This window comes from Ruditapes philippinarum, unplaced genomic scaffold (assembly GCF_026571515.1).
Source record: "Ruditapes philippinarum isolate M1 unplaced genomic scaffold, ASM2657151v2 ctg2277_1_1_1_1, whole genome shotgun sequence".
NCBI classification, from domain to species: Eukaryota; Metazoa; Mollusca; class Bivalvia; order Venerida; family Veneridae; genus Ruditapes; species Ruditapes philippinarum.
Genome location: NW_026861884.1, coordinates 125,001 through 186,363, shown reverse-complemented (window position 1 = coordinate 186,363; position 61,363 = coordinate 125,001). Strand labels below are relative to the sequence as shown.

At 32.1% G+C, this 61,363-nt stretch overlaps 2 protein-coding genes across 2 annotated transcripts; both read right to left on the bottom strand.

Moving 5' to 3' along the window:
* Positions 1–21,474: 21,474 nt before the first annotated feature.
* On the bottom strand, positions 21,475–25,451 carry LOC132717241 (receptor-type guanylate cyclase gcy-15-like). Its single transcript, XM_060700672.1, has 4 exons — positions 25,300–25,451; positions 24,548–24,646; positions 23,652–23,743; positions 21,475–21,664 (listed from the first exon to the last, which is right to left on the bottom strand). The coding sequence occupies exons 1-4, from the start codon at positions 25,448–25,450 to the stop codon at positions 21,533–21,535; spliced, it is 474 nt and encodes a 157-aa protein (XP_060556655.1). The 5' UTR covers position 25,451; the 3' UTR covers positions 21,475–21,532.
* Positions 25,452–28,687: 3,236 nt separating this feature from the next.
* Positions 28,688–30,888, bottom strand: LOC132717240 (speract receptor-like). The gene is made up of 3 exons (XM_060700670.1): positions 30,606–30,888; positions 29,541–29,860; positions 28,688–28,796 (listed from the first exon to the last, which is right to left on the bottom strand). Exons 1-3 carry the CDS (start codon positions 30,885–30,887, stop codon positions 28,688–28,690), a joined length of 711 nt encoding a protein of 236 aa, XP_060556653.1. The 5' UTR covers position 30,888.
* Between the last annotated feature and the right edge of the window lie 30,475 nt (positions 30,889–61,363).

Below are 61,363 nucleotides of genomic sequence, written 5' to 3'. Positions count from 1 at the left end.
TAGGCATTGACCCATAATTGCGACTATGGCATGAAGTGAACCATATAGATATTATACAAAGACGTGCCACGCCTTACTGCATCATACCAAATTCAAACACGCTTCACATTTACTCCCCTATTAAGCAGACCGTGCAGTCGAGTGAATTATTAGTTAATTAATTAATTAATGCATGACGGCGTAAAAGGGAATGAATGCAGTACACACGACGTCAATAAATCAAAATAAATAAGGCCTTCCCACCATATCTACGTATTTTTAATGCCTTTCATATGCAGAATGTCTTTTATCTCTTTCTATATGGATACTATGTTATTCAAGCTCGTCCATAGATATGTGTCTGTTTTGGATAATAGTTTTTATTACACAATGAGATTACACTTTATGAAAGTGATCCGTAATTTTGTTGCGATTTTTTATAAAAATTATGCATATGGATCTCCTCAACACATATGGAGCTCAAATGCAATTTTGAGCAGCGATTCCTTCGTTTGTAGCCAAATCTCAATAAATGTTTAAATCAGGATTTGTCTGAATGTTAAGCATCGCTCTGTATTGAGTTTCGTAAAATCTCTGGATTTTTTTAGTCCGTTTAGTGATACACATTGCATGTTTTGGACACACCAGAACCCACGACGGAAAGAATATCTCGATGAAGACTACATAGAAATCAAAACAAAAATGAGTAATATAGAGGAGAGTTAGGAGGGTAGAATCACATTTCGATTTTCTTAAGAAAATGATTGTGAATTTTATATAACTGTTTAAAACATTTAAGCTTCACATCTGGAGCAGCGGAAATTCACACATACTTTTTACCGATGCTCATTTTTTGAGATACATATGGGGTTCTATCCCTGTTTTTTATTGTGAAACAAAATGCATATGTGTTTCTAGGCCCAGGGCGTGTGTCTTATGTTGTCGTAAATGAAAGAATTGAAAGCATATAGTCCAATGATGGGCCAACGATCAGTGAAGTCGGACCGAAGGACACTAGTACAAGGGGCAGGACGTGAAGTGGTTGCACACTTGGTTCAAGCGAGCGAATTGGTTGCAAACTTGACAAAATGGCAAACACGGCGTGATTTTTTGAAACGGGTGAACGAATTTTTGCCAGGCAAGTGGGTTTCTTTGTTATTTTGAAGTTCATTAGTATGTCTATTCCATAATGCAATATATATGCCTCACTCGTTTTAAGGTGTCAGCATCCTAGATTCTGTTTTGACGAAGTTATTGAAGATATAAACTGATCATGTAGATATTTTGAAATTTGACATGTGACTGTTCTGGTCGGTTTTTCTCCTAATTTATTCGAATTTGTAAGTTTTGAATTGCATTTAACAATAACAAAATATGTTTCTGTCAATGCAGTACAAATGGTTTAGTTCGCAAGTCCGAAGGTAACGGTCAATACACAAAAATATCTTGTTCAAGCACATTTTGGTTGCAGACTTATACTTCAAGAATTTTTGGTTGCAAACTTATTCTATTGAAATCCATAGTAAAACTTTGCAAAAGGATTGTCGTAGTTTATATTTATTAACCTATTTTCAATGGCAAATATTGACACTTATGTTCTTTTACTTGTTTTTGTTATAAATGTTATTTATACTTTCTTCTTTTACAACAAGTATGCACTTTATTTTTCAAATTACATGGTTCTCAGTTCAATACTATAATTATCAGTAAAAGCCTGCAAACAAAATAATAGCACATAGAAGAAAAATATTGATACTTCTATTCTAAAATATGTCATCATATGTAAAATGCAAATGAAAACTACATACAAAATCAAAGTGCTGCAGCACTGAATGCGACGGACATGCAACCGGAGAGACATTAATTAAGGCTTCTTTTAGAAAAAAAACAAAAAAAAAAACAAAACAAAACACAAAATATATAACAGAGAAAATTTGTTCCATACAAGTTCGAGATTTGTAGAGCAATATATTTTGTGTCCCAAATTGATATAATTCAGATTTTCTACTTTCAAGCACTTAAATACAGAATGAAATTTATGCCTAAAAACTGTGGTCAAACTTGTCAATCAGTGTCCTTATCGATTTATTCTAAGAAATGATATGTAAATAGAAAAAAAACTATCAACGAAATATTTCTAGAATAAATCCAGGCAAATAAACTTCAAACATAATACATTATACATTTGAGAATGCTATTTAGAATTGCTTCGTGTTATATCATAGTGGGCATACAGACAATAAAATATAAGTAATTTGTATTTTATTTCTCTTGGATATGTCTCATTAAAAAAAATTGGTTAAAATCATCAGCAATTAATAGTGTATTTCTTAGATTTTTTTATTTACAAGGTAAAGATGTAGAGGCCAGAGCACATCGTTTTTATTTTAATTTAAATGTCACTTAAGCACTACAGTGTTTAGTTGTCCTTTTCAACTTCACACTAAATTCCATTTTCAACTTGTTTGCTTCTTACAATTGTATAGCATTTCTAAAAGTATTGCATTACAATCCTCTGGTTTATTAATTACATGTTTAATGTGTACTTCCTAATCGCCTGTCCAAAAATCAGAACAGGTGAAGCAGAATCTATTTTTAGAATAGCGAAGATTAACTCATATCATGACCTAGTAAAATATGTAAACAAACCACAAGAATCGGAAGTAGAACTGATATTATAACTTCCTTACCATGAAAGACTACATGGCGGTAAAGTGTCTTACATGCATTTTCAAAAATAGATATTTATACTAGCCATTGTACTGTATCTAATATATTAATAACTGCTGAATATTCAGCTAAACCCGCGGTATGAGTCACGAAAATAGTTCTTCTTTTATTAATGTGCGAGTTATCCTAGAGTCACGAAAAACTTTTGATTTGTTAATAATAATGTTTTGTATAATGTAGAAATATTTATTTCCTACTAATAATGTCTTGGAACTCAGAGGTTACATCTTTATTGAAGTATAATTTGCTGTCCTACTTTTTCGACAGCGGTAAATCGTTTCAGCAGTAATTTGCATATTGCGCAATAATACTACGGGACTACAACGTTTTTATCAATAATATACGTTCATATTTTAACTTGGATAACTTAATTTGAAATTGAAAAGGCTAAATATGGAAGACATTAAGATATCCAGACAAAGTATGGGAGTTTTGAAGGATCAAATTCATGTACTATTTCTTGGGCTGTTAATTGGTTTAGGACACATTGCGCGAGTGTAGCCAACGAAATCCCATGTGTAGATGACTTAGCTCTGAACGCGCCTGAGGGCGCGTCCGTCGCAAAAACGTATGTGAGAGTACTGCTGTATGTAAGTGAATTATTTTCATTATAAACATAAGGACATGTGCACACATACGATGTTACTCGGCAAATTTTTTTAAGTTTATCAAAACCACAATTAATGATCAACATTATTTTTTGTCCAATCACATTTTAGTATTTTTCAAATTTCTGCTTAGTCTAACTTTGGAAAATGTGTACTAACTAAATATTGTATCATAGTTTGGGGACCTTTCTGTTGAAAAAGTGTCAGAGTTAAATCGTATACATATACATGTGCAGTGCGGTAACTGGAGCGCAGGTATCAGTTACCCGCACTCCAGATCATGCCCGTTGATTGGCTCATTTTTGCTGGGGTTTACATATTGTGACGGCAAAGAAAGGGAAAGCGGCAGAAATATCATATTCAGATGCTCGATCATTGGTTACTTTTTCCCGGGGTTTAAAATTGTGACAACAGGGAACGTGTTTTTATGTTTGACTATGATACAAAAGAGAAAGAACACCAAAACACTCGGCAATCTGATTTATACTCGGGGGCTACGCCCCCTCGTACAAATCAGATAGCCTCGTGTTTCGGTGCTCTTTCTATTACAAATTCACTTAATCTGTCGTCTAACCGCAGTCTAACAAATTTCAATAATGCATTATATTAGGGAGGAGTTAGAGGTATGGTTTACTAAATGTTATTTTGTTTGTTTCGTATGTAAAGAGCAGCAGTTGCTTTAGACATAAAGTATGTAAATGTACTTATAAACCAAAAGTTAAAATGACATGCTTGTTTACAATATTTCGGATTTGATGTGCATATCATAATTATAGGTCAATTGGTATTCTAAATTCAATTTAGCATATTGTGTTTTATATCTATTTGAAAGACCCTGTGTTAGGATATATCTGCACGCATGCACAATTTGTGTATATATTTCTTATTAGATGAACGGGTATAATTGCCTTAATATTACTAATTATTTAAAAAAAAAAAATAAGTTATTCCTCGCTAAAAATATGCATGCCACATTATTGACACAAAAGTTTGCAACCAAAAATGCTTGAAGTATAAGTCTGCAACCAAAATGTGCTTGAACAATATATTTTTGTGTATTGAATGTTATCTTCGGACTTGCGAACTAAACCATTTGTACTGCATTGACAGAAACATATTTTGTTATTGTTAAATGCAGTTCAAAACTTACAAATTCGAATAAATTAGGAGAAAAACCGACCAGAACAGTCACATGTCAAATTTCAAAATATCTACATGATCAGTTTATATCTTCAATAACTTCGTCAAAACAGAATCTAGGATGCTGACACCTTAAACCGTGTGTGGCATATATATTGCATTATGGAATAGACATACTAATGAACTTCAAAATAACAAAGAAACCTACTTGCCTGGTAAAAATTCGTTCACCCGTTTCAAAAAATCACGCCGTGTTTGCCATTTTGTCAAGTTTGCAACCAATTCGCTCGCTTGAACCAAGTGTGCAACCACTTCACGTCCTGCCCCTTGTAGTAGTTACCCTCGGGCTTCGAAACCATAAAAATATTCGATGTACACCAAATCATTCGGGTCCTTAAAGTGTATAAAGCTATATATCCAATGCAAAAAGTATTGGTTGGATTAAAAAAAATGAATACTTCCAAAATGCTTGTATGAAATAAAACTTTCTTTGAAATAGCAAACTAATATTTTGTTCTGGATTTTTATTCTGTTTACGTAATATGGCACTGAAAAATATTTATATTGATAATTTTGATATCATATGGGAAAATATAGTATAATTAAAATATTTATTGTATAGATCTACACTTAGCCACTATAAAAGTAAGCACGATTAAACTAGACTATAGTGTAGTGGAAATAATCAGCGTCCCTTGTAAATAGTGCATATGCTTAATCCTCCTTATAAATGTATATGTAAAAATGGAAATAGATTTTAAAGTCTTCGTATAATAATGGTTTTTCATATGCCTAATAATTTAACCACGGTATGAACCTATGTGAGGATATCATGAAAGATGCATTTACATAAAAATACATGGAACATAAATCGGAATACATTTTGTATATCCCCTATATGAAACGAAAAATACCACCAAGAAGATATATTATATATATATCGTCGCTTGAAAAACGTTTTGTTCTAAGTGCCATTTTGTTGTTTTTGAGAAAAAAGCATGTAAAGATTTAGAATTGCATATTTTTTTTAATTTATTGTCGGATTTTGAAAATTTAAAATCTACTAAACGTGGTGTCGGGAGAACAACTCAATATCGTTAACGATATGTGGATTTTAATATTTCCTTGCTTAAAACCTAAGAAAACATTTGGAGAAAGAACAGTCTTTGTAACTTTTTTTTTCAAAAAATTGTTAAAATCAAAGTGTTCAATGAGACTTAGAACATTTTGTCTTTTAGTTGAATTGATTTAATGTCACATAAAACACTATGCTTTATCTTTAAAAGTATGCCAAAAATGTTCTAGGCTAATTATCCCTTGATTAGTAGTATTTGTCGTAGACCATATACATCTATGACAGCAGCAAACGGCCATATTTTATCCACCGCTTCTGCGACGAAATCTCCATCACGACCGATTCTGCAAAAGCTATGGCCATTGTGATAATAATTGCATTAATATTTATTTTTTAAATTCCTTAGTAAGAGTTGATTACACAGTCCCGTAGCTACTGTCGAACATAGTTTATAATGTCCGCAGTCAATCGCCTGTCACTTTTCAACGTCGCTCTCGGCAAATGACGTCACCAACGTCCTTGAAAATTTCTTCTTTCTGCCTCTCCCTTATTTTTCTTTTTTTTTTATATATTTCTCAATTACCCTTTTTTAATCAGTTATTTTAATAAAAAACTGTGCTGTGGCTACCTTAACCTTTTCATTTTTCCATTATCCCTTTCTATGTTTTAGACAGTTTCTCGACTTACTATTTACACAATTTCTTATTGATCGAATTTCGTGACGTTCCGACGGCATAATTTTAACGCGAGTTTTTCTTTTACAAGTGACATATGATTTGTGATTGCACAGATAAATGTGATATAAATGAAGTCATTTTTCTGACAACGTCAAATATGGCTCATGACGTTTCGGCGTATTTTGAAATCTAATTGTGTCATATTGTAAAAATATACGCTGCATAAAGCGCCTATTATTTTTCCAACATAGTCACTTTAAAGGAACAAATGATAATAAATGCAACATAAATGTTTAACTTATTTTATTTATGGTTGGCATAAAATTTCCGTCAAGACTGGTCATTAAGTAACATAAAGTTAATAGAGTTTGAACCTTATATATAAAATAGAATACCGGTATTATAAAATAGGTTTTGCTTCGTCATCGATTGCAAAAACCTGTAATTTTATGTTAGATTTTCGCCAAAAGGGTCTCGAAGAATTGAGAGAGCCTTCCGCCAACAGCGGGCTAACATAAACCAAAATTAATGACTCAGTCATGACGATTTAATTGCACATACTGGTGTGTTTAATCTTACACCACGAACGAAATTTAATTAACGAAGTATCGTGACCAGACAGGAGTTAATGGCACCATCGTACTCAAAAAGATTACGGGGTTTTAAGACTTTATCAACAATTCCTATTTCTAATAACATAGATTCTTTTTTGTATGTCACTATTGATACGTTCCGCCAAAAAAGAACAACAGCCATATATCTATAAGAATGTCGCAAACAAACCTGAGACTAAATTAATTAAGTGCTTGGAATGATGTTGCACAAACGTAGGAAAATTGGTATTTATCTAGGCTTAGAAGAAAGTTTCTTCTTCATTAGCAGTTGCTGACGAAGAAGAACCCATTTTAATCCCACCGTAATGTTCAAGCAAATATGCAGGTAGATTCAAATAATAAGATACTAAATTGTAGGCTCTATGAAATGAAATGCACAGGTCACACAAAAACTTCACATACAAGAGCACATGTCACACAAAACGAAAAATAATGAAAAGTGACTTTATAAGGGATGAGCCAACTTACCATGCAAGGAATTGGATCACCGGAAAACCTAATTTTAACACATGTTAACGAATTTGTTCTTCACAACGATACAAATTTATTACATCTTATTTATTTATATTTTTTTACGTGAATTACCTGCAATGAAAAAGTGCAAAATTCACCCATAAATGAACGAAATTACATTATTTTATCTGGGAAAATGCAACTATAAATGTTCAAAATTTCATATCTTTGGGTAATTTGCACCCATATATGTTCAATATTACGGAAATATAACTGGGTAAATTGCACCAATAATAGAAATAAATCTGGGTAAACTGCGCCCATAATAATAAATATATCTGGGTAAACTGCACCCATAATTGAAATAAGTCTGGGTAAACTGCAACCATGTTCAATCTGATAGAAATATATCTGGGTATACTACACCCATAATAGAAATATATCTGGGTATACTGCATCCATATGATAATAGAAATAAGTCTGGGTAAACTACACCCATAATAAAAATATATCTGGGTAAACTGTACCCATGTTTAATCAGATAGAAATATATATGGGTATACTACACCCATTATGAAAACTTTTTTTTTCCTAGGGTGATATATTAATTATTAAGTAAAGTTAAATTACTGCATTGTAATCCGTCGACGGTATCACAAATACAGTTAAATGTGGGTAAACTGCACCCATAATTATATTTATTATAGACACTGCAAACTTAAACCCAAAGGCGGACTGCCGGCCCAATATATCTTTACGGGCAATTGGCAGAATCTTTTGTTCTCTTTATAATTTTGAAAGCAGTGTCTTCCTTAGTTAAAAACACTATGTTATCAAATTCACATAAAATACTACTATAAACATATATTGTACAAGAATCATACGAGTTGAACGAATATTTGACGGCTATCTACCTTTTACTTAACTACATGTACAACAAGGTTACTCAAACTGGATACAAACCCTATTCTAAATGAGTTGGATTTAATATTATTAAAAACATATGCTTATAAAATTTTGGCATTTTACAATAAAGCTGCACGCCTCCAGATGAAATCAAATATTTCAAGAAAATCAAACAAGAGAAAAGTATTTTGATTTGTAACAACAATTAAAGATTCAAAACTTAAGTAATATCTTTATATGCAAGTATGTTTTGCAGTATTTTCCACCATATTTCTACTGCGTTACTAACGCAATGAGGGTTATTTTTGCATATTTTGAACTCTTTTATTTTGCTGATTTACATGGGCTGTAAGTGCTGTATCCAACGTGAAAATTATTTTCTTTGTTCACTCGACAATATTTTACTTTTTTTAAAAAAATCAAAATTTTCATGAAAATTTACATGCTGCTTTAAATTAAATGACATGAAAATGCCTTATCGTTTGTATTGGGATATCTATTAAAGATAACAGTGGTATATTATCAAATACGTTTCCTTTTCTATTTTTGTCGTTTAAGCTACCAATACACTCTAGACATGTGTGTGCGGTAAAAAAAACGGACATTTTGCCTATAGTTAAATAATAAATATATCATTGTAGCCAAACATGTACTTTTTAGTTAGTTGTTATAAGATGGAAACTTGGATATTGTCAGTAACGCGTGACTAAAAAAATAGAGAATTTCTTCAAACTGAAGGTATAAATATTTCGTCAGTAATTTGTTAATTTTTCTACGTAAGTTAACGTTGAATCTCTAGTCCCAACTAGTACTCTTCAACCTCGATATGCTTCTGTCACACAATGAATTGCTCCGTATTATAAACAAGGCTATATAGTTTTCATTAGGTAATTGAGGCAATGCAACAACGTTAGTGACGTGCGTATTGTTGCAAAAGCAGGTAGCCATTTATGAATGGTGGCTATTAAAAACTTAACAGAACCGAAAATTAACACATCACTCAATTCCAATTTTCTGTACTATGCCGAGGGTGACGAACTAATTGATAATTAACTACTCTTTCTACTTCCGGTTGAATATCTGAAGAAATACTTAATGGTATTACGGAGGGAAGCCTAGATGCCTATTGTGGTTAGTCGTTCATTACACGTTCATTTATTCTTCATGGATCCATATATTTTGTCTATTTGAAAAATTCTTATTTCTCAGCAGTATTAATTATAATATTATTTTTATTTCCTAACAGACATATGCATGCAACAATTCCATTTGGTACGAATTCTGAAAAGAAAATTTCTCAAGAAATGCTATTCTCCCCATTAGGCATGCCGTTAATTACCAATGATCACCTTTAATGTAAAATTCAAAACCTCAACCTAAACACATTAACATTGAGACGACGAAACCGTTGAGCAATCGCATCCATACCATTGCATCATCATTGTTATTCTTCTTATTATTAATATCATAATTATTTTTATTACTAATTTTCTTCTTCTTTTTTTTCTTTTGCATTTAGTAAGAAAACTCAAAACTGATGCTCACACTAAAGACCATGAATTTGTGCAAATTATGCTGAGGTATTCGGATGGTTTAGTTTTCGGCATCGATTTCAATCACTTAATATGTAAATACTTAAATTAAACGTCACATGTTATAATGTAAGAAAATCAAAATCCTAACCTAATAACAGAAAGTCATAGGTTTAAACTACTGCGATTTGAACGATATCTATAAAATTTTTAGAAATTATTGTTTGACGTTGAAAATGAAAATAGTGCAACCCGATCCTTTAAAATGGCAAATGTTTATTTATTCAAGCAATTAATGTTCCTGCAAAGGATGAATGCAGATTTAATATCCAAATAGGCATATTCCCTAGAGTTTGATCTTAACCTATTAAATGACTTGTTAGGAGGAGGAGCCAAATATACAGGTCATTGCAAAAATACTGTGACGTATAGCGTAAAAATAGAGTTTAAACTCAAGCGCTTAAACGTCAGCGCAAATTAATACTGCGCCGGTGTGCGTTGCCATGCTTTTTTAAATCGCTGTTACGTACAAGCTATTTGCGTTATCAAATTAGATATGGTATATAGTTTTCCGATTCATTGTGATATATAACAATAAGTGATAGTTTGAAAATTCTTCAATTGACAGCCCCAGTCCGGTTTATTTTTGATCATCCCTCATATGTCCTGAAGACTTTAAAATATTTTTCCATTTTTAGACATACATATATATTTATAAGGAGGATTAAGCATATGCACTATTTACATTGACATTCACAGGGACACTGATCATTCCCACTACACTATAGTCAACAAGTAAAAAATTGCTGGGAAATGCAGCAATATGATTGTCACGGCGAAAAACAAAAAAAAAACCCAACCCCAACACAAAAAAAACAACAACAAAAACAGTTAAATATATTGATAAGGTATCTTCAAATAGCATTGTGTTGAATTGACATGTTAACTTGTTCAGAAGGTTTTAAAATATCATAATGTAACTTGTTACAAGAGCCAATTGTTTATGTAGTAGAGCAGAATAATTATCATTCTTGTGTACTGCATACCTCTTGAGTGAGATTTATCCACCTATGAAGGTTCATGTTGATATCTCAAAGGCTTTTGTAGTTATGCTCTGGACAAAATTAAGTATGAAAAATAACAAAGTGCAATAACTGAAAAATAATGCACGGTAGGTTAAATGTCTTGTGTGATGCACTCCTCCTCAATGAGATCTATCCACCTAATAAGTTTCAAGTTGATACCTCTAACACCTTTTTTGAGATAAGCTCCGGACAAAAAGTATGAAAAATAACAAATGGCAATAACTAACAAAATATAAAGGGTATCATTCTTGCGCAAAACATTCCTCCCCAATAAGATCTATCCACCTATAAAGTTTCATGTTGACATTTCAAAGACTTTTTCAGAGATATGCTCCACTCAGGTGAAAAAACTAGTATGGAAAATAACAAAGGGCAATAACTCAAAAATTATGCAGGGTAGAGTTATCACTCTTTTGCACTGCATACCTCCTGAGTAAGATCTATCCACCTATGAAGTTTCATGTTGATATCTCAAATGCTTTTGTAGTTATACCCTGGACCAAAATAAAGTATGAAAATAACAAAGTGCAATAACTGAACAAACAATGCACGGTAGGTTATCATTCTAGTGTGCTGCAATGCTCCCCAATAAGATATATCCACCTATGAAGTTTCAATATGTTACCTCTAACAATTTTTCTAGATAAGCTCCGGACAAAAAGTTTGAAAAACAAGAGGGCCATGATGGCCCTTAGTCGCTCACCAGAAACAACTGTTTTTTAGTGTTAGAAAGCTCAATGTTAACTTGCCCATGTAGCTATATACTTTACATTGATTGTTTTTTTCCTTCATAATAAACCATATGGCCAAGATGACCCTAGATCATTCATATGGCCCACCATTCATTGTCCACTTTATAAACTGAAAATATTTTCTATTTTTTGGAAAGGCTTTATTAAAAATATTTATGTTGCAAGTGTATTCCTATGAGACTATGTAGAATAAATGCAGAATAATTGACCAATAGAGCAGGGGTAATTTTGATAGGACTTTTTTTCTTAACTTTTATGAATGAATACACAAAATGACACATGGAAAATATGTAAGGTGAAGATGTTTGAAGTAACAATGTTTTTATACATTCTATATGTTAATATAACTGTACCTAAGAATGACAATAGGTAAAACAATGTAAAAAATATCAAAAGAAGGTCAGCTGATATCAAAATTCAAATCAGCATCACAAATTACACCCCTTATCCAAATTACAAGTCTGTATATCAATAAACAAGAAAGTAGGTCAAATGAAATCAAAGAAATCAAAGCAGGTCAGCTGATATGAAAATTCAATTCAGCATCACTTGTCCAAACATAAAGTCTATACATAAAAAAATCACATAAGTGAAATCTGATATCTTAACTGATATCAACTTTCAACTATGGACATGAAACAAGGTTCAACAATGTCTTCCGAAATTAATTGAAATGTGCTTTCTCCAAGTTTGAATCCAATTCAATAAAGATTGAAAAAAAGAAGAATTTAACAGAATTTAATATAAAAAAATGAGCATACAAACTCATCTTTGTTATTAAAGTGCAGAAAACAAAATCTTTCTTTTGGCCTATTTTTATTTCCTGGAGAAAAATTCTGTTCACTGACCTACCAATGACCCTATAGACAGTTTCTGATGTAATCAGTGTATCCAAATTCTATGGCAGATTTTATGCTTAAAAATCAGAACTTTATTTTTTCTATACCATTGAACTTTGCCATAGTGCATGTCTAGTGAGTTTTGGGATCAGGGTTTAATTTTAGCATGTAAAATGAAAAACTATGTGCAGATATGTTAACAGTTCAGATACAAAGCATAATAATTGATTCAATGTGAAAGTATTCAAACTTGAAAAAAAGCATTTACTGTATAACATAGCTGTATACTACCTTTTCAATTAAGTATTACCTATTTCTGAAAACATTTATGATAAATCATCACTATAAAGTTTGTTGTTAATCATTAAGTTCAAGTGATTTTGTAAATATCAATTTTTCTCTCCCCATTGGTCATGACCTCAAATAATTTCATCAGCAAACAGGTCATTACTCCCAGCTTAGAATAATTGCGTAACAGATCACATTTATGAAAGACATTCCAACATAGGTTGTTTCCCTTTCATCAAATATCATATTTGATCATACTTATAATTGCTATACAGTCTCTTTGTAAATATAAAATAAACATGTTTCAACTTCATACAAAGCTGTGTTTTAAATTCTACAAACTAAAGGAGGTTACAATATAAATGTAAAGTGTCATTAAAAAACAGGCACTTATTTTTTAAGAAAAGACCAATTTTATTAGACCCGTAATAAGGCACACAGCTTCCATAGATAATTATACATTCTTTAAATATTTTTCTATTTTTATCTTTAGTGGCCCCTAAAAGGGGCCAATCAAATTCATATGAGCAAACTTGATAAAAGACTACCCAAGAATGCTACAGAAAAAGTTTGGTGATCATCCATCCATTAGTTCTGTAGAAAGAGACGTTTAAAGGTATTTCTATTTTTAGCTTTAGCAGCCCCTAAAAGGGGCCAATCAAATTAATATGAGCAAACTTGATAAAACACTACTCAAGAATGCTACAGACAAAGTTTGGTGATCATCCATCCATTAGTTCTGTAGAAGAAGATGTTAAAAGGTTTTTCTATTTTTAGCTCTGCTGACCCCTAAAAGGGGCCAATTGAAATGACATGAGCAAACTTGATAAAAGACTACCCAAGAATGCTTCAGACAAAGTTTGGTGATCATTCATCCATTAGTTCTGTAGAAAGAGACGTTTAATGGTATTTCTATTTTTAGCGTTAGTGGCCCCTAAAAGGGGCCAATCAAATTCATATGAGCAAACTTGATAAAAGACTACCCAAGAATGCTACAGACAAAGTTTCGTGATCATCCATCCGTTGGTTCTGTAGAAGAAGATGTTTAAAGGTTTTTCTATTTTTAGCCCTAGAGACCCCTAAAAGGGGCCAATCAAATTAATATGAGCAAACTTGATAAAACACTACTCAAGAATGCTACAGACAAAGTTTGGTGATCATCCATCCATTAGTTCTGTAGAAGAAGATGTTTAAAGGTTTTTCTATTTTTAGCTCTGCTGACCCCTAAAAGGGGCCAATTGAAATGACATGAGCAAATTCAAGTGTGACTGTCACAAGCATGCTACAGACCAAATTTGAAGTAAATCTGCCCAGCAGTTTCAGAGAAGAAGACAATTGTTGACGCATGACGACGGACGACGGACGCCGGAGTATCCCCCTTTGATACTAATAGCTCACCCTGAGCCTTCGGCTCTGGTGAGCTAATAACAAATGGCGATAACTCAAACATTATAAAAGATAGAGTTATCATTCTTGCGCACAACATTCCTCCTCAAAAAGATCTATCCACGTATGAAGTTTCATGTTGACATTTCAAAGACTTTTTCAGAGATATGCTCCACTCAGGTGAAAAAATTAGTATGAAAAATAACAAAGGGCAATAACTAAAAATTATGAAGGATAGAGTTATCACTCTTTTGCACTGCATACCTCCTGAGTAAGATCTATCCACTTTTGAAGGTCCATGTACATATCTCAAAGGCTTTTGTAGTTACACCCTGGACAAAATTAAGTATGAAAAATAACAAAGGGCAATAACTGAAAAATAATGCACGGTTAGTTATCATTCTAGTGTGCTGCACTTCTCATCAAAAAGAGCTATCCACCTATGAAGTTTCAAGTTGTTACCTCTAACACTTTTTTAGATATTCTCCGCACAAAAAGTATGAAAATAACAAATGACAATAACTCAAAAATTATAAAGGGTAGAGTTATCATTCTTTCGCACAACATTCATCCTCAAAAAGATCTATCTACCTATGAAGATTACATTGACATCTTAAAGTTTGTTTTTTTAGTTAATTAATGCTCCACTCAGGTGAAAAATTAAGCATGAAAATTAACAAAGGGCAATAACTCAAAATTTAGGAATGGTAGAGTTATCACATTGCACACCTCCTGAGTGAGATCTATCCAACTATGAAGTTTCATGTTGATATCTCAAAAGCTTTTCGAGTTATGCTGTGGACAAAGATTGAGTTTGAAGAATAACAAAGGGCAATAATGAAAAAAATATGCAGCGTAGAGTTATCATTCTTGTGCACTGCACTTTCCTAAATATGATTTATCCACCAATGAAGTTTCAAGTTGTTACCTCCACCTATGAAGTTTCAAATTGATACTTTTTGAGACATGCTCCGGACAAAAATGTAGAGGGGCGGACGGAAGGACAGACGGACGGATGGAGACTAATTCTATATCCCCCACCGTCTTTTCGGCGGAGGATAATAAAACATTTTCTTGCTCATATCTAAAGGAAACTCAGAATTTTGCTCACAATAACGAGACATGAATTCTGAATGAAGTTTGATGTTGTGGTAAAAACTGATTTAACCCTTTACCTCATGTATACGCGAAACAACGCGGAGTCCCCCTCATCGCCAAGAAAATTTTGGACTTGTCAGAGGCTAAAAATGACCCCAGGTCGATCATAAGGTAACGTGTAACCAACACTGAAAAGCCTTTAACTCTATATCAATCCCTTGAGAAGTTGCAGCACTTTGAAATAAATTTTGATGGAAAAAATCGAGGCAAAATAGTGATTTTTGGCAATTTTGAGATGTCCCCTCGTTGCCATGGTAACGGGAAATTTAAGACTGAGCATGTCGTTACAAAGGCAATATAGTCCAGTCAACATTTGTGCCAAGTTTGATTAGTATTGAAGCATTTTTCATAGTTTCATAGCAGTTTGAACTTGTAACAGGAGGCTTTTCAGTGAAAACGGCCATTTTTCACAATATGCTCATGGGGGAAAGGGTTAAGGACCAAATTAAGTTATTTTACAACCTGGTATGGTGAATGTTTATTGTGAAACGCATATAGAAAAACTCAGTCTCATTTTAGAGAATTGCGCAAAGAAAATGAAATTATTAAAAAAAATGACAATTTAAGTTCTTTATTGCAAATATAGAAACTTAGGAATGTAATGTTCAAAGACATTTTACACGTGAAAAGATTCACTCTGAGAGAGACATAGATCCGACATGAGAACACATTAGTCAAAATATGTCGTCCCTTCGTGTGTTCGCATTTTCGCATTTTGAGGCGAAGACGCGAAAATATACGGATGGCGTAAATCAGCCACCATACATTATCCATTCAAGGCGAATTTCTCAAGCATGTCGAAAGGATGTCCGGAAATGTGTTTATATAAAACGCTGACATTTCGTGTGTTGATACAAATACTGTTTAGATTCTATATGGTTTTGAAAAAAAAACTGTTTCTATGTAACTTTTCACAGAAATGGGCTGTACAATGATTGCGTAAAAACAATAAAATGTCGGCTGTAGAAATCGAAAGGCATTTTGTCACGTGACTTTTGCCCATGCTACCGAAAACTACCCATCACAATATCACGGCGTTGAGACGCCGTGAAATCAGGATGATAACGCTTTATCAGACATTCGTGCTTACTTTATAGGCGGGGCTTAATATGCTAAGTGTTCTATCCTATGATTCAAATTATCAATTAGCAACAAAAAAGGTCTTCAAATCAATGAAATTACTTAAACCGAATTCTGATATCGACAATATCATAATACCTTTAAGATGTTGCCAATCAGGGTTATAAATGAAAAAGGGAGACAAAAGAAAAATACTTATCTATTGAGAATTGAATTTCAATTGTATCTTTCTAGAATAAGCTTTCTAGCGTCAAGATTACATTACTAGTATATAGCAGCTCAAAACCTCGATATTTAGGTTCATTAAAACAAAGATACTTTTTGTTAAATGGCAATTACAGTAAAAAAATAACTATGAGAGCGTTAAAAAGTAAAATAATACTATTTTTAATCATGATTTTAACATGAATTTACATCTTGCGACATTTAACGGCAGTGTTGCGACATTTAACGGTATGGGAAATTCTTGCGACATTTAACGTTAACATTGCGACATTTAGCGGCAAATGATTTTGGGACATTTAGCGGCGGTTGCGACATTTAGCGGCAATGGTGCGACATTTAGCGGTAAGTGCGACATTTAGCGGCGTTGCGACATATAACGGCGCCACATACGGTATGTGACGGACGCCCTTAGACAAATTATTTTTTTATTTTAAGTATTTCCATAAACATTTATGGGACGGGATGTGCTATTGTTTTCATGTCACTTGGTCATTAATTACTTGACTCATCGACCTATATTATCAAACTATATTTTGAACATAGCTTAACTGATATGACTTATGGGCTTTTGAAAATCTGATACCGAGTTCATTATATGATAATATTTCCCATATACATTGCTGCAGGTATATAAATCTTAGAATATATCATATGAGATCATAACAAACTTTTCTTTGTATAACGAATAGTTTTTTACACAAACACTTGGGAGTGTGGAGCCACAAAAGCCTTAAAATCCAAATCCAGATTTACAAATTTACAGATTTTCAAGTGTGTATTTTCAAAACAGCGTATATGAAAGTTTTATTGATATAATATATGGTAAGTATATGTGCTGAGATTTTATTTAGATTTTAAGGTGTCTGGATCTCCACATACCAAAATACAATCGCCAGCGTGTTACATGGAAACAGTTAAAACTGCTGGCAAGAACGACCACTTGAATTGACACTGGGCTGATGACCGAGATCAGTATACAAGATCTACAGTGATAAGGTCATACATATATTCGGAAATTATGTTTAAAAACAAAATGTACACATTTCTGCTTACATATCATTATTTTTTAATGTCAACCAATTGCCACTGCAAACCTTTGTTGTTGTTGTTGTTTTTAGGTTTTAAGTCACACACTGTAAAGGCTATAGGGCGATCTTCCTGCTTTAGTGGTGCAAGTAGACTTCACATTACTAGTTGTATACGTGACATAATGTATATATTAACATTAACAAGATGGTGCAAAACGTGGAAAGATTCCATGAACTGAGCATGCGCGATCGCTTTATTAATACCCAGGCATGATTTTTACCAGGATAATTATTTTTAGAACTAAGTCCCTCCTAATCTTATCCAAAACCTTGATTGAAAAATGTTTCTGAAGCACAATAAATCTGTTTGAAAAGTAAAACACTGTAATTTACCCTCAGTTTCATTCGAGAATTTTCACCTTAATTGTTTGTAATCAGACACTGATCTGATTATAAAACAAACATTTTTTTCATTATGAAACGCCAATAGTTGGTTAATGATTGCGCTTGAGTAAGTACACGTGAACTGATGTGATATTACGGTAGACAGGGAAAAGTCAAAGATGCTCCACCACTGAGATTAAAATTAAATAAAAAAAACCATAAAATTTGAAATTCTTTCAAAAATAAAGTGATCGAAGGTCTTAAATAGAAAAATCTGCAAAGGTTATCCTTTGAGAATAAGATTCTTTGTCAGTTTTGAGTATTCTTCTTATTCAAACTAGTACATGGCTGAAACTTATTTAAAGTTCGGCCTCCAGGTAAATGTACCCACTTGTATCCTATCATTCTTCATTATCAAATCATTTTCTTTGTTGAAATGAAAACAGCCCTTTTAATTACAAATTACTTTCCTGTTCTTACAGTTCACTAAAGTTTATCAGTGGAAATACTAGAAATTGACATTGTTTTCAATCGATAAAGAAGTATATAATGTATATAATTATTTCATTTTGTATTTTTGTCGCTACATAGTAGAATAGCATTGGAAATGGAGACATTAACCCGAGAGGCGCAGTGGTAAGAGCGTTGTTATGAAAATGGTGTTTCGTGTGCGAATCTGAAGTTACGCATTCTTTTTTTTTAAATATAACTTTTACTTCTTGCTGAATATTTTAAGAGTTTGTCACGTGAGCGTTCATTTTTTTTCTTTTATCATGGCATTATTTCATTTAAATCAATTTATTGTTTTGCACCGGAAACATAAACTTAAAAAAATAGGCGCAATTGAATATGTATTTGAACTTTTAACAGTACTGAAAAGTAATTATTATTCTCAATTTCTGTCTGAAACACTGAATTTGTTAACAACACATTTAACACCATTGACGCAGTAAGTATACCATTCCTGTATATGCAATGAATATATTGTGTAATAATGCATTCGACTGACCTTTCTGTTTAATTAATGGGGAAATAATTAGAAGCGTGTTAGAATGATATTTTTATCCCTTGCTGGAAGTGAAAGGCCTTTGCCAGTTGATCTACATAGTAAAAAGCAAGGCCAGCCAGCACACCCCTGTTGTCTAACCACACTCTGTATATTTTGCTGACTTGCTTCAAGCTTCATCCTGATATCCCCAAAAGTAAATATGTACAGTTCCAAACAAGGAATCTGGACAAGTCCATTTAAGACTTTTAGAAGGTTAAGGCATATATAATCAAGAACATGTTGCGGGGGGTAAGAAATCGAAAAAATCGTATTTGTAATCTTATATTCTTACGACTTTCAGTACAGTTTAAAAAAAAAATATAAATGTGTAACTAGAAATTCCACCGTTTTGACTCACTTCTTACTTTTAATCATTTGACCCAGGCGTTTTTATAAATTCTTCTTGATGGCATAAACTAGTATTTTCGTTATCATTGGATTGTTTACAATATTTCATCACCTTTCTACGGTGTCCTATTTTGTCCACAAACCTTTGAGGCGAAGTTGTTAAATTTCGCTAGTTTAAAATGTCCCTGGTCTAGAGAAAAGCGCTAAATAGTAAATATCACATGAGAGACTAGCGAAATTTAAGACATGCGAAATTTAGTACTAAATTTAGCCATTTTGAGGCGATAATTATCGTGTGTTTTATAGCAAAATTTTGAGGCATATCTTTCATATTTAATTAAACAAATTGTATAAAATCGTATGATGTACCCATAAAGTGACATGCGTTGAATGTCGTAAATAAATATATGTATTTTAATTCCCGAACAAAAGCACAACTTGGCAAACATTTGATCAGGATATATTACAATAAGTGTTTTAATCAAATTGGCGACGGGGAAGTTTTGTCAAGATCTGTTTAGATTTCCCACAAAATTATAAATTTATAACAAATACTTATTCATTAATGAATGATACATGTAAGCTTATCATAATGTCAAACGCAATTAACCTATATTTTTAATGACTCTTTATGACATTTGAGAACTGGCATGACCTCTCTTTATGTACTCAATAATAAACTGAAAATGTACTTTACTACTGGTGTTAAACCACTATCTATTGGAATTAAATGTAGAATTATATCCCACGACAGAACAAGTTACCGTGTTTGATATATCGTATTTTGTTAAATAATTTTAATAGCTCCCAGACTGTATCTAGATTAAGATTTCAGTGGATAAAATTTGTTTAGAATATTTTGTATGAATGTGGACTGTATAACATTTGACACAACCATGAAATTCATAACCTTAAATGGTTAACGATGTCAGTCAAACAAAAATTATCAGATTTATTTTTGAATGAGTGGTATTCTGGTATTGAGAATTCTAGTAAATGCACAACTTATAGACTATTTAAACATAATTTTTGTTTTGAAACATATCTTGTAAAAACTCCATCAAAATTTTTACAATACATGATAAAATTTAGAACAAGAAATAAGAAATTGCCAGTAGAAACAGGAAGTTGAAACAACATCGAACTTAACAGGCGTGTCTGAATACTGTGTGATAGATCAATTGGTGATGAATTTCATGATATTTTTGGGTGTCCGTGTTTTGATGACAGCAGGAAACGTTTTTTGAAACCTAGCTATTGAAAGAAACATAATATACATTCTATTGATCTTCTTATGAACACTGATGTTAACCTTTCAGATTACAAAAAAACTTTGTTTATTTATTAAAGAAATTATATTAAGATTCAAATGAGCCAAAAATTGTATAAATTTAATGTTGTGGAGAACTCTATTGAAGTATTTGTTGTAATACTGACTCTCCCGCAATATTTATGTTAACAATTTATATATCATGTTCTGAAGCCTCATTTATTATGTACATGTTATTGTATTATTACCTCATGTTGTCATGTTTGCATGATCTGAGTGAATTAAAAATGAATTGAAAACTACGGATGTGAATGTCTTTTAATTACTTATTTGTATCAAACGTTGGACATAGGCTTGTAGGCTTTCAGTACGTTAGCTAATTAATCAGACAAATTATGCTACTGTCTAGCATTAAATCTGTGTAACATTTAATTCAGATAAATTCTAACGAACAGGCCTTATCATAGTGGAGTAAATGACAACAAAATGATACGATAACTTTACTTGTATTATTTACAAACAATAAAAAACAAAACAAAAAGACATTTTTGTATTTTTTTTCAATATTGTTTTATATAAAATACTCTTATTTTGCAGACGGAATTGTGATCAAAGGCAAACAGATGTAACACAATGCTATGTGTACAAATATTATACATGTCACTGAGAGTAATATGGGGTGCCAGATGAGTCTCGTGCTTAATAGAAACGCCATTTTAGTCCATTTTATTAATGAAGTGCGTTTAAATGGCGTCATTTCGGTGCATTAAGAATTTATAACTTCATTCATAACGGCGAAATGGCGTCATCCAAAGAACGCAGTTTCATTTTATTTCATCTAGCACCCCAATGCCGGTTGGAAATTTTAGCCTGGCTTTAAACTTACGGAAACACCAGTCTGATATGCTAAAATCTATAGTCTTAAAGTCATAAATGTCTTTGCATAACTTCTATTGATGTGTGTTCCAGTGGAATAGATGTTTTCTCTTCATGTTGTGTAGGAGATGCTATGGTCCTTTCATAGCCTTCCAACCAATATGTGCGCATTAATCCCTTGCCCTGTAATAAATTTATATATATGCCTTAGTGATTATACGTGAAAAGTAGTTCTCAAATATGTGCGCATTAATCCCTTTTCCTAAGAAAAATGATGTATACCTTAGTAATTTATTCTCGAACAGTTAATTATCTGCTATAAATAGATCCATGATATCGGATCACGTTTCTCACACTTACCAACAACATCTATATATATTTCATTCATGAATTAGTTTAACAATATTTATTTTGTGATAATTTAATTTACATAATAAAGTAAATAAAATAACTTTTACTGATTGAGTAGGAAGCTTTTTTGAAAACTCTCCCATTCATGATTTGTTCTCATATATAATAAATCAAGCTATCGACAAAATTATTTCTGGAATCAAATGCCTTTCATTATCCATGAACCAATTCACTTTAATGATAATGCGAAAAAAATCACATCTGCTCTCATACAAACCAGTAAAAATTATCATGCTTTAGCAATTTTGCAATTTGAAAGAAACAAGAGCATTGATCTTTTGCCAGGATATGTACGGAGCCCCTAAAGTGACATTTTCTACACTTTTTACCGGGACTTAATTCATTTTACGAAATATTAATTCGTAATTACGAAATATTAATTCGTTTTTACGAAATAATAATTTGATTTTACGAAATAATAATAATACATGTAATACGTTTTTACGAAATATTAATGCGTTATTACGAAATATCAATTCGTTTTTACGAAACATAAATTCGTTTTTACGAATTACGAATTAATATTTCGTAATTACGAAATAATATTTCGTAAAAACGAACTAATATTTCGTAATTACCAATTATTATTTCGTAAAAACGAATGAAGTCTCTGGGAAAAAGTGTGGAAAATGTCACCTTAGGGGCTCCGTAGATATGCTTAAGTTACAAGTATTTATCATTACGAAAAAGTTGTGCTCATTAATCCTTTGAATAATGATGCTTCAGTGATTTTACGGAAAAATAAGTGATAAAATGGTGACCGGAAATGACGTATCATAAACAATGTTTAACCTTTTACAAATTTTACACTGATTAAGTACAAATTGTTGGAGACTTTGAACGGGTTAATTAACTCACTGTTAACTTACACGATTTTCAATACGTTCATTACCGCTTGATACATCATTGGTGTCAAGTTTCACGTAAATAAGGATTTTTATGAGCAATATCGGTCTTTTGATCAGTTTCTGTGCTAAAAATATGCTCATATATAAAATATCATGTATAATCAAACGCCCAGATGTACGTGCGCTCATGAATTCGCTTGCCTATTATGGAAAAAATGATGCCGGGTAGTAAGGCGGCCAAAGTTGCATAAAGGCCTAGATATTGCCATATAATAATTTAATGGCCTTGAAATACACCTTCAGTTTGTTACTTTATATAATAACATAGGTATTAATACCGTTTACCTCTCTCATATTTTGGTATTGTTAAATTTTATGCAATGGGATATTTATTGAATAAACTTGAAACTTGAATCCTAATTATATACAAAATTGAAAATCAGAAGATATGGTACAAGGTAAAACGGTTTTTATTTTGTCTGACCCATTGTCTGCTATCTTCTTCCGGTTACAATTGAAGTCCTGTTGTCTGTTGTTGTTTTTTTCTTATAAAAAAGTTGAAAAGATGACATTGAAATATTTCAAGTAATATGCCTTAGTTGTAGGAAAATTAACGATGAAACAAACCCACATTGAAACAAACCTACACGCGATGGTTCGATTAACTACTTTATGGTAACTGTTTATTTGCACGATTAAAAGGAAGGAAACAATGTTTTGATTTTAAAAAGTACTTATAATTTACAAAAGGTCATAGTAAACCAGTAGTCAGTCACAGGTCAATTTTTATTTCATATAGCTTACCAGAAACAAACCATAAGGTACATTGAAAACAAATGCTGTTCTGAACAAAGGGACTAATGATGCCATTTTCTCGTTAATTACAACAGAAATGTACAAGACAGAAATACCTTGACTTCGACATTTCCACGTTCAGTGACAATAAATCCAACACGTTTCTGGAGCAAGATGGCCGACGCTTCTGTCATCTGAATATGTAATGCTAAAACAAACAAAATACATTTATGTAAACTCTATGCATTGCTCAGATTATTAACAGGTGATAAAAATTATGTCTTAAATTCAAAATACTGACACAAACAAGTATCCGAATTTTATATATTGATGGTTACTAGCCCCACGTACATTATGCGATATAATGAACCACACACAAGATGTCATTCACTACATTGTATTAAAGAAAACTAAATTCTATTGTACGAGTACACAGTTGTTATTGCTGGGTCCAATATAGCTTTTGCAGCTTTGCACTGATCAAGAACCAGTACAAATCTAGAACCTAACAATGTGTAATGAACTTTATTTTATTTCAAATCAGTATTTCTTAAGGTGAAAACACAGTAAAGAAAACGCTCAAAATCAACAGTGTTTTTGTGTTATATAAAAGGTTTTGATATGAAACTTTCGGACTCCAAAAATGAAAAAGAAGACGGATAGAGTACACTTTGGATTTAATATTGATTATTTGGACTTGAAAGATGGAAACAAGGCTAAATGGAGTGCAATATGCATTTGAATTGGACTTTTACTCGGCATTAAAGACGAGGAAGTATTTATTCTATAATGATTTATGTTGGAACATCACATGGTACAAATTCTGGGACCCCATTGGTTACATTTTTATAAGGTGTAAAATAAAAAGAAATACGTATGAAAAACAAGTGGTCTCATGTGATATTCATTATAAATGAATTTTGCATAATAATTTGATATAATTTTTAATTTGGTTATAACTATTGCGTATTTCACTAAATATTGCTGACAAATATAACATTTGGTAACTTACGTAATCCAGTGGATTCCATTCTTGAGGCCGTATTAACTGTATCACCAAACACGCAATATCTCGGCATTCTCACGCCCACCACACCGGCCACACATGGACCTAAAATGTACGCAATTAGTAGTTTTACATTGAAAAAGTGTTCTGAGAATTGTATATTTGAGCCGTGTCACGACAAAACCAACATAATGGGTTTGCGACCAGCATGGACCCATGCTGTTCGCTTACAAACCCTATTACAAGTAGAGAAACTGATAGCGAACAGCATGGATCCTGATCAGACTGCGCGGATGCAAACGTATTACGTTGGTTTTGTCGTGAAACGGCTCATTTATTAAATTTATCATAAACATCTATTTACAAAATAAAATGTATATGTAAAGTGACACTGATTAAAACACTAGTTGATTGAAACCTGAGTAAAAAATATTCTCGTAAAACACTTTCAATGTCATCGTTTTGACATTTTCATTGGCAGGGATTATTTGCGCAAATATAAGGTGATTCAGTTCCAATCTTCAGGTTGTTTTAAATAATACTTTTAGTATATATTTTTAGCATATATCTCGAATTAATATTTTACTTAATCTTACATCGTGTTTCCCTATCCACAAATTTTCTTCTCTGTTTTAAAAAATAAAGACCGGTTACAAGAAACAGCACTTTTAACCGTGAATGTCTTTGGCTATTTTATTTTTAATTCAATCATAACTACTGCCTATATAACTTTACACTAACAGTCAATGATTGTATACCTGTATTGAAACCGATTCGTAACTGCAATTTCTTTGAGCTAAGATGGGGAATTTCCATCTCTCCAACACATTTGAGCAAATCTAGCGAGAGTTTAGCGATTTCTTCTACATGTTTCTCACCATTCCGACACGGTATACCTGATGCGACCATGTAGCCATCTCCTGATGAAAAAAAAGAGAGTTTAATCTGCTACGCAGTTATATCCCCTTATCAGTACAAAGATTACAATCTGTCAAGGGAGGTAATCACTGTGAGGAGTTTGGCAAGTTATACAACTTTTATGTTTGTAATGATAAATGATATAGCTTTTGCAATTTTGCAACTACTCCCATAACTGACTTGTCCTCTATTTGTTTGTTCGGATTTTCTTAAAAACGAATTTATGTGGCTTTTGGAACATAAGGTTACATTGAATTTTCTTTAAGAAAATTACGTGGCTTAATGCGGCTAAAAGAACAATGGGGGTACCTATTTAATCTTCATTTGTTAGAGCACCCAAACATACGCCCGTCCGTAAGGGAGAGCATATATGTACAGTAAAATCTGTGATAAAGACCACTTCTAAATAGATATAATCCTGAATTTAAGGGCCACATTTTGATTACTTTTCCTTGATAAAATGTAACAATCTTTCCTACAAATAAAAACTTCTTGTAGGCAAAGACCATTATTTTCTCACTGTTGGATGGCCTTGTTCACATGTTTGACTGTACCTAGTATATATAAAACTGAGATAGTGTTTGTGTAGAAGGTGTCATGGTGTTTGGTTAAAGGTATCTTGCAGAAACTGTCAGTATATTGATATCAAGTGTACTTTTGAGTTAAAATGTATCGTTGGGTTAAAATGAATTAATGGAAATCAAAGAAATACTAGTTTCATTCCCGCGAACTTGAAAACCGTAAATGACTGATTGATTAAATAAAATATGTGAATGACTGGCAAATATGGAAATTAAACATGTCGTTTATTTCTTCCTTTGTTCAGAAATATGATTGCTATGGTAACATAGAATAACATAAGGCTTTCGTAAATGAGCCTTTAGATTAAGCTAGAGATTTTTAAACCTAGCAATTGGCAATATGGAAGTTCAATACGTCATTTTATAACCCCCCGTTCAGATTATGATTAATCAATAAACAATCCAAATAAGGCACTGATAAAGTTAAAGTCATTCAACTTTCTTTAAGAAGTGGCAATATGTAGATGGAAGTCATAATTACTATGGTAACAAAAAAAAGGGTGTGACTTTAAATTAAATGGAGTTGAGAAGCGTGGAGTGAAGTGTGATGGAACATAGAATACATGTGAATATCAGACAATAATTGAATGATGAATGTGTGAATGTGGTGCTGATTCCATAAAACTATGACAAAGCAGAAACGGTTTGTGACTCAGACACGATGATCGCAATTTTGTTTGAACTGTTTTGCGATTGAAGCATTTTTCAAAGTGCTAAGTATGTTATACAGTGTGCGAGCCTTCCTTATTGGCCACTCAAGATTTACACTTAAAAGTTAGAGTAATTAAATGACGCCAAATGCGGCTCATGCTTTAAAACTATATTTGATTGGTATAATTATTTGTTAATTAGCACGTTGTATCGCTCGTCAGAGTGTTCGTTTTAATTAAGTCATCCAAGACAAAGCATTATAAAATCGCCACTGTACTTTTGATCATCCCTATTAATGTGTTTTTGGAAAATGAAACAAGAGGGAATTTTAACAAATGAAAATACGAAAGAGTTTTATATCAAGTATTTTGTCATTAGGAATATACTTCAAGAATATTGAGAATATCATTATAAAAAATTATCTATTTTTACAAATACGATAAGAATTCACTATTTTCCAAATAGTGGCTATAGTCTTAGATATTTCAAAGCTTTCGAGGCCACCATCAATTAAATAACTTCTTCACTGTCTTGCTAACTAACCAATAGTTTCTACCTTATCAAAATTTTTCAATTGTTTGAAATAATCTTTTTACTCACTCACCTATTGTTTCTACTTTATAGATATCAAATTGTTCGAGGCGACCATCAATTGTGAGATATAATTTCTTCACTTACTTACTTACCAATAGTTTCTACTTTATAGACATCAATTTGTTCAAGGCGACCATCAATTGTGAGATATAATTTCTTCACTTACTTACTTACCAATAGTTTCTACTTTATAGACATCAATTTGTTCAAGGCGACCATCAATTGTGAGATATAATTTCTTCACTTACTTACTTACCAATAGTTTCTACTTTATAGACATCAAATTGTTCGAGGCGACCATCAATTGTGAGATATAATTTCTTCACTTACTTACTTACCAATAGTTTCTACTTTATAGACATCAAATTGTTCGAGGCGACCATCAATTGTGAGATATAATTTCTTCACTTACTTACTTACCAATAGTTTCTACTTTATAGACATCAAATTGTTCGAGGCGACCATCAATTGTGAGATATAATTTCTTCACTAACTCACTTACCAATAGTTTCTACTTTATAGACATCAAATTGTTCTAGGCGACTATCAATTGTGAGATATAATTTCTTCACTTACTTACTTACCTATAGTCCAACTTTATAGACATCAAATTGTTCAAGGCGACCATCAATTGTGAGATATAATTTCTTCACTTACTTACTTACCAATAGTTTCTACTTTATAGACATCAAATTGTTCAAGGCGACCATCAATTGTGAGATATAATTTCTTCACTTACTTACTTACCTATAGTTTCTACTTTATAGACATCAAATTGTTCAAGGCGACCATCAATATTGTGAGATATAATTTCTTCACTTACTTACTTACCTATTGTTTCTACTTTATAGACATCAAATTGTTCAAGGCGACCATCAATATTGTGAGATATAATTTCTTCACTTACTTACTTACCTATTGTTTCTACTTTATAGACATCAAATTGTTCGAGGCGACCATCAATATTGTGACATATAATTTCTTCACTTACTCACTTACCTATAGTACCACTTTATAGACATCAAATTGCTCGAGGCGACCATCAATTGTGAGATATAATTTCTTCACTTACTTACTTACCAATAGTTTCTACTTTATAGACATCAAATTGTTCGAGGCGACCATCAATTGTGAGATATAATTTCTTCACTTACTTACTTACCTATAGTTTCTACTTTATAGACATCAAATTGTTCGAGGCGACCATCAATTGTGAGATATAATTTCTTCACTTACTTACTTACCAATAGTTTCTACTTTATAGACATCAAATTGTTCAAGGCGACCATCAATATTGTGAGATATAATTTCTTCACTTACTTACTTACCAATAGTTTCTACTTTATAGACATCAAATTGTTCAAGGCGACCATCAATTGTGAGATATAATTTCTTCACTTACTTACTTACCAATAGTTTCTACTTTATAGACATCAAATTGTTCGAGACGACCATCAATTGTGAGGTACAATTTGTTTAGCATACTAATCACTTGCATCGGGGTGCTTTGACTGAAAACAGAGAGTACGATTTTGATTAAATACAAAATTTTGTTAGCGAAAATTCGGATTTATTTCACAGTAATGCCTTTCTTCTGAGAGTTTTATATTGAAGATAAATTGAGCAAGCAATTCAGTTTAAAGTAAACATTATTCATTTCCCGATATGACCATTTTTTAAATCAAAATGCACGTCCACATGTTCTTGCTTTGAACGGGAAAGTAAATATTTCTATGATATATTAACAGTATATATTTGGACATTTGAATTAAACAACGAGTACATATATATATAATATTGTACTGGTCAATGTATACATTAAATCAATGAATCGATCAATCAATCAATCAATCAATCAATCAATCAATCAATCAATCAATCAATCAATCAATTTTATATACTATTGAAAAGGGCGCTTTGTTTGGGCGCTTTATTGTTACATGAGTTATAAATAGACTTAATATCTTACATCGTTTACAAAACTATAACCAAATTGTGACCAAAAGAGGTTTTCAGCTGAAATTCTTAAATTGATTTGACCTGCTTTGAATCTGAAAGAGTCCATTCAAAATTTAAGGGATTACAATAAAAATACATAAATTGAGCTACCAACGGCTTAGAGCCGCATGTCAGACTGCATAACTACCACACTAGCCTTGCTCTATGTCGGTGGCAAAGGCTAACAACTTCCGGTTTCAGCATGTTAATGACAAAACGGCGATGAACCCTGGTCTCAAAAATACACATAAATATACCTGGATATTTCTGTAAATCCAACGACGTCTGAGAACATTATTGTGGCCGAATGATATGCTTCCGGAACTGTGTTGCCTTCTTGCATAAGTTTTCTGGCAATCGTTCGAGGTAACAGTTGATAAAGCAGTTCTTCCGTGCGTTTTCTCTCTTCCTCAAGCTCGAATGTTTTGAATTGTAGATCGGATGAGAATCTATGAATTTTTTTGATAATGTTTCGAACGAGGACAACAACGATGGGGATCAATATTATTGCTACGGCCAGCTCTATTGCCCGCAGTGTCATTTCCTCCTCTAAATCACTGTTTTCTTCGTTTGCTTCCTAAAATTACCGTAACATCTTTGTATACAATATTATGAACAGATTTTACCCGAGATGTACAACAGAGGTATTTTTTTCATACTGGAATTATCTTTGGGAAGACTTATTTACTATGTTTTAGTTTAGTTACTAGTATATAATATTTGCAATGATTACGTTTGATTCTTATTCAAACTGCTCACTCAAGTTTTCCAAGAACTAACGAATACTGGTGTCATATGAGGAACCATGGTCGTGAAGACTCGAACCAAAGTGAGTAGATTGAGAGACAGACCTTAAAGAGTAGACCACCGCTCCGTTATTTCACATTCTTATCATGGATTGAATGAATAAAAATAAAAATAGAACGGTTTATGGATTATTTAAAATATTCATAACATGTGTCCTTTTAATTTTAAAGAAAAGAAAGAAAAACTGAGGCCAAAAAGCCTAAAAACATAAAATTTGAAATTCTTACAAAGAAATTAAAAGAATTAAATTGAATATCGAATTTTTAATAGCGATTCTTAGCCCAATTTGAACGAAACGTGTTGCAACTCTTTTCGTTTTTGAGTCACTTATAAAATGCACCATAAAATGAATATTTTGGAAAAGCCGGATGAGAAAATGGTCTGAAAATTTGCACACAAATTATTGGTCCAAGCCTACATCAAATGGTACACTAATCAAGGAAAAATATTTCAAGTCACATCATGTAAAAAAAAAACTCCGTGGAGTCCCTTTAATGAGCAAATACGTATGTTACCTGTGCGATTCGTTCAGCCAATTTATCCTGAATATATTTTAAAATGTTAATATATTCAGTCATGTTGTCGAACCAGATAGTTCCGTGCACGACAGATGGAGATGCCATTGTGTTATTTATTATCATCTCTCGCATTTTGTCAAGATCATCAGCTAATATACTTTCCAAGTACATCGTTCGCATGAGAGACCTTGTGTACAGGGAGTATTCCATGCTTTGTTCAAGAAAATGATGCCCCAGTTCCTTTTTCTCTTCGTACCACAATAGATCTTCCAATGGCATCATTCCTGAAATGTTATTTGTTCAAAAATGTCTATAAAACATAAATGTATAAAAATTGTGTAGTAAATGACAGCATTCCTGTTGAATGTAAGCACGCTTTGTTTCCTAATGAATATGAAAGACACTTTTGCCTGTAGTTATATCGGTATAACAGATAATATTCTTTATGAATTATTTTTTTTGCCACAATCAAAATACAGTTTTACAAAATTCATTGATACCATCATCACTGCACAATACATCCTCACCCAGTGTGTTTTTACAGGCGTCCAAACTAGCACGGTCGAATAGAATATGCTGCCGTTGTAGCAGAAATGTTTCAAGGTTGTCTATGATGACTAAAAAATGCCCTGAAAGTGGCCAATATTATGACAGAAAATCAAGCTCACTCTTTTATTATTTTTTATTCTTAACGCACCTTTCTTCACACTTGAGGCTTTAAAATATCATTCGTAATATTTTTCTAATGACAGGAGTCGAATATAGAAATTAAATGCCCCAAGGTTAATATTAATTTTGCAAACAGTGTGAAATACATATAAAATGCATTTGAAACGTTTTGAAACGTTCGTGTTTTGCAAATTTAAAATAATTTTATTATGTACATAGAATGAAAGGGAGAAAAAACTGTAAACTCAATTTTTTCCAAGAAATTACATATGATTATTTTGAAAATTTCATAGCGAATTTAAAAGAAAGAAAACTGATAACCCGCTTGATTTGCATTACTATTGTTGTATATAAACCAATTCAAAACATATCTCTGAAAAGACTCCGTGGCCGAGTGGTTAAGGTCGCTGACTTGAGATCACAGGTCCCCTACCGCTGTAGGTTCGATCCTCACTCGGGTCGAAATCTTTCATGTGAGGATGCCATCCAGCTGGCCTACGGGAGGTCGGTGGTTCTACCCAGGTTTGTGCTCGTGTCTGAAATAATGCCCGGAGGGCACCTTGGGTCTTCCTCCGCCAATAAAAGCTGGAAAAAAATCTCGGCGGGACGCTCTAGGATTGCCCGACTTGAGTGTACGGTCGCCCATATGGGCTTTCCAGTGGCGACCTTACATAAACGCATTAAAAAAATCTGTGAAAATTAGCCTCCTTTTCAATAACAATAAGAAATGGCATGTTTTAAACGTCTGCCCTTTAATAAAAGAGCGATGCATGTAAAAGAGCGGACAGCTGTTTGTCCCTTTTTGCAAGAGGAAGGGAATCCTGTGATGTGTGTATGTGGTCGCACGGTCACTTTCCTTACAACTTGTCCTGGATTCATGTATGTGGTCGAAAACATTTAAGTTTTCAAAAGTTTTTTGATACGCAACCGTCTAGTGCAGTATCAAAATGCTCTTAAAACATTATTTAATTGGTAATAAAGAAATTTAAAAAGCCTTATAAGGACTTTCTAACCTAGAATTAGGAGTTGCAAAAACTTAATTAGGATTTTGATACTCCTAAATAGGAGACATGAAAAACTATACTATAACGTTGTTACTTCCAAATTTAACTAATTAGGATTTTTTACTATAATTAGGAGAAATAAACCTAATCCCTTAATAAGGATTTCTAAAAGTCCAACAAGGAAAAAATAAAAAAATAATAATGAAAATTCCCTAGCTAACATAATTTTAAACGAATATACATTTTACCATTGCGACAATTAATCGTAGAAGTTTTTGCGACATTTAGCGGCAAGTGCGACTTTCAGCTGCGTTGTGACATATACCGGTAAAAGAATGGCAAATAGCCAATGAATTCGCCGGAAGTCAATGTGAACACAAAACGGTCTATGGCTAAAAGCAATGAAATGATAATGCATTTCACAGCACTTTCTGTACCGAAGGTTTAATTAATTCAAGCTTCCCAATAATGCTATACTAGAATACATAAAATTAAGAACAGCATGAAACGATTAATTTATTTTTATATCCCTTTGCCTGATTTTCATGCGCATAATTCAACAATGTTATTTAAAGTCACCATAATAATTAAAATCCAATATCAATTTCATATTTTTCTTAAGATATTTTCATTATTTTGTACAATTAATACCATTTTTAAACGATATATATAATCAATTTTCCCGCCTAATCTACGAAGTTTGTAACACCCGAGGTTAGCCAAAATCATTTTATCAGTTTCTGCCTCAATCGCAACTACTCGGCCCATTCCGTCAGTCTTCGGATAAGGACCTCGAACACAATAGTATGAATACACAGAACGGATGCGGTATTCCGGTCTAACCTACGCTAAGAAACTAAACATATAAATAAATAGTAATTTAATGCTGGGAGTTGTTGACACGTTTATTTCCAATATATGAAGTAAAAGTCCACCTAAAATAAGTGAATTCATAGGTACAAAAGCAAACAACACATTATTTATATATTTACTATATGGCTGTAGAAACCGAAAGTACAAAAAACCAACCTGTTGACATTTGGTCGGATTTATTTAAAATTGAACATCAGTGGGCATATTTGAATTACAAATTGTTGTCAGACATATTTTTTAAGCATAAGAGTACCGGAACAGACATTAAATGTGAAATATATACATTCGTTTTACATTATCTCTGTTTCTGTTTACATCTGTAAACCACGTGGTAGAACTTCTTTCAATCCGTATTGTTTCCGAGGTTAATATTATAGATAATAGCCGAGGCAGTTCTGAATGTTTCTGCCTTATATGTACCGGTCCGCCATAAAATTTAACAAGTTAACAAAATCGCGCATTATCATTGACGAGGGTAGATAAGAAATAAGCCCGCGGAGCAAAACCGGGGAATCTTCATACAACTGTAGATAAAATGAGCACATTTAATTACCTTAAACTTGTAATTGCAATTCTTTTTTATTTATTTACTTGGATCATCTTAATTTAATGAATACATCATTTAATTGCGAGTGTTAGGATGATGTTTCGTGCAATTAATCTTGATTACGGTACAGATTTAGAAAATTGTCTATCAACGTATGTATTTCTAGTGCTATTTCTCAGAATTTTCTTGTTTTATCGCTTTGCATGTTTCGATATTCATAACATATGTCTCAGTTAAAATAAGGAACATGCGCTTTTTATTTAAAACTTTTCACTAATTAAGCCAATATGTTGCATAATTCTAATCACTTATTGATTAGTGATACGAACTCGATGGTGGACATCAACAGTATATGTTCACGTGCAATTTTGTAGTTAATAACAGAAATTGAATAGACATATACGCAAAATACATATGCTTTTAAAAGTGAAATAACAGAAATATTACACTGAAACTAATTAAGATCAAGATCGTTCTAAATATTTATACGCGGAACGTCTGAGCTGGGCCGTAACATAGAAGTTGTTTTTCGAAGGTCCTGCTCTGAAAGCGAGCTTTACGGTAACGCGAGTACCTGTTAGATAGTGATGGTTTTAAGAACTTTCGTCGGAAGTACGAAATTGACACATAGCAACTTTTCGAATTACAAGATAACAACAAAAGCCGAGAAATTTTGATTGAAAACGGATGCGTACAATGGTCTCCTGCACACTTTTATGGGAACAATAAAAGGACAGGGAACCAGAATAAACGGAATCAGTATAATACAATACCGGAATGACAGTTTTAAACCGGAAAATGTAAAATAAAAATGAACGATTATTTTACACTATTTCACGGTAAAAGTAAATTGAGCTCGCTTTGAGGCTTTGCCTTTTTAATATTATCCATTTTGATAAATAATCACGTTTAACACAATTATGAATAGAGATTAACAAAAATGGCGGACGAGATATTCAGAAACACTCGGAACACTTCGAAAAAGGTTTTACACCACCATATTTATTCGTATCTTGTAACGGTACAAAACGCTTTTTTATTAAATCATTAAAGTTTTTCGAGTCATAGACCTGTAGCACTTAATTTCATTTAAGATATTTGAGTTGGTCGTGATTTTTATGATGTCAACGTAACGTCATAATTTAGTAATGTCCGACTACTTTATAACGATGTTTTGATTGACTTTACTTTGTCACTTAACTTCGTTGTAGACTTAAAAAAGATACACTTTTCCCTGATGTGTTATACATAGAGGATATTTATTTGTTTGTGTGTAAGATGAAATTTTATTTCAACGAGTGGGCTTTAAAAACAGTATTCCCAAGAGTGGCGTAGCCACGAGTGAGAATACTGTTTTTAAAGTTCACGAGATGAAATAAAATTACATCTTACACAACAAACAAACAAATTTTCTTTTTATTTTATGCTTGAAAACAATTTAAAACGAAATTTCCTTAATATTAACGTTTATATTAAAATCTGTTTTCCCCATTGAGAGCCTCAAAAAGTTGAATTTCTCATTAAATACAAGAATTATTGGCTGAAAAATAAGTTCGCCAATCAACGTTAAATGGCGGTGATATTATTCATTTTATTATTCGTTTTGATAAAAAAAAACAGGAGAACAAGTCCAACCATCCATCCATATTTCTGTTACTTACTGCGAATTTATATTAGACCTGGCTTTGTTAAATGTAAGCGGTCGCCATTTTTATAAGTTGTGTATTTCACTGGAGGAAAATAATTGTGTTGATTCAGAGGGATATCATTTTGATTTGTTAGTCATACACCTTTTTAAAAGAAAGAAAACTTATTTCAGGATTATAACAGACAATAAATAAGTGTTGACAGATGTGTAAACATTCAAAAGCAGCTAGGAAAACTTGGAAGCCTTACGAACGCTGGGTTGTTTACTTATTCTTCGGGCTGATGGCTGTCATTGCTTTTCAAGTTTTTATGAAATTTACGGCAGTTATTGCTCGTAGGATATCTAATATGCCAAAATGTCATCAAGAGCAGTTTTGCATGTGGAAGGAATGTATTTTTCAGACTGTAAAAAATGAAACAAAAAATTAAAGAGACGATATTTGGTGATTGGTTATTTGTATGACTAGAAGTAAGTTTTCTTCTTTTTATTACTTTTGACATTTAAGTTATTTATCGATTTCAGCTTTGCTTTTCTTTAAAACAGCCTGACATTGTCAGAATTGTCGGCAAAAATAAAATTAAAGTACGACATGGGGAAAATCTTAAAAAAGCAGTTTCGTCATTGAAACATGTGAAATTATATTTTGATAATTTTCACTGTGAAATTATCAAATATAATTTTCACGGATAAATAAGAAATCCACCGAAAACATAAAATAAACATGTTTATTATAAGTAACAGTCATAAAATATTTGCTGCTGAAATATTCTTAATGATATTTTTAGTGGTGTTAAGCCCTTAATTCGAGTCCACATATATACTTCGTGATTCTTGTCATGCGCTTAGCAATTATTTTATTGACATTTTATGGATTATTGACAACCGGATTTAATATAGTTTTATACCTTTTAATCTTTTTTTTTATATTTCATAATCACGACTGTCACAACTTTTGATATTAATATCTTCTTGATAAGACAGGGCAAAAATCATAGATGCCATTCGAGATAATGCCAGAAAAATAATTCCATACGGAATAGTCTTTCAACAGAGTTTTATATATTGATGAATTGAAACTGTCCGACTTTTGCTGATCATTTTATCGCATTGTCAGAATAAATCGACCTTCGTGACAATAAATAACAAAGTGATAAGATTTAATTTCCTGTGGCTTTTTACACAAACCTCGTTTCGTTTGTTTTCAAGGTCTCTCCAATGGGAAAACTTTTGTTGACAGAGATTTTAAATGGTATATCAAGCTTTATCTTATTAATTATTTTCATAAAATTTATCAACTGTTACAGTAAAGTTTTATTGTTTTCATAATCTTAAGGTCGTTTCATGAAAGAGTTGTTACATAGAATATCTCTGTTATACACATGATATTGTATATGAACAGAATAAAATGCCCCGGAAAAATTATTATTTTGCTAAGTATGTTTTTATCCGTTTAGTAATGATTTCATGCATGCCCCATTCGCTTTAAGGCAAGCATTTTTGAAGAAGTTTTTATTGAAATTCAAACAAAATTCTTGTAGCGAGATGATCATGCAATATGTTCAGCAAGGTCATAAATTGCCTATTGGTCACATGTATTTGATTCTAAAATTAACACGAAGTTGTATCATAGTTTGGGGACGTTTCTGTTGAAAAAGTGTCAGAGTTAAATCGTATACATATACATGCACCGTGCGGTAACTGGAGTGCAGGTATCAGTTACCCGCACGCCAGACAATGCCCGTTGATTGGTTCATTTTTGCTGGGGTTTACATATTGGGACGGCAGAGAAAGGGAAAGGGGCAGAAATATCATATTCAAATGCTCGTTCATTGGTTCATTTTTTCTGGGGTTTCGTTTTATGACAACAGGGAACGTGCTATCATGTTTGACTATGATACAAAAGAGAAAGAACACCAAAACACTCGGCAATCTGATTTATACTCGGGGGCTACGCCCCCTCGTACAAATCAGAGAGCCTCGTGTTTCGGTGCTCTTTCTATTACTTATGCAATTCTTTTTAATGACAATAACTATAAGCTTATATCTTTAAAGCTATATCAAAATAGTCTTTGGCGTACATCGGAATAACCAATAAACAAAGGAATCGTAAGTTCGAAACCTTCAGTAGAACATAAAAATAAGCTTTTATTTATCATAAAAAAGTTTTTCATTGGTAAAAGGAGAGCAGCAGTGTGTGTTTCTGTGCAGTTTACCTCATGCGTTTCACTAGACAGTGTAATAACATTTTGATAATTCACAGTGAAATTATAAAATATAAATTGAAGAGTAACCGGGCTTTTTTAAAAATGCGAATGCAAACATTTGTAAAAAAAAAAAGACTGAAAACTTCTAAAATAATGAAATTAATTGAAAATTTGCTTGTTGTGTATGTTGGATCAGATTATATTTCACTCGTGATTCAAATTATATTTCAGTCGCAAACACCGGTTCTTATATTTTCTATAATGACTATGCCATTGTGAGATTTTAATTTTTTTTTCACTGATGAAATCTTTTTAGATTTTTCAAGGGCAAAAAAAACCCAAATAGCCTCTATTTTACGGAAAAAAATTTAAAAAGGGGTTTTTTGCAAAATTTACGTGCTCCCCAGACCCCCTTTCTACCCCGGGCTTTTTCCCTTGCAAAATAGAGATTTAAAAGCGTAAAAACCGCCCAAAAATTTTTGAACCCCTTTTTCCATTTTTTTAAAATTTTTCCCAACATGCGGAAAAACCCTGCATTTTTTCTTGTTAAAAATTAAAAAACTTCTCGGACCCAAAATTTTTAAAGCCTTGATTTTCGGCCCGAAATACTTTTATATTTTTCCAAAATCCTTTTTTGTCTTAAAAATATCAACCATCTACTGGAATCCTTTTGGGAAAAGGGGTGCAATAGGTTTTGTCTTTTTTTGATATAGGGGGCTAAAAGTCTGGGTTTAATGAACGGATGGGGAATTAGAAGAGACATAAGTGCTGTTGAAACCAAACGTTCGATTTTGGGAATCTGTGTTTTAACACTCCCAATTTTACACTAAACATAAATGTTTTTTTAAAATTTAAATTTGCCCGCAGGGAACCCTAAAAAAAAATAGTAGTCGTTCTTTAGATATTCCTTAAGCACCCAATCCTCTCGCCAAAAGTGCTATTGTTTTTATTTCTCAAAGTTAAGCTTTTTGTGATTTTGTTTTACAGTTTCCAAAAAGGTTCTCATTGTCCAAATACTGAGTAGGTGATTGTTTAATACTATTCAAACTAGAAAACATGTACCTATAAACATATGTCTTCTTTCTTATCTGAAATCAAACTATTTGGCAACCAAGTACAATCATATAATATCATATATGTTTTGTTACTTCATGAGCAATTCTCTTGTGACTTGAGTCACTTTACAATGTGATAACTAACAATGTTAAGACTAAAGTGACGTTACTCTACTCTAACCTGCACTGTCTCATTGGTTCAAAAGTTTAAGCGCGCATTGCGCCGGAACCCAGTCATTGTTGCAACTGCCTTTACATGTACGAATATGTTTCATTTTTATTTGCCACTTAAATCAGAAATGAACTAAACAATATTTAGACTTAAAGCCATTTGTACTGCCTGTAAATCACCGACCAGATATATACATATATTAAACAAATATATTATATACAAATATATAATAACTAATAAAAATATCAAATTCATAAGCATGCAAAGTAAATTCACATGTAGTTTTAATTGCAAACATTACAGAGGAAACAAATATGTTCAACTTTATCTTAATTTACATTAGTGTAAGAATCAAAATACAAGATCCATTTGATAATACAATATAGCATTTTCAATGTTATTTCTTGAAAAAAAAAGAAAAAAAAGGAGAAAAAATCTGATACTACGGTTTTGCACCGGATTCATCGCCCACCATTCTTTCCCCAATACCCAATAAAAAGCATAGGTGGCCCTCGTGTACTTAGTAAATTCATTCAAGGTTATTCTACAAAAACATTAAATGCTGAAGCCCAGTATTTCAATGATACAGAATAATATTTGTACTATGATTAGTTCCTGTTACCGATTGGTGGCAAAGATCTGTGCAGATATTTGTCCATATATCGAGTGCTCTGTCAATTTGTATCAGAAAATCTTAATTAATACGTCAGATAACATGATTTAAACACGATTAGAGAGACATTATGACGTAATAGATACAAAAACAACTGATTGAAATACATTCATATTGCAATGTTAAAAGTATTCATTGAATACAAGATGGCCTCAGTGGCATTTGCTTGAACGAACTACTTGACATTTATTTCTCATTTGCGTAAACGAACTACTTGACGTCTATTAATTAAACAAAGCTTTATCAGGGAAGAAGATTTGTCATGCGGAGATATTTCTATTAATTCATTAGGAGATTCCAAATTCAAGCCGAAAGCCTCCGGATTCATTGATAAGCGAACATGTCTTTAAAAGTAAATAGTAAAAAGGGAACAAAGAGAGAAATTTGTATCTTGTAAACGGCTCTTACAATCCACCTTAATTACCGAAAAAGAGGTCAAAATATGCAAAAATAGTCCTCACTGCGTTTGTCACGCAGTTAAAATATGGTGATAAATATTGCAAAATCATTCATTAAAAGTACATAATATGTAAATTATTACTTGAATCATGAATCTGTTTTACTTTTCTTAAAATCTTCGTACATTTTCATCAAGTTTGATTTTCTTGAAATATTTTGCACCTTTAAAGGAACAAGTTTCATTTCTAGTTGATTTTTTTTATCAAATACAACATTTTACATTTACTCTAAACAACGCCAGTTTATCGTGAAACATGTTAATTGACGTTTTAAAAGCCTTTATATTATAATTATCGCATGGCAACACATTAAACTCAGTACACTTTCTATATTTGAAAACTGTATTGATATATAACAGTGCAGTTTTTTTTCATTTATTCATATAATATTCAACTAATATGTAACAGTTGAGTTTTTCGCACCTTGAATATATCATTTCAGTGTAGTTTTTTCACAAAGGCTCCAATGGGCCAGTGGTAACCAGCGGTAACGAACATTCCCAGTAGCAAAAAAAATCAAAGCACAGAAGGCGCTGAATTTGTTTGGGTCTCAGAATGTCAGAAAGGTGAAGGTTGTGAGATTATAAACAAATTTGTTTTTGTATAGTGCCACCAATGCTTTCCAGTGTTTTAATTGTAGTAAATTGGCTATAAGACTAATTGCAACACTGATATTCAATTCAATGTTTAAATAATTTGACTTAAACAATTTGAAGAAAAATAAGTTGCCTTAACTGGGATCCTCTCGCTTCCTAAGCGAGCGCGTAAACCCCTCGGCCACGGTGAAGTTATATGTTAACGGCCTGAAGAAAATCATTTTATTCTAAATTAGGGTTTGTAACGACGCTAACTGTTGTTTAACACAGATGTAAATAATCATGGAGCTTAATATAAGCATGTATATCTATAAAGAATAAAACAATATTAGAAATATTCGACCATTCGGGAACTATTTTGCTTGAAAATTAATGCGCCTGTCATTGAACCATCTTTACGCAGTGATCTCCCCTGAATTTTTCGGCGTTTGTGTACATATAAAGGGAAGTAACCGCTTCAAAAAAGCGGACTACTTTCGGCATTGGCAATTAACAGCATCAGGGTCTGAAATTTCGCTACCATTATTTGTTTGTAATATGAAAATGAAAATCAATGACACAAGGTATCAGTTTACAACCTCAGGCTGTCTCTCAACTTGGACGTTTTTAAGTTTTCAATATATAGCTGTAAGGTAGCTCACGACAGCATTAGCTGGTATTGGTTCGCCCCAGCATGTGTTATACCCTCGAAACTAACTCGTTTCATATACTTTACATAGTAGTTATTTTCCAAAAATACGCCAACATTGATTTGCATACATATTTAGCATCATCCAGTCAATCACTGATTCAAAATTCATAGGTAACTATTCCGCATTTAATAACCCATAACCCATAAATGTTGACATGTCCGGGGTCCGTATTCTCATTGCCTGAAAGGGTGGATAGACCCGCATTAAGGATAGAATACACATAAAGACAAACAAAATACGCCATGCCAGTGCTATGATAATTTATTTATTTTATGCTTTTCAGTGGATTACTGATTTATCCGTGAAAATTATATTTGATAATTTCACAGTGAAAATTATCAAAATATAATTTCACTCTTTTCAATGACGAAACTGCTTTTTAAAGATTTTCCCCATGTGGTACCTCAATTTTATTTTTGCTGACTATTCCGTCAATATCAGGCTGTTTAAAGAAAAGCAAAGCTGAAATTGATAAATAACTTATATGTCAAAAGTAATAAAAAGAAGAAAACTTACAGTCAGTTATTTCTATTCATTCAAATTACCAATCACCAAATATCGTCTCTTTAATTTTTTGTTTCATTTTTACAGTCTGAAAAATACATTCCTTCCACATGCAAAACTGCTCTTGGTGACATTTGGGAATATTTAAGTATCCTACGAGCAAAAACTGCCGTATGCTTTATGAAAACTTGAAAAGCAATGGCAGCTTTCAGTCGAAGAATATGCAAAACAACCCAGCGTTCGTAAGGCTTCCAAGTTTTCCAATTTCCTATCCACTTTTTTGAATGTTTACACATCTGTCAACACTTATTTATTGTCTGTTACAATCCTCATATAAGTTTTCTTTCTTTTAAAAAGGTGTATGACTAACAAAATCAAATGATATCCCTCTGAATCAAACACAATTATTTTCCTCCAGTGAAATACACAACTTTAAAAATGGCGGCCGCTTACATTTAACATAGCCAGGTCTAATATAAATTCGCAGTCAGTAACAGAAATATGGATGGATGGTTGGACTTTTTCTCCTACTAGAATAGTTTGTTTTTATTATTTAAACATGCGATCAGACATATTTTTTTAATAAAATGAATACTATCACCACCATTTAACGTTGATTGTGGAACTTATTTTTCAGCCCATGACTTCTTGTATTTAATGAGAAATTCGACTTTTATGAGGCTCTAAATGGGGAAACAGATTTTAATATTAACATAAATATTAAGGAAATTTCGTTTTAACTTGTTTTTAAGCATAAAATAAAAAGAAAATTTGTTTGTTTGTTGTGTAAGATGTAATTTTATTTCATCTCGTGAACTTTAAAAACAGTATTCTCACTCGTGGCTACGCCACTCGTGAGAATACTGTTTTTAAAGCCCACTCGATGAAATAAAATTTCATCTTACACACAAACAAACAAATATCCTCTATATATTCCATAGAATATTATTGGTCGAAATTAAAGATTTTTGCCAGTTTGCCATAATAATAAAACATTTATTTTACAAGAGGCCAAAAATGAATACCACAATTACAACATTATCAGTGTCTTTCTTCATAAAAAAATACTATAATTTATTTTCAGTACTGCCGCTGTTCATTATATAATTCACAGACCAATAAGTGATCTTTTTCAAGTCATTATCAAATTGTATGGTCTTTCTTGATAAGAATGCGGAAAGCCCGTATTTAATATTTGATATATATTCTCGCACACACGCCCTGTCATTATCAGATAAGATAAAACAGTAAGCTCCTTACAACTTTCCATTTTATATTAATAGAACGAGTGTACTTTTTACATAAGAAAAAGAAGTAGTTTGCCTTCATCAAAACAAGAAAGTGGGGCGCCTGCATGACGTCTTCCTCCATTCAGCTAAAAAGTCGTCATTATGATCTTTATTGTGTTGGTGCGTCGTAAAACCTAACCACAACAAGATAAACAATAACAACAACAACCCCCACACAAAGCATCCTTAATAAAAAACACCCATCCCCCAAAAATAAATGAAAATAAATAAATAAATAAAAATGAAAAAAAATAAAAATGAAAAAAATAAAAATAAATCGATAATAAAAAAAACCCCAGAAGACCCTCCCCCAATTAAAAGAAAAATATTTTAAATAAAGAACCACCAAGAAACTAACTGAAGAAAAAAATCACCACCACCAATTACTAAAAAACAAAACAAACAACAACAACCAAACACCACCCCCCTCCTCAATAAAAAAACAACAACAACAAAGAAAACGTAAAAACATATGATGAAACAAATAATACTAGAAAGACAATTACCTTTACGCTTTCAGCGAGATTGACAGCATTTTGGACGATCAGTATAAGGCCGGGAAGGATTGCCAGGAATGTGAGCTTAAGAAGTTGGCAAAGCTTTTCTCTACTTGACCCTGTTGACCCGCAGACAATGCTTCTTCTACTGTGATAGGAAACGACACCATTTTCTGGTGTTATTACAGCTTTGCCGCGTGAAGGCCATGCAAATCTAGCGTTCATTTTCCTTCAAAAGAGGCAGACGTTTGTAATCTGAAATGAAAGAATTGAATTTCTAGATTTTATATTATACTTTCTGCAACCATAAAAGTGTTATAATAACTAATTTTATTTTATTCCTTATACAAAATAATGTAACCAATGTACATGCAGTATCCAAATAATACTAAATCACTACTGTACTTAATCTAGCCTCGTTTTTATTCTCATAGTCCAAAATATCCATATCAATCTATATTGCAGTTAAAGTAGTAAAATTATGTCAAAGTGCAAAGAAAGTTTGTGAAAATGAATTGTAGAGTACAATTTTGATTCTTTTTGATTCGTTCACAGCTGCTAAACATGTAAATATATTAACATTTTAGTCCCAGCTAGAGCCTTGTCCAATATGAGTGAGACAGCTGTGTACTCAATAGAAATGGATATTGTACTCATCAAAAATAGGACTGTCTTGTGTCATCTTTTACCCTTAACCTGCTGATCCGAACAGATCCCCAATAGATTTATTTTGATGCGAAACAACCACTCAGGCCTACTGCACTTGTGATCAGTTCCTACGCATCAAAACTCCAAACCGTTGTTAAATAGCCGATAAAAGCCAGTCCGATAATATTCCTAATAAAACCGCACTTTTCTAGAAGATAATGGTAAAAGGTCAAGGAAAAAGTAAATCATTTTGTTTTTAAGTAACAAAATTTCTTGTAATATGTACTTAAAATTGTCCATATAGCCGACAGATAAACTGGCAGAACAATCTTGTCCATTATTTTAGTCTTTAGTACATGTATTTCATATTTAATTGTTTCAAATTAGTTCAAACATTTTTTCAAAATTTGTTTTACTTCTACGGTCAACGACATTATGATATACATGTATGTACCTTGTCTAATGCCTATCTGTAAAGGACGCTTTGATTGTATGGTTAAAATAGCTTTCTAGGGAAATCGAATCACCATAAAGGTGAAATAAATAAGGCGGCAATCAGATCTACTTGCAAGAAATAACTTAAGTAGATTTGAAATTATGTCAGATTGATGTAATTTGCAACCTTTCTATTTAACCTACTGAATACGTTCACATCAAAGTTATTTGTTTAATCTCCCATTGAGGAAACTGGGAATAATTTGGATCTATTTGGGTTATTGCTTGCCATTATCAAGTAATACTTGAATTTCATACAACTTACAATAACAAAATATAAATAAATTTGTTGACACATATGCTATTACTGTCTCACATTTTAGACTGCTATGTGATTGGGTCAGTATATCTGTATTTGGTTGAAAAGCAAAACACAAAAAAAAACCTTGAACCTGTCAACCTTGATAAGCTGAAAGTATTAAATGGTGTATACAGTTGATCTATTTGTTTCGAACATTTTAATGCTCTTAGATATTAGATATCATTCTGTTTTCTTACAATTTTACCCCCTCCCATAAAAGCACACTCACTCACACGCACGCACGCACACACACACACACACACAAAAACAACAACAACAAATATATACAAAAACACCAAAAAAAAAAAAAATAAAAAAAAACAAAAAAAAACATAGAAACAAAAGAAGATCACCTTGAACAAATTTAATCGACAAAATACAATGAATAGAAGGTAACATTTTTGAGATATCTTTTTCTATCATTGATTAATAAACCTCGTAAACATTCATGTCTATTATGCGGACTAACCACTGAAGTTCTATAACTGAGGCGGATATTAGAAAAACCTAGTGACAGCTACTCAGAAGAATAACAAATTAATTTCTATGTTCACCTTGTTGTTGTTGTTGTTTTACAATAATCAACACAATTATAATTATTTGGTTCAATTTATTTTGAAAAAAAAGTTTTTAGTTTCCACATTAGACCGTTTATGTTGTTGGTTAAGATAATTTTCTATTTGTTTTTCGCGTGTCAATGAAATTAAAAAAAACTTCTACCTTAGGTAATGCGTGCATATTGAAGCTGCACGCCTCCAAATTTATACTGATTTTCATGAAAACAATCTAAAATGTATTAAAATGTAAAATTTTGCTAAGTGAACAAACACAGTAATTCACACATCGTAAATGACACTTAAAATCTATGATTATTACCAATAATGGACCAGAATAGGCAAAAAAGCCCTTAACTGCGTTAGTCACGCAATAGACATACGGCGATAAAAACTGCAAAATCATGACATCAGTCATGTAACATGGAATTCATCTTTTTTTCTAAATTGTGAATATTGTTAACTTTTCTTGAAAAGGACATTTTTCTCATGACTGATTGTCTTGAAATATTTTGACTTATCTTGAGGCATGCAGCTATTAAGTACAGTCTTATTTTTTTAATTAAAGATTTGTTGGTACTTTCTTAAATTTTGACTTCAATATTAATATGAAATAGCTTCATTATATATTACGTGTATCCATTCCGATTCCCGACTTAAAATTATGTAAACATAGTTTTAACTACATGATTGTATACTTCAATCTTCTGTGCTCAATATTATAGATAAGTTTTTGCAATGAGTCTTTTTAGAATTATGAAATAATCATAAAATACGCACTGATGACTTAGTTGAAATTTTCTTTCGAAGGCGTGGTTAAACACGAACTTCATTCAAATCAGAAAATAAAACATGTTAAAGAAAAAAAGGAAGAAAGAAAGAAAGAATAAAAGAGAAAGAAAGAATGAAATAAAGAAAGAAGAGAAGAGAAAGAAAGAATGAATGAAAGCAAGGAAGAAAGAAAGAAAGAATAAAAGAGAAAGAAATAATGAAAGAAAGAAAGAAAGAAAGAATATATAAAACCAGCCGTGAGAGACAAATGACCATTCATCTTTATGTCCAAGAAGTTACACCGAGACCAAGGATCCAAACAGCAACTTCTCCATTACAAAGCCGCCGCTCTCCTTTCGAACTAAGCCGCCGGACAGTACTGACGCAGTTAAAAATAAGCAAAATGTAAAAATTCTACAGCACATTAAAATTGAGAATGTAAGTAAAAATATTTCAAATTTTGTAAAATAAACAGATTTTAAGTTATAGAAATCAAATATTTATCTTTATATATTTTTTCAAAATATTGATGGCTGAATAGCGAAGTATTCAACAATTTGTAATATACATATATTCTAAATTTGCGTTTTTAGGTAGTAGACTCTAAGTCATCAGCTTATTAACAGTGTTAATAGTTGTCTGTATTGAAATTATCAATAATGTCTGTACATGTACTTAATTTATAAAAAAAAAACAAAGCAAACAAAAAAAGAAAAAAGAAAAAAAAAATGAAAAAAAAAAAAAAAAAAAAAAAACAGACAAAAAAAAACTAAACAAAAATAAAACAACAACAGAAAAAACACCAACAAAATGACAAAAAAACAAACAAAAAAAACAACAAAAAAACATAAAAAAACGATTCTAAACACTGTATTCAAAGAAAATAATGTAAAAAATAACTCACACAGATATATCAGTTCTTTTAATGCACAACTCGTGTTATAAATCATTTGAACAACACCTTTCTGCAGTAACTCATTGTTAAAGTAAACAACGAAAAAACGAAATATTCTTTCACAGATATTGGAAGAGCATGATATAGAAAGCACTGTTTATTGGTCCTGCAGTTTCCTGCGGACGTATCACGTGACATAGTACTATTAAAGCTTGTTTACATTGGACAATTAATGTAACCTCATATTACTATTTTTACGCGGTAATGTATATACATCTACTTGACAATCAGCTCACTTTACTGTTAGTGTAATATTTCAGACGACAAACTAAAGGCATTTATATAAATAAACACTAAACTATATACACGTAAACACGTATAAAAATAGAACACCTTTTTAGAAGTTGTTTTAACGCTACAATAAAAAACAATTTATATTTCAAAACAGGAACAGGAATTTTAATAAAGATTGTGTATCTTCAATAAATACTATTTACTTAGTATTTCAAAACAGGAACTGTATTTCAGACAAATAAAAGTTCAGTATGTTCTAAAATTAATAGTTTAAACATTTTATCAGTTATTGCAAGATTATTTAAAATTTTGATTTTTAAAATGGTAAATTACTAAGGAAACAACAGGTTTTAATGGTCCAAACATCGCATAGATTTGGCCATCTACATGTATTTTCTTGCCAAATTCACACATATTTTGTCTTAAAGTAACTCCATTGTGATTTATTACATTACAGGACCGGCTTTATTTTTCTAGACATTTGTATACTAGTACCATTTGACGTTGGTCTATACAATAAATAACGGTAACATGTACCCAAAACTTTAGGACATTCGCTCACTCGTTTTTCGAACTTTAACCAGAACTCGACTGTTCAAAGAAGATAGATAACTGTCGTAATCACCCAGCTTTTGTTAAGTTTTGTGTGCAAGTTGATATCTCAAACAATTCTGAAAGAAAAATGTTGAAACCACACACTTATTTGAGGGCATAGTAGGAGGTGACTTGCAAAGGCCCATAACTCTAACATGGATTTTGACAAAATTATAGCCATTTTGAATAGAGAAAATTTTACGTTATCCAGGCTCTTGTTTTTTTTTTGCTATTAAACACTGAGAATTTTCGAGTCCTTCTGACAGCTCTTGTTATTGTACAAAATATTTAGAAATGAAAAGCGTTTAAATGCTTTTAACTAAAATCGTGCAAAAAGTTGCACTATGTATTGATTTTCAATTTATTTCTCAATACACTTGTATTATCCTTTTTTAATATATGTTACCAACCTTTGACATTTTATGTTTTTAGTTCTTTTGCGGGCCTCAGTGTAGCTCTACAAAGTATTTCTTGAATTTCTAGTATCTTATTTAATTTCACAAATCAAAAGGTCATGTACATCATTCTATTGCGATAAAGCGATGCAAATGTTGAAATTTAAATACACTGAACTCATTTTATAAATACATGTTTTGTACGAGGCAAAGTGAAGAAGAAGCCCTTTGAAAATTGTTTATTTTGTTGACACTGCTCGTTGCGAAGAACTTCAGACAAAGCTAGCGTGTCAGTGCAGGGATATAATGGTGATTGGTTTCGAAATATTTTTCCCACCAGAATTTTGTTGCTATGGACAAGATCGATTACAAGAACGACGTAATCCTCAGACGGTTCTTTGCATAGATTCACTGGAAACTTTCACAGCAGTTTTGTCCTGATTCTTATCTAATTTTCCAAATTTTCTTATATAAGCTTAACAAAAATTGACGTAATAAAATGCTTAAATGATGAACATGAATGTTTAACTTGATATAACATGTTTAAAAAAATAATTAAATGTAGAGTGCAGAATATTCTATGCTTTAATTTTCAAGAAAAAAACACAACAACAACAACAGTTAAATGCATGGCGTGCCTTCATCGGAACACCCCGGCTATTACTCATAATAACCGCGGACTTAATACGTATATTTGATATTAAAGGGAAAATAAGGCCTATTTCGGTAAACTTAAAATTGAAAATATGTCTGACAACCATAATCAACTCAGAAATACCCACTGATGTACAATTATTACCAACCCAACTCCGAATTAATGTCAACAGGTCAACATTTTGTACTTTCGGTTTTCTACAACCACAATATTTAGTATATTTAATAAGTTACTGTTTATATCTATAAATTTACCTTATTTAGATGGACTTTTACTCCATATATTGAAACAGATTTAGTCAACAGCTCCTAGCAATAAATTACGCTTTGTTTACAGGTTTAGTTTCTGAGCGTAGGTAAGACCGAAATACCGTTTCCGTTCAGTGTATTCTTACAGAATTAAAGGACCGAGAAGTTGTATTTTGGCGTGATTGCGGCCATAATGACCTGTTTGTGGTACCAGTACGAGACAGACTATCTTACACATCTGCATAATCCGATTTAGATCTATACTGTTTACCTAATTTTATAAGCTTTTAAAAAATATCAGTTCTATATCTCACTCAAAATTCAATGCAGTGTTTAGCTGATTACAAAAGAACATCAGCAGTTGTAGGCTTAGAGGGATGAATGCAGCATTTGGTTTATGTATCATACTTTAATAAAAGTAACGCTAAAACACAATTATTCGCTCATTTCTTCACTTATTCCGTACGGTAAACATGTTCAGTTATAACTACATTTCCATGTTTAACTTTACGTGGTATTTAGTATGCGAAATGAAACAAGGCGTTGACTTCAAGTTACCAGGAATTTAATTACGTTCAAATAACTCCAGAGACTAGTGTGTCGATTGCATCAAATTAAATATCGATACATATTCTGTAATGATTCTACGTGAATAAGTATAATTAAATATATTATGCTGCTTTCAACTGAATAATCTAACGAATGGATACTTGTTTCTATATCAGTGATTGTGGTTCTCTCAAAATAACCAAACGTTGAAGGTGTGAAATAAAGAGGTCAAAATGTCATGTTGAGTACAATACTGATTTTATTGGACTGGTACACACTGTAAAGCTTTTAATAGGAATAAAGTTTGACAGTTTGTGAGTGTGAAATAGAATTTTATATTATACTAAACTCAACAAAATAGTAGTAGTATAATAAGCCCGTATTATCTTTACATTGAAATTGGAATTAATTTTAGAAGATTTCAATGTATTGCTCGCCATATGTAAAATCATAACTCATTGCGTGCCTACAAGATCAAAGACACTTGGGATGTGGAGCTCAAAAATTCCAAATAAATGTATATTTGAAAATCCCAGCATATGTACTTATCATATATATCTTGTGTATTATTATAGAAATGAAAAATCTTGTATTTCTAAAGTAATATATTACGTCTATAATAATACACAAGAAAAAAAGGTCGCTGGAAAAAATCCGCACACCTACCCTTAACATCACCATGTATTTTATTCAAATTCCAATATTTTTACATAATCCTTTTGTCTATCAACACAGATGATATTATTCTCCACAATGATGGTCAATTTAAAACTTCAACATCAATATAAACAATGCAACAGGCGAAATAAACATCAAAATTATCGCCGTTTTACTCCTTTTACAAAACCTTTTGCCAAATTCAAAATTGGCTCCCAGCTTTGCCGTATTCAAATGTGCCGCGCCTTGAATAGGGAACCAACATATTACCGAATGGCTCTGACTATAGCCAGACTGGTTCTCACAAACAGAACAAAATGCTGAAAGTACAGGCTCACAATATCATTTTATTGTTATGCAACAAATGTACTTTGCAACGTCAAGTACAGTAGACATTTCTTAAAATGATAAAAAAAGTTTAGCAAGTTTGGTCAAACTGTGACTGTAAAAAACTTTACCTCATAAAGAAATTGGATGTGACCTGTTAAACATTGGCAATATCATAAATTCCTTCGTGTCTTCTTTCTTAATTTTGACATTTTCCGGCATCTCATAATATTATGCCAAGATATCTAACGTTAGACTTTTAATATCAATGTACATGTACTTTACAACTATAAGCTCAAATTGAAATTAAGTTTTAATATAGTGCTTTGTAGGTTTTCAAATTTTACAAGGAGAATACATGTGAAGTTGTTAATTGATATCTATTATAAAAGTAATGATATGAAGATATTATTATAATTCGAAGTTTCGTGCTCAGTGTGCCTACTCTATGTGACTTTGACGTCATTTTATTCGTATTTTTGGCAAAGCAGAAGTAGTGAATAAACGGCTCGAACTCATGTAAAGTTCTTTATTTCTTTATCAAATATGACACAATGAAGCAGAATCTATACAAGGGAAATATTGTAAAGTACATGATAATGATTTTTTTGTATAGAGTAAAAGTTTTGGTCCGAAAACGGGAAAACTACATTTTCCTCTAATGCTTTGACGGTAGGAAAAAATATCGTAAGGGGAATAATATAGTTTAACTGAAATTCAATCAGACCATTTTTGTTCGAACAATTGAACGATTGAAGTAAATTAAGAAATTACTTAGCTTACTTTTATTTCATGTCATTCGTAAGATCTTAAAATCTTTACTTTACGTTTGTTTTGTACTGTTATATTTTCAATTTAAAGGGACTCCACTGAGGTTTAAAAGCCTCGGTCGTTTTTTTTTACAATTTGAATAATTATTCAGGAAAAACGAAGTGCGCGAATGATCTGAAATTTTGCACAAAGATAAGTGGTCTAAACCTACATCAAATGGTACATTTATCTGGACAAACTTGATTTTATATCATTAGAGACACTACGTTTTGCATATCCACCGTAGGTCAAATAATTCTTTTACTTTTATTTTACTTATTCATTTATAAGATAAGGAACTTTGAATAACTAACATCGCACTTCAAGGATCATTAAATCACGGCGATTGTTTAGGGTGAAAGAAGACACATGTTATGTAAAAAATCACATCAGTTGACAGATGACGTTTGTGGTAACAAAGCGCCGACAACATATTTCTATAGTTCACACCTTCAATAGATACATATACATTATAACTGATAGATTTCATAACATTTTATACTAAAAGAATGTTTGGAGTTTAGGTTTGAATAATTTATTATTAACAAATAGTGTCGATGTCCTAGTTATCACCCAGATGTGCTTTCAGGAGACACGGCCTTATGAAATACTCCATCTGTTATGAAGATGACATCAAAACAATGTTAACGAAAAATCAAAGTACCTGTAAGTACTTTTTTGTCCTTTTAAAAACGTATATAATTTATATTATGCTACCTAAAACGTTTAATGCAATGCATATGTCATTATTATCGCGAGACATCAATTACATCCATAGTTTGGAATTTACTCATCATTATATTTAAAGGTATATTTAAATGTATATACAGTAAACAATGTTCCCGCGAGCTTCTGCTCTCTTTTGTCACGTGACATTAATCGTCTATATTTTGAGGTATCTTCATCATTATCTTTTTAAAACACTCGCTTTTTGAGGCGAACGGTTATGTTATTGAATGTTAAGATATATATACAAAATATACATTATATATCATATACATATTTTGATTCTAATCACATTTGCACGAATTTTTGTGCGTGTAATGTCTTTCGCAACACAACTGTTATATAATACAAATTAAAGCAAAAAGAAATGAATGAATAAATAAATAAATTATTATATATCGAATAAATAAGTAAATAAATAAATAGAAGAAAAAGAATGATTTTATTTCCAACTTGTACACAACATATGGTACATCGTTGTACAATATACATTTACAAAATATATGGCATATGGTCACTATGATTGACAATGTTAACATTCTGTATCAGCAATCAATAATGTTTAAATAAAGTTTATATCTATTAAAGACTAAATAAGTATGTGTATGTTCTTAAAATATTACCTTAGAAAATATGTACTTCATCGTAGAAAAAGAAAAATCAAATTTTGAAAATAAACTGAAGTAAAGTGAACAAATACTTTCTATCAATTGAACAACCATACATGTTAGAATAAAATTCACACCTGTTCTAGAAATATATTTTTTTTTTTAAACTGATTACCTCAAATCAATTTTTTTTGCAGTAAAGAAAAACAATCTATAAAAAGTACTATTGGAGAACGCACGGAAGATATAGTCGTTGATAATATAGACATGTCCTCAGCATCTGTTTCAAACAATAGTTATACATGTTTAAGTAAAGTAGACATTATGCACGTGTATGCCATAAAAATATTACTTTTAGTGTTTATTGAGAAAAAGACAACAATCTATAGGAAAGTACTATTGGAGCATCGATCACAGATATATGTTTAATACGTTGATGTCGGTTTAGGCCGTGACAAAAATAAATAAATAAATAAATAAATAAATAAATAAACAAATACATAAATAAAGGAATGAAGGAAGGAAGGAAGGAAGGAACGAAGGAACGAACGCACAAACAAACAAATAAATGTAAATAATTTTTTAAAAAAGACAAAAAAAAAATAATCGATTTGTACAAAGTGTTTTTCATAGCTTTGGGAACATACCTGATCATAAAAAAGAATATTAGAAGAATGAAATAATAAAAATGATAATAATAATAAAATCCCCTTCCCCCAAGAAACATACAACAACAAACTTAAAACAACGTAACAACTACAAACAAAAAACGTACCACAAAATGTTCGGTTATGCCATTGTATATAGCAAGAAATAAATCCAATATCAAATATTTTGAACTGAAGTTTTCTAGTTCTAGCACTCGACGCTGTACAGTGTTAAGTGAAAACCAACGATCTCTGGTTGCGATAATTGGACTTTATTTCATTTTGTAGTGGAGATATGAAGTTAGCAAGGAATATATCGATAAAATTTGAAACTGATAATATCAAAAGATGAGTAAGAAACAAAACCATGTACATGTATATAGTTGCAATAAACAATTTAACATTTAGTTTTCTCATTTTATCATAAAAAGATGATAAAAATTCAAAATAATGCATCTTCCATTTAGCTTTATAATATCAAACTGCAAGAATTAAGCTTTATTTTAATGCAAAAATTAAGCTCTATAATATCTTACTGTAGGAATTTGGCTCTATAATATCTAACTGCAACTAAATTTGAGCCAGGAAAATTAACATGACTCTGCGAATAAATCTTTTACCTTTTACATGGTAGCGGCTTCTCATATTTTCACCATAATCTAAACATTATATAATATAATGTTTTTAATTAGGACCCGTATTATGCACACCACGCAAATATTATATTTTAAGGAAATAATTTTAAAAAAACTGAAATCGAAGAAAGAAAGAAAAAAGGAAAGTTATATCGGTAGAAAACTTACTCGCTATTCGGCTAAAACCTCTTATATCATAGTTTGGAGACTTTACTATTGAAAACGTGCATACTGTACCAATACATGCACAGTGTGTTAACTGGAGTGCAGGTTTTAATTACCCGCACTAGAGCCTGCTCGTTTATCATGTGGTTTACTGGAAGAAGTCTACCAGAGCGCAATAATTCGTTACCCGCACTCACTGCCTGTCTAGAGCATGCTCGTTGATTGGCTCATTTTATGGGGTTAACTTATTGCGACGACAAGGAAATAGACAACGATAGAAAAGTCATATTCTGTCGCTCCTACATTGGTTACTTATTTCTGTGGTTTAATATTGTGACGGCAGGGAAAGGGTTTTTATTTTTGCTATGCCCATATAGCCTCGTGTTTCGATGCTCTTCCTTTTACTTAATCACAATAGATACATTTTTATTTGTATTTCTGCATGCACAACACATGATAATTTATCATGATAACTTTCACAATAATTTACGAGTCTGATAGACAAACAGATGTTCCTCGCAAAGACCGATTATTATATATATCTACGTGAACTACATGTATATAATTGTCGATCTATAGTGATTCACATGAAAATTCATTTTGTTCTCATTGTACCCAAACTTATTAATACAGTATGGAAAGTGTTCAATGAACTTATTTACGCTCGTTACTTTGTTTGTTCCCCATCTCGCTATTTATGATGTAATTGCGTGTTCAACTTGTCGTTGAACCTGAGTGAACCTGAGTTAACAATGATACATGTATATTGAAAACAACATAATACAACATAATGATGTTTTTTCCAGCAATATAATTGTATTATAGCTACGATAATATCTGTTTTTTGCACGTTGTTTACAGGATCCTGGTCAAACATGAGCATTTTTATATAGCTAAACACATTTTGCGTTTATTCCTTTTTTGATGCAATCATTTTTGCTAAGGGATGAATATGTTTTTTGGTCAGTTCTATTTTCTAGATACACATACAAAATGGTAAAGTAATCTGCATTCCATTTATTGATCATAAAGTATAAATTAAAAAACCGTATGCATGTAATGATTTCTTACATTTAAAGGGTATAAATCTATATCTTATGAAATATTTTTATGAAATTTATCAACAATAAAATCACTGTATATTGGTTCCATTATTATATGACTGATTCCCGAAAAAGTTGTAACATATAGTGTCTCTGTTATTTAATACACATGAAAAATGTACGTAACAAGAATAAAATCTTTCGGAACAAAATATTATTTTGCTATTTTAAGTAAGGTTTTATCCGTCTAGCCATGACTTTGTACATGCGCCACACGCTTTAAGGCAATTAATTGCCATTTTTATTTCATAGAAACAGTTTGGAAGTACATGTATTCTTTTTTTTTTTAAATCCATAAAATAATATTTTCATCAGATATATATCTTTATACACTTAAAAGCTGTTGACTTCAAATCACTTGCTGTACGGGCTTCGGATTTCATGCATTCATGCGAGGAAACTCGTCATATGACATCGTTGGTGAGACGTAAAACCCGCGCAACAACAACAACAACAACAAAAGGCGAAAGATTTGCAGCAATCTAATACATGTATAAATGTATAAGTAACTTATACGAGTGAAGAAAAAGAAATAAGACGAAGTATTGTATCGAAGACAAAAAGCTTTTCATTTTTTCTCAAAATGTCAACTTGAAGCATCTATGTATATTAGATTGATCAATTTATCTTGAACATTAAAGTGATATTAATGCTTATAGCAAACTAGTTTGCACAAAGTATTTGCGGTTTTTGAGCTGTAATAAAATAAGTTTTGTTCAGGAAGTCGTTCTGTGTTAAAAAAAACTCAAGGGATTCGATTAATTCAGATCAAGTGAATATACTTGCTTTTGTACATCTTCTGTCGATCGATAGATAATAACAGGTACAAAAACTATAACAACTTGTGAATAATCTTAACTTGAAGGAAGGAATGAATAAAGAAAGTAAGGAGGTAGGAATGGAAGGAAGAAAAAGAAAAGAAAAAAAACACAAAAGATGGAACCACAGGAAATGTAGAAATAAAGGAACAAAGATGCGATCGAATGTTGCTGAGTGATATCGCTAAAGGAAGGTATTTTTTCATTGTGAATTGTTATTTTAGGAAGAATTAAAACTGTTGTTGTAAGGAGGTAATTGTTCTACACATGGCCGCTCTACAGAGGTTACACGTTAATGAAACCGAGGCCGACTATAACTAATGTAATATTAAATACCCATGTTACAAATTATAGTGTTTAAAAAAAGTAAAAAAAAGGCTTAAAAATATTGTTAAATCTTTATGTTTCAAAGTCGTCACTGAGTTGAGTTAATAACAAAAATACTTACATTGGATATCAACAATTATTCCAATTGTAATAATGTATTCTGAATATAAAGTCGCCGAGATATAGCATACACATCTGTAAGATATGGAATAGGAAAATAGTTATCACAGGAAATTGCCATATCTAGATACGTTTCATAATATTGAAGAATAAATCAGACGACAGCCGTGGAAGCATGTTATTGGTAGAATGAAACGGCGCCAGTGAGCATATCACATACACAGCGCCTATTTTAGAAAGGTAATTCTAGTATATCACCAATATTACTTGAAGACGAAAGTGATACTAGTAAATTAAATGGTGAATTAAAACATAACAAAATGTTATTTTGTAAATTGTTGTTTACAATAATTGCAGTGTGCTGGTAAGGTACCCTGCAGAAATCGAAGCTCATCGCATTGATAATGTACGTCGCTCAGAGTACCTTTTATGATTTCGTTGATAATGACAACTGTTACAATCTTTCTGAACTTTTGGCGAGTTGGGGAAGGTGTGTAAACGACCTTCGACCAGTTACATGCCAAAATTGCTTAAAACAGAGCAAATGCACCCACAATTTATATGAACACATGAACAAAATTACTTCAAATCAATGTAACGAAGCTGCCATGTCATCAACGTCAAGGCGGACATACGCTGTATAGACCTTTTTACGACGCGGTCCGTTGCTATGAAAAATCGACCGGAATTAGAATTTTCTCGCGCATGCGCAATCTGCGTAGGGCAAAAAAAATGCTTCGCCCTACATAGAAATATAGTAGAATTTCATAGACAATTCCGAGTTAGTTCAAGGTAAACGGTAGAAAATTATATAAAATAGCTTTCAACAAATGTAGAAAAGATGACTTTAAAGCTTTGTGGCGAAGAATGCCATAAAAAGGCATAGAAAAGATACTTGTTTAAGAATTTACGTTCACGGACCTGACATTGAGATAATTTTTTTTAAAGATGTGGAAATATATCTATTAGAAAATGAAAAGTCAACTTATTTGCTGTTGAAATAGTTCATTTAAAAAGAAAAGAAATTATATTACATGAAATCGAGATTAATTATCATTCAGAAAAAAAATATCAGAACAGGTGATAATGCATTTTTAGTGTTCAATATACCTGATTATATCCTTTATCCTATTTGCCTGTGATGCAAACAGAAAAATTTAAGTCATATAAATAGATTTTAGATAATTAATTATTTTTTTCAAAATCTTGAAAAGTTAAGATGGGTTGTTTGGAAAAGATATAACACACATTTTATTCGCTTCTTCGCGAAAGATGTTATTTTTAATAATGCACGTCACACAATTTTTTTGCTTCTCAAAATCCAAAAACATTGATCGGTATATTTAAAAGTAACAAAAATTACCATTTTAATAAGCGTAACTGATTAACTATATCATGATACTTAAACGTCCCGGTTGAATGAACAAACGTTCGCGTGCCAATCTGTTTCACACTTGCCGCCTGGTCAATCCAGTTATTCAAAGGAAGTGTACAATACAAATTGTGTAATATTATGAAATACAGGGGTAATAAAATTTTATCTTTAACATCCTGCTGTTTCAATTTAAAATACTGATGGAAAAGTCGTCTAATGATACCTTAAACAAAGACATGTGTGTGCCCGTTTGGATCTTTGAATTTTTACTCCCGCACATTTTCGTAGATCTGTTAAAAAATAAATTCACGTTTTCAGTACTTACCGCCTTAAGTCATCCCAAAATTAATATCTTTTGGGTGACATAACATGAAATCGCATCTATTAAAGCCTTAAAGTATGATAAACTGTAGACATCGTTATTGCTTTTTGCCTTACGCATAATGCGCATGCGCGAAATGCAACATTCGTTGCTATGGAAAATCGTATTGTAAAAAGGTCTATTAGAATAAAATTATCAAAATTATCATCATTTTGTGACATTAACTTTAGACACTTAAATTGTGCATGTGTGTTAAATTTGTGTTTGTTATGAAATTAAATAAATATGGAATATCATTTCATGTCTCTGAACTCTATTTATTAAAAATGTCATCATGATATAGGCGCTATATTTATTAGGCGCCGCATGCACGCGGCGTTTAGTAGATATACATTTGTCCATATAGCAATTGGGAAAATTTAAGACTTGATTTTGTGTATTTTTATTTTGTTTTAACAAAATCACACTGTTTTGAAATTTTCTAATAAAAATAGCTTTTCTGATGTACAACATGTCACAGAACTGTAAGGGATTAGAATAAACGTTTAACTGAAGTGATAGTGCCATGTTTGAACATCATATTCTTTTTATCATTAACTAATTTTATCTACATAATAAATAACTGCCAATTAGCCAGTCTATAGTCGATCGTTCGAAAACTTAACCATTGAGATAGGTAACGACCGAGGCATGTGTCACTCACTTCATTTGCGCCCCCTCTGTTGAAGTTCGGCTCCGCTTTAAATTGTCGCAAAATTTAATATGATGCTCCGTATGCTAGCATTTAGTCTTCGTTGACGGGGCGGAAGGGAACCAGGAAAACTTTGATCGATTTCACTTGTCAAAAGTTACAAAGCCTCTACCACGCCAACTATCAGAGAGGCGGTTTTCCCTCAACCGTTAAGAAAGAACGCCAACTACACTACAGCCAGAAAGGGGAGATCACTGGAGAAAAGTTCGTCCTCAAAATCATTCGAACATTATGCAATTCGCACCAATATTTTAAATGGACATATTTTCCGCACATATTGTGTTGAATTTATTTTAAGTATGCAATCATTTCAATTTTACTTGTTATCAAATTTATTTTGCTTCGACCAGACGTTTTAAACATTTCAGAATTTCAGACATGGCATTACTTTGTGAATTTATGCATTAGGTTCTACTTTTTCACACACCGCCTCCGTGGTCGAGGGGTTAGAGTCGATGACTTCTAAATCAAGTTACATCACTGGCGTGGGTTCGATCCCCGGGAGATGCTTTGGTAGTTTAGAGCGGAGGAAGGTAGTCTAGTACTGGTGTTACTCACCAGGAACGGTGGTTAGGAAACTACCCGCCTAAAGGACTGCAAAACTGTTGGGAAAAGATGTAAAATGAAACAAACAAAAAAAATCTACTTTCCCACAAAAATATGCAACTAAATTATTAAACAAGTAGCACGAAAACTGATTTGTGCTTCGGATATTCAACTGTAATAGAGAACGATTTTCAATGCATCAACATTTAACTTGTTAATGCCCCGGTCACATATTCACGGATAATGCCACGGAAGAGCTACGGTCTAATCGCTCACGGATCACTACGGAAATGTGAAATTCCGTGGTCCGCTACGGTTCCAGTACGGACACACAACGGTATGAGTACGGAGTCCGACGGATTTACCACCAAAAGCCCCCGGAGAGACACGGATTGTGACGGACCGACACGGTTTGATACGGAGCGACACGAATCAGGACGGACGCACTACGGATACACTACGGTCTGCTACGGTATAAGCACGGGTTAGTACGAATAAGTACGGTCTGATACGGAGAAGAACGTATTGATACGGAGAAGAACGAATTGCCACGGATCTATACGGACCTAATACATCCGTCCACAACCTCTTGCTTATGCCTCAAAAGAAAGGAACACCTAGAAAACGAATTGCAGAGTTCAATGATTTTGGCGGGGAGGATTCAGCCTAATCGCGTCCGACCCCCGAGACACATCAGGTCCAATTAAAGTGAATTTCTTAAAGGACGCTGGATCCTCAACAAGTTCGGCCATGAGAGCCTCATACAAAACATAAAGCAGTCTTCGTAAAAGCCCATCTCTAGTCCACCATCTCATCTGTTTTCTCTTACCTGATTAGATCTGGACTAGTAATCATTAATGAAAAATGTTGATCAATACTGCTTCTCTTTTAATTCTAAGATTTGCTTTTCATCTTACAATTACCTTAATTATCGTGATGTTTATGTTTTAAAAATATGTAAAAGCTTGTATATTAATCTTATTATCACTCAAGGGCCAGTGTCCGAGGCTTATGAGACACTTCGTTTTATGTACATATTCACTCTAATTTCACGATCCAATGTTTGTAAAATATGTAGCATTAAAAGTTATTCTATTACTTATGAATTGTAGTACGATATTAATATAAATTTACTTCTATGCATGTCATCAAGCAGCTCGACCACTGCCTCCGCATTCTGAGCCATTTCAATATAAAGTTGCAGCCAGTAAATGGCAATTATCATTTATTAAATGTTCCCGCAAATATGTCTGTTATTAACAAGAAGGTAGTATTTTATACCCTTGAAAAAGTACATGATATACTTAATTTATCCGTTCTAAACAGTGGTGGGCCGTACCATTCCGTGTTGTAACGCAATAAACCGTATAAGACCGTGCTAATCCTTGCCTCTCCGTAGTACAACGTATTACGATCGTGGCTTTCCGTGACAATGCCGTATTAATCCGTATTAAAACCGTAGCTTATACGTAGGGTAACCGTACAAATACGTAGGTCTCCGTACCAAACCGTGGAAATCCTTGACAAGTTGGTGGACT

Bases quoted from the DNA above. Each gene is read 5' to 3' on its own strand.
- LOC132717241 (XM_060700672.1), bottom strand. From the start codon at position 25,450: ATGGTCGCATCAGGTATACCGTGTCGGAATGGTGAGAAACATGTAGAA. The intron at 24,647-25,299 runs GTATACAATCAT...CGTACATTTTAG, and splicing joins ACGAATCGGTTTCAATACAG to GTCCATGTGTGGCCGGTGTG. The intron at 21,665-23,651 runs GTATTTCTGTCT...AATTTATTACAG, and splicing joins GTGGAAATGTCGAAGTCAAG to GGCAAGGGATTAATGCGCAC.
- LOC132717240 (XM_060700670.1), bottom strand. From the start codon at position 30,887: ATGCCATTGGAAGATCTATTGTGGTACGAAGAGAAAAAGGAACTGGGG. The intron at 29,861-30,605 runs GTAACATACGTA...CGGTAATTTTAG, and splicing joins TGGCTGAACGAATCGCACAG to GAAGCAAACGAAGAAAACAG. The intron at 28,797-29,540 runs GTATATTTATGT...CTCTGTTTTCAG, and splicing joins GGATTTACAGAAATATCCAG to TCAAAGCACCCCGATGCAAG.